Source organism: Pelobates fuscus, chromosome 9 (assembly GCF_036172605.1).
Source record: "Pelobates fuscus isolate aPelFus1 chromosome 9, aPelFus1.pri, whole genome shotgun sequence".
NCBI lineage: Eukaryota > Metazoa > Chordata > Amphibia > Anura > Pelobatidae > Pelobates > Pelobates fuscus.
This window is the reverse complement of record NC_086325.1, coordinates 138,388,977-138,461,065: the sequence shown is the minus strand read 5'-3', so window position 1 is coordinate 138,461,065 and position 72,089 is coordinate 138,388,977. Positions and strand designations below refer to the sequence as shown.

Sequence of the window (72,089 nt, the reverse complement as noted above, 5' to 3'; positions counted from 1 at the left end):
CTGTGTGTGATGGGTGTGTGTGTGCTGTGTGTAAGGGTGCTGTGTGTGATGGGTGTGAGGGTGCTGTATGAGAGCGCTGTGTGTAAGGGTGCTGTGTGTGATGGGTGTGAGGGTGCTGTGTGTGAGGGTGCTGTGTGTGATGGTGTTGTGTGTGATGGGTGTGAGAGTGCTGTGTGTGTGCTGTGTGTAAGGGTGCTGCGTGTGATGTGTGTGAGGGTGCTGTGTGTGATGTGTGTATGGGTGCTGTGTGTGAGGGTGCTGTGTGTGAGAGTGCTGTGTGTAAGGGTGCTGTGTGTGATGGGTGTGAGAGTGATGGGTGTGAGAGTGCTGTGTGTAAGGGTGCTGTGTGTGATGGGTGTGAGGGTTCTGTGTGTGATGTGTGTGAGAGTGCTGTGCGTAAGGGTGCTGTGTGTGATGGGTGTGAGAGTGCTGTGTGTGAGGGTGCTGTGTGTGAGAGTGCTGTGTGTGATGGGTGTGAGAGTGCTGTGTGTGAATGTTAGAATGGATTGTGTGTTGGGGGGTATAAATAAACAAATAAAAACACTAAGTAGTGATAATACCCCCCTCTCCCTTCTTACCTTAAACCTGGGAGGGGGGGACCGGCACGGTGGTGAGTGGGAAGGGGGGTTCAGTCACTCGCACAGCATCCCTGGTGGTCCAGTGGGTGAGTGAACTCTAGCCTAGGCTAGAGTTCACTCTCGCGAGATCCGGTCGTTGCCATGGCAACGCGACGGATCTCGCGAGAAGAACCCGGCGGAGCTGCAAGATAGAGCTCAGCCAGGTCCTCTCCCTCCCCCCCAGCCGCAGGTCTACTTAAATGGGCCGGTGAGGGAGAGCTTTGATCTCCTCACCGGCCCTCCATGGCACGCAGCGGGGCCGGCACTCGGATAGTGCCGGCCCTGCATAGACCGGCAGGGGAGATCCTGGGACCTTCCCTGCCGGCCTCGGCCCCTGGCCACTGCGGCCCACCGGGCATTTGCCCTGGGGTGCCCGATGGCCAGTCCGGGCCTGTTTAGGAAGATCCTAATGTGAGCGCGGCCATTACCACGCATTATGTCTCCCCCGCCGGCAGACATTAGCGGACGGGGAGCATGGGTGGACCATGACAAAGGGGGAAGCTATAGTGCCAGGAAAACTAATTTGTTTTGAAAAGCTGAACGGCAGTGCTGCACATTGTGAGTGGCAGCCACTAGAGGTGTTTTCCCAGCAGTAATGTAAACACTACCTGTTCTCTTAAAAGGCAGTGTTTACCTTTCTATACACCAGAACAACTACATTAAGCTGTAGTGATTCTGGTGACTATAGTGTCCCTTTAAGTCTGTAAGAAAACTTGACTTCAGCTTATTAAAAACCAGGAAAAGTAAGTTATAAAGGGACACAACAGGCACCAATACTGGAGAAAGGTAAGTGTTTAACCCCTTCCTCTCTCCAGAGCCCGGCGGGAGGGGGTCCCTGAGGGTGGGGGCACCCTCAGGCACTATAGTGCCAGGAAAACGAGTAGTGGTCCTTTAATGTATTTGGTAGGCACTATAGTGGTCCTTTAATGTATTTGGTAGGTCATGAAAATGCTGTATGTTAGGGGGGCGTGGCCGACTGCCGAACTAAATGGCCGCACGATAACTGTGCTCCCGGGCAAACACGGAGAAACCCACAGAAACCGGAGGAATAAAATCAGCATGGGGAACCACAAGAAGTCCCAAACCCCTTCCCAGCAACCGGGCAAAGCAACGGCCGGAAAAACGGGCACGGTAACCCGGCTTTTTACAGATTACACGGACCGCGTGTCAGAGCATGGGGACGGCAATATGGCGCCGACGGCTGCGATCGCGGAATCAGACCCGCCCAGCCCCACTGCATCGGTGACCTCCTACTGCTCGATAGACATGGATATTAAAGAACTATTGAAAAACCTACCATCCAGATCTGACCTGGCACAAATGCTGGGGAAGCTAGAACCTTCCAAAACAAAATGGACGGCCTCAGCACTGAAATACAACAGGTAGGCCACAGGGTACAAGAACTAGAGGATGAGAGGGGGTCCCAACAAACCCAAATACTTACCCTATCAGCAAAAGTCCATGCACATGAAAGACATCTATCCACTATGCAGCGCTCCCTCGATGACCTAGACAATAGAGGTAGAAGAAACAATCTGCGGATCAGGGGAATACCTGAGGAGGAAGGGGAAAATCTATATACCACACTGGCCACGCTATTTAATCTCATACTAAACCGCAAGACAGACACCCCTGTGGTTCTAGATAGAGTCCACCGATCCCTGAGACCCAAGTCCATGACAAGGGAAGCCCCAAGAGATATTATATGCCGCATACATTACTATGCACTTAAAGAAGAAATTCTGAGACAACTAAGGGCATCTTCCACCCCTATGTTATTCCAGGGACATGAAATTCAAATATACCAGGACCTCTCCTGGCACACCCTACAGGCAAGGAGGGCCTTAAGACCCATTACTGAGCAACTGCGAGCTCGTAACCTGAGATACAAATGGGGGTTCCCATTCGCCCTCATTGTCAACACCCGCGGAACCACTTACTCAATCGTAACGCACCAGGATATCGCTCCATTCACCAAAGCACTCAACCTACCAGAATCACCCATTATGGACTGGAACGCCACGGACCCAGCCCTGACATATACATCTGCGCAGCAAAGGACGAGATGGAGGTCCCGGCGAAAAGACAAAAATCGACCCCAACTGGACACCAACATCAGGAGGACAAGGACCGTAGCAACACCATAGAAAACTGATCGATACCCACAACAACCAAAGACTCCCTTCTCCGCAGGACTGTCTCAAACCCGGACAATACTAGACCGTTCATACTTAATGGTCTATTTATGCAAAACTGAATGCTCAATATCGCAACAGCCTTAAACAGAACCATATCCGAACATCCCTGTGTAAAGATACATACAACCAAAACCCAGACCTCAGGTCGTATATATATATGTATTTCAATGTCATCTTATATGTAAATGCAAAATGTGACATGCCGCAATACACCTAGAGGTGTCATCCACCTCATACTGACAAGACAGCAGGGAAACCAGCAACTTTTAGCTGACAAAAATAAACGACCTAAACATACATAGAAAGTGAAAGATAGGGGGGCGTGGCTTGACTGCACATGGAGTAAGTCGCACGCTGCACTAGCTCCCGGGCCCCGATCCGCCTAAGCCCAGACCCTGAGCGAATTTTGCGGTTCACATGGGGAGAACTAAACGGACGACGACCCCGAGACCTCCTCCCACACCCCACACCAACATTAGACCCGGTCCGATGGACGAATTTCTGTCCACACCTCAGCACCTCAGAGACCCACGAGGCGCGGACAAGATGGCGCCCACCTCCCCGAGCACCAGCAGCTTAGCGGGCTCCGCGAGTGACACACCCGGCGCAGCTGCGCTGTCACAAATGTCGCTGGACATAGCGGCTATATCGGCCAACATGCTCACCCGAAGTGACAAGACGGCCCTGGTTGCGGAGCTGCGTACCGTCATCCGGGAAGAGGTAGCCGCGGTGCGCAGGGACCTGACGGCCCTGGAGCAGAGGGTGGACGACCTGGAAGAGACTCGCCTCCAAACTGCGCAACACCAGCAGGCCACAGACCTAGCTACAGCGAGGCAGGGGAATATACTCCTTGAGATGCGTAGACAGGTCGAGGACCTGGACAACAGAGGCCGCCGCAACAACATACGAGTACGGGGCCTCCCTGAAGCCGACAATGAGTCCCCACGGGAACTGCTGACAGGCCTCTTCTTGTACCTGCTAGGAGACGACGCACCCCCTGATATATCCATGGAACGCGCACATAGAGCGCTCCGAGGCCCTAGAAGAGATGGCCAGCCCAGGGACCTGATTTGCTGCCTCACATCGTTCCAACTCAAGGACGCCATAATGAGAGCGGCCAGGGCCCGACGCACGCTCACATATATGGACTCCCAGGTCATGCTATTCCAAGACCTGTCGCCTCTCACGCTAGATGCCCGCAGAGCGCTGAAACCGCTCACAAACATGCAAACGGAGAAGCGGATTCCCTATAAATGGGGCTTCCCATTCAGCCTACAAGCCAAGATCGAGAACCGTTGGCACACGCTGCGCTGGCCCAACGATGTCACCAGATTCCTCCAGTCCGCTGGATTGCCACATGTCCACGTTTCTAACTGGATTCTTGAGTATCCGCCTGCACGTCCGACTGGACCCCACCCAGCGGCCGAGAACCTGTCGGGCGAACGTTTTGCCCCCCTTCCGCAACGACGAGGAGGCCCTGTCGGCCCAGAAGAATAAAGCCTGGTGACGCCACTACTGACCATCTTTGCCTGGAACCATGGACCTCACCCTACGCTACCTAGCCCCTATAAAGGTACCTCACCCGTCCCTCTGACTTCGAAGCTTGCCGACCTCATCCTGTACGGGGTGGACACTGTGAAGTTGGCCGCAGGTTAGTGGGACATTATCGCTGGCTCATCGCAGGGCTTAAGACTTAGAGTTGCACCTTGGGTGGGGGGGTTTTTTGGGGGTCACGGACCGTACCGGGTGGGCTGTGATGCGTTGGACTGTTTGGGAGGCGGGCTTGGGCTGCTCAACCTCACGTAGTGCTGGCACATAGTCATACCCGGGCCTAGCAGGTTGGCACACTCAGGGGGCAGGGTATTGGGGTACGACTCCCCACGTATAATGCTTCTTGCCTATATCCATTGTTTTCTACTTTGTTTTCCACAACATGCTTAACTTGTTTCAAGTCAACACCCCTGGCGCATACCCCGTAGCTAACAATAATTAACGTGCCACCTCACTGGTTCATATATCTTATAATGCATTGCACTGTATTCCACACGTTGACCCACCCCATTGCTTCACGTCGTAGAGATACCGTGGTGAACCGCCCGCGGCACTTAATGCCCTAGTACCAGCCGTCCACCTAGCGTGGATTAAGCGGTTAATGTAGGTGTTGCACCACACTGCCCGATGTAGGTCATGTTATACTATACTTATATTGTTGACCACTTCCATTGCCCCCTGTTACGTGTTCCCCCGAGAGGCTTCAATAATTGGTTTGTTGTTCTTGTATACCTAACTGTTTGTGATGCTTTATTTCGAATGTGTTTAGTTAAAAACGTGCATTTCAATGTTGGCATAGATGCCATGGCGTTCTCCATGGCATACGTTGTTTTTGCATATGCCTACTACGCCGTCACCCCCTGCTGCGCTACCGCACGGCCACACCCTGTATAATAGGATAGCTCGCACATGGGCCGGGATAACGGGTGCTGATCTCCCTTGCGTAATGGGTACACTACCACCATTCTTTTGCCCTTTATACATAGCCGATACGCCTAAATTATACCAAACGTGTCGCCTCCGGCGTGGGTTCATACGCTACTGTGGCTGGTACTGCACTGCCCTCGCTTATTACCCTGTTACATGCTATATTGCTTGGTGCCGCACATGGCGACCCCCTTACTGCCACACCCCACTTGAGCGCCCTGTACACACGTGCCGCGCCCCATTCCCAGGTTTCCGCTATGCCTCAGGCGCGCGCAGCAAGGCCCTTGTGGGATGCATGGCACACCGTCTATTATAGGTATTGTAGGCCAACACCCATACAGTTATTCTTTGTAATACTAGTACCATACGCACACCCAAGAGATCCATGCCCTGTGCTTGTTATATTTGTGTAGAAAAATGTTTGTGGTATCCCGAATTCTGATATAGTTTTGCTGATGACTTGGGCTGCAACGCCGATGCTGAGAATATAACGTTCTGTTAACATGTGTTGTTCTGAAATGTGTTGTATTACATTGTGCTGTATTAACCGTATTTTTGAATGACAAGCGGCTCTGACTACCACTCCCCACAGGCCTGCCCTGGGGACCCGCCCCCTCCCCCCCCCACCCCCACCCTGCCTTCCCCCTCCGCCCGCCTACTCGAGAGGGACACAAACCCACAGTGCTGACAGATGCCCCTACGCTACCGACGGACTTGACACCCCCCTCCTCCTCCCCCCTCCCCCTCCCCCGGACACGCAGGGATCTAGACAGCCATCTCCCGCGGCGGATCGGGAGCCGAGGGACATGGGTGCCGATTACATCCCCTCACGTGACACAGACTTCGTGGGTGGCCTTCCCCGCACCTCACGCAACTGACCTTCCTTGTAAATAAGACCGTAGTTCTACGAGACTTTCCAGACCCACAGTCTCCCGAACGCTGTCAACCGGTCTAGGTTCACACGTTGCATTGACTCTCCCTCCCCCCCCCCCCCCCCCTTACTGAATGACGAACCCCCACCCTCCAGGCGTCCGCCGTGCGGGGGCCGGAGCGGGATTCGGCCCGGCCCTGCTTAAATACTGGTCCAATAATACTGGGGGCCTCAACCAGCCGGAGAAACGTTCGCACCTGCTCCGCCGTCTTTGGGCGGAGAGGGTGTCCGTGGCGTTCCTGCAGGAGACGCACTTCCGGGGCCCAAATGCTCCCAAACTGGAAAACAAACGTTTCCCCCTGGCTTACTATGCCAACCACCCTGATTCTAAGAGAGCAGGCGTAGCAATACTGTTCGCACACAACACACCCTTCTGCCACGTAGAGACCCAAACAGATCCGGGAGGCAGGTACATTTTTATCAAGGTTAAGATAGCTGACCACACGTACACATTCGCATGCTTATACTCTCCTAACCGCGGCCAGCACACCTTTCTTTCCCGCACCCTAAACAGACTGACCAAGTTCAGGGAGGGACTTCTTCTGGTAGCAGGTGACCTGAACATGCCACTTGACCCACTCCTGGACACGTCACGAGGAACATGCACGCACCCGCCGCACTGCTTGCGGACGGCTACTAGGGCTCTTACTAACTTAGGACTAGTTGACTGCTGGAGAACCGCACACCCTGATGACAGAGACTACACACACTTCTCACACGTCCACCGCCAATATAGCTGTATTGATTACATTTTTATGCCCCAGGAATACCTCTCCCTCCTACACGACGCGCACATTGGAATCATGACCCACTCGGACCACGCCCCGGTTACAGTCTGCACAAGCTCCCCACTTTACAAACCAAAGGATAGGCAATGGAAACTGAACGTATCCTTGCTGACTGACCCGGTCACCCGCGCATCCACACATCAGACGCTCACACAATACTTCGACACTAACGACAACCCGGACACGCCACCCCTGACGGTCTGGGAGGCACACAAATGTGTTGTGAGGGACCACTACATCGCCATTTGCACTCAGCGTAAGAGAGACAGACTCAGGCACTTCACCAACCTCACCACCAGGGTTACTGACTTGGAGAACATGCACAAACAGACATTGGACGACGACACCTACCTACAACTGACTGAAGCTAGGAGGGAACTTAGGGATCACCTTTCTCAGGGACTGCTGCACACACTGTCGAAGTCAGCCAGATACTTTTATGAACACTCTAACAAGAGTGGTCGACTTTTAGCACGGATGCTCCAGACAAAAAGACGGACACAGCACATTCATAAAATAAACACACCCAGCCAACGTAGCACGCGACTCCCAGGAGGCATTCTTGAAGCCTTTCAGACCTACTACACAGACTTATACAACCAGACACAGACCGCACACGGACAAACGTCTCAGACACACCAACGACAAATCACCGATTACCTCTCCCAGCACATAGCCAAAACACTCACCCAGGAACAATCGGAGGACCTGGAACTACCCCTGACACTTGACGAACTTAAAGGTACTCTAAAGTGCATGAAACCTCACAAGGCACCGGGCCCGGATGGACTACCGGTCTCATACCTTCGCACATTTAGTGACACACTCTTGCCTAAACTTCTCTCAGGTCTGAACTCGATTCGCGAAGGAGGGCAGTTCCCGACGGACACACTAGCCGCCACCATCACAATAATCCCCAAGGAAGGTAAAGACCCGTCTAATTGCTCGAGTTACCGCCCGATCTCGCTCCTGAACTCGGATCTTAAGCTCTTTGCTAAAGCGCTAGCACTGCGGATCTCCCCGCTCCTCCCGGACCTGATTCACCCAGACCAGGTCGGGTTTATCCCGGGCAGGGAAGCCCGTGACGACACGATCCGGGCTCTTAACATCATACATATCGCTAAATCCAAGAAACGCGAGGTTGTCCTGTTATCGACGGATGCCGAAAAGGCGTTCGACCGGGTAGATTGGTCATACCTCGCGTCCACCCTCCACCACTTCAGATTTGGCCCGCAGCTGCGCAACTGGGTGGCGGCTTTGTATACGACCCCGACAGCGCGCATTCGCGTCAATGGTACATTAACGAAACCTTTCCCCATCAGCAATGGCACGCGACAAGGTTGTCCCCTGTCCCCCCTCCTGTTTGCCCTCTCTCTAGAACCTTTCCTGGAGGCGGTCAGACGGGACGGGGGTATTACGGGGGTGACTCTGGAAGCAGAGGAACACAAACTTGCCGCCTATGCTGATGACATGCTGTTCTTCCTGGAACAACCCTTAATCTCCATCCCTAACCTCCTCAAAGCGTTCCGCGATTTTCATCGAGTCTCCAATCTGAAATTGAATATGACCAAATCAGAGGCCTTGCCTCTACTCGATAACACCGAGCTGGTTGATCAGTTGAGCTCAGAGTTCGCCTTCTCTTGGCGACCAGATAGACTACGGTACCTGGGCACTTGGCTGCCGAGAGATCTCGCACAACTCTACCCGATGAACTTTCCCCCCCTACTCGCAATTATCCAAAAGGACCTCCTACGTTGGTCCCCAATGTATCTCACCTGGTTCGGCCGCATACAAGCCCTGAAAATGAATGTCCTCCCCAGACTACTATATCTTTTCACGACATTACCTGTCGCGATCCCGCAATCGTTTTTCCGAACACTGGCCAGAGACATCCGTAACTTTGTATGGAACCGCTCCGCTTCCCGCATTCGCAGAGCCACCCTGGAACGCCCAAAGTCAGCAGGGGGGGCCGGATTACCTTCCGTGCAACGATACTACCAGGCCACACATCTACAAAGGGTGGTGGACTGGCACGCGAACACGGGTGCCAGGAGATGGGTGTCCATGGAGGTACAGCAATCCCGCGGTACGATCCCTGCTAGACTCTGGCTTGGCTCCCTTACATATTCAGAGCTCCGACTCCAAAATCCCCTCATAGATGCCACCCTTAGGGTATGGTGTTCACTACGCTTCACGCACAGGCTCACCACATCACCTAATCCACTTACCCCGATCACACATAACCCGTCTCTCGCGGACGGTCTCACCCCCGCGGCAATGCGAAATTTTCGCCAGACGGACTGGCTCTACCTGCATCAGTGGATCGCAGACAGAGCCCTTAAACCGTTACCCGATGTCATATCGACCCAGCGACCGACCCTGATAGACGCGTTCCACTATCACCAGGTGAAGACATACTACACAAATCTTCAGGGCAAAGACCACATTCACAGACAACTGACTGACTTCGAACAACTGTGCACCGACAGAAAACACCTGGATCACGCTGTATCCCACCTCTATGTACGCCTACTGACACCGGACAATGAGTGCACACTGGGGTTCACGGACAGGTGGGAGCGGGAGACGGACACGCGCTTGACTGCCCAGGAGTGGGGCAAAATCTTTCTCCTAACCCACAAATGCTCCATTAGCTCCAAATACCAGGAGATGAGCTACAAATTACTCACGCGATGGTATAGAACCCCGGAAGTGCTCAGACACATGCACGGTACAACCTCTGGCGACTGCTGGAGATGCCACTCCGCCCTGGGCACCACCCTTCATATCTGGTGGTCTTGCCCACGCATAGCTCCATACTGGCGCATGATACACGACAAAATTAAGGAAATCACAGACACAGACCTCCCATTATTGCCATTGACAATGCTCCTTCACCACACATCCATGCCCATTCAACAGTACAAAAAATCTCTCACAATACACCTGCTCTCTGCTGCGAAAAGCCTTATCCCGCTGCTCTGGAAAAGCCAGGCGGCACCCACTTACAAGCAATGGGTCGACAAGGTTGAGGAGATCCGTGGGATGGAAATGCTAACTGCGTCCCTGCGGGAGCGCTCGGACAAGTGCGCCCTCCAATGGTACCCCTGGACGTCCTACACCGCACGGGGACGGGCCTGACCCCGTATTCCTGGCCCCCCAGGAGACGCCTGATATCCTCGCCTGCTACCCCGACCCCTATCCCTATGACGAAGATTAGCTCCCAGACCCAGCCACCCCCTCCTATACCCAACCTTTGACTCACCTGACAGCTATAGACGCGCCTGTAATACATTTTACACCCGAGGAAGGTGCCCCACATCGCCAACCACAACCCGCCTAGGCGGACACGCTGTACATTGATTGTGACAATGTCATTGGTGAAACATTATACTCGACTATGTATCAATGCTGGGCTCGATATACTGAGCCGATGTATGTCATTCTTTGCAATTTGATGTTTGTTTCCCCCGCCACTCCCCTCCCTTTCCTTTTTTCTGTACCCCTTCCTTACTTGAAAAATCTCTCATAAATAAAGAATGTCTAAAAGAAAGTGAAAGATATAGGCAAGATCGGACCGAGACAGACCAGGGGACGGGATCCGCACCCAACCAACCCATACCCAGACAAGATGAGACAAATGCTTTACTTAACCCTCCCCCTCCCCCTCCCCCCAAAAAATAAAATAAATAAAAATAATAAACGCAAACCTCCACGAAGCTTCCACAAAGCATCAGATGTTTTTTCTCTGTGAGCCCACCGATGCTCACTAATCCTAAAACATATTCTGCATGGCATACCCACGCCTCAACACTCCCCCCACAAGAAGAACGGTGCCAACTCACTATAGCCCACTGCAGACTCAGGGATATCTCAGGGGCAGACACCAGTTCCTACGGTCACCACAGAGTGACCAGAATTAGAACGTAAAAGTTCTAGATACTCAGCTACAATATACAACAACATAACCTGTATATAGTTGACCGACTGACGACAACAACCAAACGTATATTGATTGCTGACCGGGTTTTCTTTCCCAATCCCTTGTCTTCTCCCCTTCCGCCCCCTCCCCGCCTCTTCCATACCTCTACCTTCAAGAAAAATATTGTTTACACATTGTTAAGTATTGCATGTATTTGCATTTTATTGTGTATTTGAAACATTGCACGCAGTGAAGATAAAGCTACTAGGGGTCAGACTACACCAAGCCCCGAACACTCTAACCCCACACCCGACAACCCCACTCATATACCCAGAAACGACTATGGCCACCATCTCTGTTATAACACATAACGCCAGGGGTCTCAATACACCCGAAAAACGCCATCTAGCACTCGCAGACTACCACCGGCAGAAAGCTGACATAATATTTATTCAAGAAACAAACTTTCGCAAAGACGCAGCTCCCATACTCAGATCTAGATTCTACACCAAAGGTTACTTCAGTAAGAATTGCTAGATGGCATTACACACCATCGAAACTACACGCACTCTCCCCCACAGTACCAGACGACTGTTGGAGATGCCACCATTCAAGAGCCACAACAACACACATATGGTGGACGTGTCCAGAGATCCGCAGATCCTGGACGCGGGTCACGGGCATGATATTTGAGGTGTTACAGAAACAAGTTCCACTACACCCGGACACATACATATTCCATCTTCCCCACAAGACTTATCAAAATATGAAAAAGCCCTGCTAGTGCACCTAGTCACAGCAGCAAATCAGCTCATCCCAGCCCTCTGGAAACAGCCACTCGCACCCACTATAAGAGAGTGGATACAAAAAGTAGAAACCATCAGAAGCCTTGAAGAGACGTGCTACTCTCTATCACACCAATACCAGAATTACACATCCACTTGGGAACCCTGGATCCAATTTATGCGGAACCAACCCATCTAAGAGACAAATGTGGCCCTCTCTCCCCCCCCCCTCCCGTTCTCTACATACCGCTCCCAGCCCCCCCCACCAAAACAAACAAGGGGATAATCCAAAAGTCAACAGAACAGTCAGTCCATATGAGGGTATATCTGCATAGCAGACCACCACACGAGACCCACAACCATACTAGGAAATCACCACCACAACAGATTTCAGGGAAAGTTCAAGCTACACGGACTAGAATACCAAACTGACATACTCCGAATAGTCAGGTCAAAGCTAAAACGAATGGATTCACTGTTATATAAACTAACTCCTGTAATGTTCAGAATGCGACACACAGCTGTACTTGTTCAAAAGCTTGTCACTTTGGTCATGCGGACCAATTATTACGTTGAATTATTATGTATCACTTGCAATGCTTCAATAAAAATGTAAAAATAAAAAAAAATAAGAAAATGCTGTATGTTTTGCATGCTTAAATTCAGTACTGTATGATCTACATTACAAAACAACTTGTATTAGAAGGAAATGTCATGCAGGGATACATGTAGTAAGGCTATCATTACTTGTCTGCAGTTTTTTTGACAATCTGCAGTCAGGCTGTGAATAAAAAACAGCTTATTCAGTGCTGCTGGGGCTGAGCTGTGTGCATACATCTGATAAGGAAGTCTTTCTGGCATGAAGGGGCGTGACTAAGGAGGCGGGCTTATGGTGCAGCATTCTCCAAAATATTTATCTTTGAGCAAAAAAACTATAAAGAATTGGGCATGTAAAGAATACAGCATGTTAATGAGGCCGAAACCTCTCAAATGCATTAAAGCTGTATTGGTGCCAAAGTGTCGCTTTAAAATTATCCATGTGAAGCAGTACCTACTCTTGCCTCAATACATAATTAGCATCAAATAATCAGATATGAATATAATGTAAAAGCACCCAAGTGCTGCGTTGATATACTATCTATATAATATTTACTTATGACCATGTTTTGCCCTTAAGCATGTCCCAGATTTAATCTGCAGTTTGCTTATCTAAATAAAGCTTCTTGTCATTCTGTGATCCATGTATTTCACACACCATGTGAAAATGGGTTATTTTTGTTTGTATATTAATAACGCAATAATGTAAGACAGTTAACCATGGGAAATACCATGCCTGCTGAGTTCCTCTGCTCCTTCTGGCCTTATGTCTTGTAATAAGTGACATGAAATGCATATGAACATTGTGCCATGGCCTCGCTGTATGTATAGCGTCATCTCAAAACGTGAGAGGTAATGTTGGATTAATAGCAGAAAGCTGGCTATGTAGATATTTTGAGATACAAAAAATAATGATACTCTTCAGAAGAGGGGCACACCTGGCTTCTTAACCCCTTAATGACACAACTTATGGACTAAAAGGGAATCATGACGGAATATATCCGTCGTCTGTCCTTAAGGGGTTAAAAACAGCAACTGCTATTTATCAACATGTGACATCTGCTGAAACCTTTAAAGGGGCACTGTCACGTCACTGGAAAATCATCTATAACCAATGTCAACTCTAGGAACAATAAATGTTGGGGGCACATAAGAGACCACAATCAAAACTGGGTGGTGAGGGGGGGACTGGGGTGCAACAAATATTTTTCACCATTAAACCATAGTAGCAGTGGTTTCAAGGGGGGGTAGAGTCTGGTTTAGGTGAGGTGGGATAGAAGCTGTAGTGGGTGCAGGGTGTAATTGTACAGCGCTATTGAAGTTGCTGGCGCTATAAAATAACAAAATAATGATAGGGGCTCTAGTGGGTGCAGGGAGTAATAGGGGTTTTAATTGATATTTTGAGCTTTAGTGGTTGCAAGGTGTAATATGGGCTATAGTGGATATAGGGAGCATAGAGACATTATTGGGTCCAGGTGGGGTAGGGCCTTAGTGGGTGCAGGTGGGGTAGGGGCATTAGTGGGTGCAGGTGCTAATAGGAGATTTAGTGGGTATATGGGGAATAGGGGCTGTAGTGGGTACATGGGAGTAATACGGTCTTTAGGGGGTAGAGGGGACAATAGGGGCTTTAGTGGGGGTATGGGAGTAATAGGGGCTTTAGTGGGTACACAGGGTAATTGGGGCTGTAGTTGGTGCAGGGGTAATAGCAGCTGTAGAGAGTGCAGGGGGGATATGGATGTAGAGGAAATGGTCGCTTTAGTGGCTGCATTGGGGATTGAGGTGTTAGTGGCGGAATAGGGTCTGTGGTGGGTGTATGGGAGTAATGGGGGCTTTAGTGGGTGCATGGGGGATAGGAGCTGTAATGGGTGCATGAGGTAATAGGGGCTTTAGTGGCTGGATTTGGGGATTGAGGTTTTAGTGTCTGAAAGGGGTAATAGGGTCTGTAGTGGGTGCATGGGAGTAATAGGGGCTTTAGCGGGTGCATGGGGGATAGGGTCTGTAGTGGGTGCATGGGAGTAATAGGGTCTGTAGTGGGTGCATGGGAGTAATAGGGGCTTTACTGGGTGCATGGGGGATAGGGTCTGTAATGGATGCATGAGGTAATAGGGGCTTTAGCGGGTGCATGGGGGATAGGGTCTGTAGTGGGTGCATGGGAGTAATAGGGTCTGTAGTGGGTGCATGGGAGTAATAGGGGCTTTACTGGGTGCATGGGGGATAGGAGCTGTAATGGGTGCATGAGGTAATAGGTAGTGGGTAATAGGGGCCCTATTGGATGCAGGGGTTAATAGGGGTTTTAATGGGTACATGGGGCATAGGGGCTTTTGTGGGTGTAAGTGGGAAAGGCCTGTAGTGAGTAATAGGGGATCTAGTGAGTGTAGGGGTTAACAGGGGCTGTTGAGAGATATAGGAGCAATATATAATTTTTTAAAAAGTATATTCCACCCTTCCTAAGCTTACCTTTGGCCAGGGAGGGATCGCTTGTGGTCCAGTTGGAGAATTTGCTTCTCTGCAACCTTGGTGCTGGGTAATGTAATAGAGATTTGCCATGGTAATACGCAGCAATGCTCTGATACAGTAGAAGAAGGCAGACCAAGTTCTCCCAACCCCCCCTCGGCATCTGGGTGTCCTGGTCGGTGAGACAGATCCGCCCATGGAAGTTCAACAGGGGCTTAATCTAGGGAGGGCAATTACCCCCCTTGCTTCACCCCATCCTGAAGCAATGCATATGTCTATAACTTGTGTTAACCTTATATTTCATGAGATGCTGCCTTTTCTTTCAAACTCATAGCAAATCATATCATAATCCAGTTAAGACAAAGAATGCCAGGGCAAACAATGCAAATGAGGAGGACCACTAGGATAATTGTCATTCTCCTCTTTTTTGTATGCCTTCTTCACTTCCAGGTTCAAAGGACAGAACTTATAACAATGATTGTCAGGAAGCTAAGATGGAGGCACCGTGGTGCGTTATAAACAGGGGTGGATTTCTACATTAAATTTTTTTTTTTTTTAATTTTCGTACCTCGCAAACATATATTAGTTTAATGTAAGGGATAAGTAAACATAATAAGACAAATCCTGTTAAGTGACAGTTACTCTTTAACTAAAATTAATGGAAAAATAATTCATCTCCTCTGTTATATATTCATTTCCTTAATGGGTGTTTAAGGAAACATTTTAAAGAATTGCATTTATAGTCTTGTGTTTATATGTTTGTTTGTTTTTGGGTGCGGGCTGGCTAATGTTGGAAGCTGATAATTATCTTATCTTGTAGCACCTTTCTGTTATTTCAGCCCTTTGTGTTGTGCTTCCCAAGCATGTTATATGGCCCTACACTAATCAGCATAAAAGGGTATGTTGTGTTCAAGGTCACCTGCACAGTGGGGGGTCTGACAGATACAGGGTAATGATAAGGCCTTATCTGAGTGAGTGACAGGCCAGGGACACTTTTGACATAGGATTAGAGCTTTAGAGTTGAGTGATGTTGATTTAGAATATTAAAGAGGAACCGTCACTGTCAACCATACCACCGAATAGAACACTGAAAAAGCACAGTAAAAAAATTTTTTAAATGGTAAAAATAATAATGTGATGCTTTGTTTTCTTTTAAATTTATATTAAAGATTTAGCAATTGACATCATAACCCAGCTGAGTCCAAGCACAGCCACATTGACGTGAATAAGTAGAAATATTGTATAATTTCTCAGTTTCTGCTTTCTTTACACAGATTGACGTGGTTTTTCACACCTTACAAATACGTATTGACTAAATGTAGGGTATAAATAAACATGATATTAAAAATTCCAGGGAAGTTTCCCTTTCAAGGTACACATATAGCCAGCTGTATCCACCATAAGCACTGTGACTGTAGATTTTGTACAAGCTTTGCAAAGGACGGTGATAATAAAAAATAAATAAAAACAATCCGTGTTATTTTCCCTCTTTGTGACGGTAACAGATTACCATATTGCATTACTATTACCATTTTAAACACAAGCATCTTGAGTGTAATGTGATACTACAGTTTTTGTGTATAGATCATGCCCCTCCAGTCCCACTGCTCAATTCTTTGCATTTAGGAGTTAATTACTTTTGTTTCTGATTATTGAGCTCTAGCCACACATCCCCTGGTTGTGACTGACATTTACTGCATGGAATAAATGGTTTCATTTTCAATCGCACGTTAACTTATATGGATGTGCATGGGCAAAACATTTGGTTAGGTTCAGCACTTCCGAAATTCGGGACTTTGGCAATTCGGGACTTTAACCCCTAAGTGGCAGAGAATTGAGCAGTGAGACTGCTGGGGCATTATATATACACCAAAATCTGATTCATTAAGATAAAGTTGTTTTGGTTTCTATAGTGTTCCCTTAAGATCGTCACAGATTCCCAGATAGTATAGATCTTCTCGAGACCTCTTGATATGTGAAGCACTGCAGCAAGAACATCCTGAACAGAGGAGATGAAACCCAACTTCCAACGGACATAAACCGGAAGAAGGCCGGTGAGCTTGTAGTAATCATTTGTATAGGGAGTAAACAAGTCAGTCCAAAAGCAGCATGATACTTGTTTACTGACATGGGTGTGTATGAAGTCACAAGCTAAATGTAATTAATGGAAATATAATAACTAGATATAAGGTATAGTTACACCTAGTAAAACCAGGGAATAATGCCTACAGCAGGCATAGGTAACCTTCGGCACTCCAGATATTTTGGACTACACCTCCCTTGATGCTTTGCCGGCATTATGGGTGTAAGAGCATTATGGGGGATGTAGTCCACAACATCTGGAGTGCCGAATGTTGCCTACCCCTGGCCTACAGCATTAAATAGTATATGTGTCCCACAGAAGATATACCTTGTCCTGCTTCCTGTAGGCAATGTCACATTCCGGAATGTATTATTGAAAAGTACCATTCTCCCATAACCATTATTATGCTTATCGATTCATGTAGGTAAGTAACATCCAGTAAGTGATGATATGTCCAAGCCGAAAGGAACAATGGTGCTATAGGCTTTCTCCTATTAGGTGATACAGGCAGCTGACCTTCAGTTTGGGAATTGGATAGATGTATGGGGGTTCTAAGTGTGCCTGCTTTCAACTATTATGATGGGACTTATCCTCCTGTATGTGTGCCTTTCGCGTATAAATTTTAACAAAGTCTCTCTTTTTTTTTTTTTTTCATATGCACACTCAAGCTATCTTATGTCTCTACATGCAGTGTCCTATTTATTAATGTCTTACTTTTGTTTGTATTGTATCCTGTTGAGACTTTAAAACCGTTGCTATTATATGTGCATCAATAATGCGATTTTATAATAGTTAACGACAAGTCTTAAAGGGACACTATAGTCACCAGAACAACTTTAGTATTTTGCAATATTTTGTATTGCAGTATTTCACCCTCCCTAATAAACAAAAAATGAAAACTATTGAAATAGTGACTCTTAAAGAAAGGAAGTAATTTAGTTTAACCCCTTAAGGACCAAACTTCTGGAATAAAAGGGAATCATGACATGTCACACATGTTATGTGTCCTTAAGGGGTTAAAGGGACACTATAGTCACCTGAACAACTTTAGCTTAATGAAGCAGTTTTGGTGTTTAGAACATGCCCCTGCAATTTCACTGCTCAATCCTCTGCCATTTAGGAGATAAATCCCTTTGTTTATGAACCCTAGTCACACCTCTCTGCATGTGACTTGCACAGCCTTCCATAAACACTTCCTGTAAAGAGAGCCCTATCTAGGCTTTCTTTATTGCAAGTTCTGTTTAATTAAGATTTTCTCATCCCCTGCTATGTTAATTGCTTGCTAGACCCTGCAAGAGCCTCCTGTATGTGATTAAAGTTCAATTTAGAGATTGAGATACAATTATTTAAGGTAAATTACATCTGTTTGAAAGTGAAACCAGTTTTTTTTTTCATGCAGGCTCTGTCAATCATAGCCAGGGGAGGTGTGGCTAGGGCTGCATAAACAGAAACAAAGTGATTTAACTCCTAAATGACAGTGAATTGAGCAGTGAAATTGCAGGGGAATGATCTATACACTAAAACTGCTTTATTTAGCTAAAGTAATTTAGGTGACTATAGTGTTCCTTTAAAGAGCCATTGAACGTTTTAATAAACATTTCACTCGAAGCAGAGGATGGTTATAAAATGAACTTATCCTGTTTTTAAAGAACAGCGTGTACTTTTTAATCTACGTGATGAGTTTAGTTTTTACCCCCACAACTTGATCCGATCTTCAGCCATCAATAGACCTCTTATACTAGGTTTGAGCAGATCTAAGGACTGAATTATCCGTGATCTCTACATTTTTAGTTATCTCTAATTTAAACATCTTGTACTGTTTCACATTGACTTCTAAGAGGATTCTTTTCATGGCTCCTACAATATTCAAGAAAGCTCCTGTAGTTGCCTTTTGTGTATACATTTGTATAACCCAGTAATAAGAGAAACTTATCATGCACTACACATACCTTTAGATGAGCCTGTGCTCAAATAAATGATTGTGTTAGTGATTCCAGTTTTTAGATGTGAGCAACCCAGAGGAAAATAGATCCCATATCTTAAAGGAACTGTATAGGAACCGTTAAGTAGTTATGGTGCTCAGAGGCTTCTTTCTTACCTTGCTCTACAGCACCAGGTCTCCCTGTCCTAGCGGCAAACGGCTTCTCCGAGCATTTTTTTCCCTTAAAGCAGGCCTTTTATCCACAAAATATATTGACGACAAGATGACCTTCAAATACCTAAACATTTTCTCTGTCCTTTGTGTTAGAGTAGAGTTGAATTTATACCAATGTGGACTCTACCCAGAATTTGACTCTTGGTATCTGCCCATTTAACTCCATGTATTTAACCCTTGACCCAAAGATACGTTTTTAACTATTCAATACCATAAACATATAGATATATATGTGGGAAACAAATACCACTTTAAAGAGATCAATCTCTTTCCCTGTGTTGTACCCAATGACAGATCCAGAAGGCAGAACAATACGGCAGGCCTATCTTTTAGGGATCTGACTGCTCAATGCAAAACAATGAACAACATCAGATATTCAGTTAGAGCACACAAAGTGTGTCTGAGTGCTTTGAACCCAGAAAATACCCCCAATCATCACATGATTAGCTGTTTAGTCTCTCCCCAGCATCTCTATTTGGCTAGCACAATATATATAAACAAGATTGTATTTACTACCTTGTTCTACCCTTTCAGTTATTTTGTGACTGGTGCACTTTCTAGTAAAAACATATAGAATTATTTTTACACAGTATATGGGTAATTTATCAAGAAAAAAAAACAGGTGCTATTCTGGAGCAAAGCACTAAAAGTAGCCAGGGCCGGACTGGGAATACGAAGCAGCCCTGGAAAAAAATCTATGCCAGCCCCATAAGTCATTGTGCTATGTAGGGTGTATATATATAGGCAATTGAAATTGTTGGCTGCACTCTCGGATTTCCTTAAAACTGAACTTTTATTGAAATATTTAAGAGAAGATCAATGTTTCATCCCCTCTTGTGGACTTTCATCAGGATTATGATGAAAGTCCACAAGAGGGACTGAAACGTTGATCTTCTCTTAAATATTTCAATAAAAGTTACGTTTTAAGGAAATCCGAGAGTGCAGCCAACTGTTTCAATTGCCTGGATACTGGAGCCCTGGTGATGCACCCGGTCACACAACTTTGAAGCCTGAGTGCAAGGTACAACAGCTTTTATATATATATATATATATATATATATATATATATATATATATATATATATATATATTTTGATACATTTCTTCTTCTAATTCAAAATATTAGTTATTTTAGGGTAATTAAATTATACAGTAAAGCATACACACATGCAGACACAGACAATCTTACTGATGCACACAAATAGGCTCATTGACAGACAATCTCAATGACACACACAGACAAGGTTACTGGCACACACACAAATTTCGTACAGACAAACTCTGATACACACACAAGCTTACTACAGACAAGCTCACTGTCACACACACACACACACACTCACTACAGACAAGCTCACTGATGCGCACACACTCTCCCTACAGACAAGCCCATTGACACACACATGCTCCCTACAGAAGAGCTCACTAAAACACAGATTCACTACAGACAAGCTCACTGATACACACAAACTCACTAGCAGGCGCACACACACAGAGGCTCCCTCACTAGCAGATGCGCGCGCACACACACACACACACAGATGCTTGCTCGCTCACTTACTAGCAGATGCACACATACAAAGGCAGACAGTCACTGACACCGAGACAAACAACCACACATACAGAGACAGGCAGACAGTCACTGACACTGAGGCAAACATCCACACATACAGAGACAGGCAGACAGTCACACACACAGGCAGACCGTCACACACACAGGCAGACCGTCACACGCACGCAGACAGTCGCACGCAGACAGTCACACACAGACAGTCACACACACAGTCACACACACACAGTCACACAGGCAGACAGTCTCACACACACGCAGTCACACACACACAGTCACACAGGCAGACAGTCTCACACACACGCAGTCACACACACACACACAGTCACACACACACACACACACACAGTCACACACACACAGCAGATTATAATTTTTTTTTTTTTTTTATGATCCCGGCCGGCCATGTTTGAGCTGTGCCGGCCGCCTGGCACACATGGCCGGCAGGGATCACAGGGATCACAGGAGCCTAATCACTGAATGGGGCTGTCAGCCCAGCCCCAGGTGCCGCGGCCCACCGGGAAATCTCCCGGTATCCCGGTGGGCCAGTCCAGCCCTAAACGTAGCATTTGCCATGGAAAAAAAATATTTTGCTACCCCATTCACTCCACCCATGATGTGACACCACAGTGCCCCACTCATCTGATCTGCCCATGTCCATGTCATGACATCACATAGAATTGTCAGGAATTCAAAGTGAATTTCATATTTAGGTAAAAAATAGCCAAACGGCAAACATGGCTGAATTAGAGATTTGTTTTAACAATTTGGCTATATTTGCCTTCTTAAATTCCCTTTTGAATTCCCAGCAATTTTCACTTTGGTGAATAACCCTGTTAAAGCATAGTTCAAATTGTACGTTTCATTACAGGAACACTTGAAGCACCATAACAGCAACAGGATGAAGAAGGTTTAGCCAGGTGGTCAGTGATAGTCTGACACTCTCAGTCTATCACTGGCATAGTACGTCAATTGTATCCTTGTACATTAATGCATGTGTGTTATAGTAACTTTTATGTATGATTTATATTTTCCTTACATATATGTACACAGTACATATAAATATTATTATAATACACATATATTAATATACATGTATAATTAGGGTTACCATGAAAAGGGTGCCCTGCAGTATGTATAATGCATATTCTGCAGGATACTTCATTCCCTAATTACTTAATCGTATACACCTTCTTCTGAATTCTACATACTACAGGGCAACCCTTTCATGTGCCGCCCATCAATATGTATGTGATATGTGTCCTTGACAACATGGTGGATCTGCTAACCATATGTATAATAATCTCCTATGATTTAAAGGACCACCAGACTCACCCAGTCCACCTAATTTCAATGATGTGGTTTCGGTGCAGTTGTCCTGTAGGTTTAACCCCACAAGGTAAATCATTGCTAGGGACAGAGAAACTATAGTATTCGAAATACGGGTTTATATTCCTAACACTATAGTGTACCTTTAAAAATGGATTTAAAAAAAATAAATAAATAATGTCCTTTGTGCACAAATGCAATCACTGACACACACTCACTTACGCATGCACAAACGTACTCATTCACTCACAATCATTAATCCACACACTCACAAAATCAGTGACCTATGCACACATACATTCATGGACTCATGCAGACACACACACTGACCCAAGCAGACACACACACTGACTCAAGCAGATACACACAGACAGACCCATGCAGACTGATACAAACACTGACTCAAGCAAACACACACACACACAAACTGACTGAAGCAGACACATAAACACACTGACCCAGGCAGACTGACACACATACTCTGACTGAAGCAGACACACACTGACCCATGCAGACTGACACAAGCAGACACACACTGACCCCATGCAGACTGACACACACTGACTCAAGCAGACACACACTGACCCATGCAGACACAAACATACTGACTGAAGCAGACTGATATACATTCTCTAAAACACACACTATGAGGTCCCGTTAAACCTCTTGCATTCATTTCATATATCAGTTGGCTATCCGTGTGCTCCAGTCATCTTGACTGTGCCTGGCAGTCTGGCGGACCATTATACTCCCTGTCTCAACCCCACTTCCTGCTATCCTCTCGCCTACATGTCCCCAGGGCAAGAGGCGGAAGCGAGTGAATGATGCGCCTTTGCGCTGTCGCCATAGATGTCTGGGAGAGGGGCCTGGGTCTAAGTAAATTACTTTGCAGACTGAGGTGGATGCCGGGCCCTAGTCAGCAGCCACGTAAGTGTTACCTAGCTCCCGGTGCCATGGCCTTTGACACACACTACATATATAGTCACACTTGATAGAGGGACAGCCCAAATGAGCCTTCAGAAGCACCCTAGGCAGCTGCCAAATTGACCTGACGCAAACGCCAGCCCTACATGTGAACCAATGGAATGTTCTTCACCATTTAGCACTTTGCCCTAGAATAGCACATGTTTTGCCTTGATAAAGCTCCCCCTATATGCTCAATTCCTAACTGTTTCCTTCTCACTGATGACCTTGAAGTAGTTTATCAACTGTTTCACTTAATCCAATTTTTACTTTGCTCTACAGTGCCGATTAGCCCTATTTTTCATAACAATTTTGCTTTACATCCAATGCTAGTAAAGGAACATTTCAAGCAGCATAACCACTACAGCACACAGTATTAGTAATGGTGCCAGCAGCACACTGGTTTGACTACTTGCATAGTTGGGGGCAGGGCTCTCGTAGCACCATAACCACAAAAGTGCACTGTAATTGTTATGGTGCTTGGATTGCTTCTTTAAGCTAACAGGAGTATAGACATTGGAAGATGTATATGGTGGATTTACCAGTCATGGATAAAATGATTTGCACTTAAGCAGACATAAGGCATGTATGTTTTTGATTATCAGGCTGAAAATTGGTGCCTGTACGTGGTACTTTGTATATTTAAACTATGTGATGATATTCTTCTTTGCCAAGGGGTTTACTCCACCTGCTGGTATTGGGCCTTTTGATCTGTGTTTCCTCTTGTGGCTTTTCCCTTAGCATGGGTACAAATTCTACATTGTGTAAATATTTGAAAATTTGTTTTGAGTACTTCAAACAGCATTTAAAATTCATTAGTTTCCGATGACCATATTTCATTTTTTTTCCTCACGCTTGATAGTCACATCTTGCGAACGTATTAATGCAATAGAAAACGATTTCTCTTACATTCATGTCAGTCAAAAGACGTTCATACAAGTGGTTGGCATTATAACCATGTCAATAAATAAGTTCATTAACAAATACATAAATTCCCATCAATCCTTCCCTTTCCCTCCCACCTAATACACTTTGCATTCCCTTCATCTCCTCCCACCACCCATCCATCACCCTCCTTCCCTTTGCAATAGGTGAAATAGAAAAACATCCCAGAAATTCTCGCACACATATCCCCTCCCCTGAAGTCCTCATTTTGTCTGGATCACAAATACATCTTGGTCTAGAAAAAAGGAACATTTAAAAAAAAGTCTTTTCAGATTTCTATTGTTATTTTGTGTGCGTCTTCATGACTGTGAAATGGTCAAACAGACCAATTCCTGAAAGAGTATGTCCATTTGTCCCGATCACTGAGGTTAGGGTGTGGTTTGGGAGTATTGTTGTCCCCTCTTACATTACGCAGTAAGGCTCCCTAGGTAGCAATGCTTTCGTCCTCCAGCAGGGGATGTGGAGCTGAAGGCAGCTCTTCAGGTCTTTGTTGAGAAGAAAACACATGATGGGGTTGACCCCAGCCTGAGTGAATGTCATCCAAACTGCAGTGGACAGGTATCGATGGGGGATGCTGCAGGTTTTGACAAAAACCCTCCAATAACAGGCCACAATGTAGGGCGACCAGAGCACCAAAAAGCTGAGGGTAATCCCATAAAACATCCGCCCCAACCTCTTCTCACTTTTGAACTCATCCATTCCCAAAAGACGCCTGTTGGCAGTGTGGGTATTTTGACGAATACCCAATAAAGTGGGTGGCATAGGCCCCCTTCCAAATCCAGCTATCCAGTTGGCAGCGGCCTGCCCTGTAGCCCCAGGGCCATGAAATGTCCAGTTTTGGCTGATGGCTGGGACCATCTGTACTGGCTTCATTTTACGATGGCGGTACTCAAAAAGGAGAAGTTTAGCATAGACAATATGCGTAGCAACAATGAGAACTGCTAGCATCAGCATAAATCCGAGGGTATCATTGGCCTTAAAGTATCGATGCTCAAAAATGCACTGGTCCTCTTCACGAATGAATTTGTAAGTGCCTACATCGAAGACTGGTGGAAAGGCCATAGCAACTGACAGTGTCCAGACCATGCAGATGACTGCAATGCACGTCCAGAGTGTCATTCGCTTAGAATAGAATCGATGATGGGCAATTGCCATGTAGCGTGTAACACTGATGCAGAATAGCATGAATGAGGCATGGAAACAGAAGAGGACAGCCATGAATGCCACAACTTTACAACTCAGAAGACTGTAGGCCCAAGCTGAACCATTGCGAATGGAAAGCAGGACAAACGGAAAACAAGCAGAGGATCGAACAGCATCGGCAAGACAAAGATCCAGCAAGAAGTAGTAGGGAGCCTTGTGCAACGAGCGGTCTTTCAGCACCAGTAGAGAAACCAGGAGATTGCCCGCCAAACTGGCACAAATAATGAAACCCAGTAGAACCAGTTTGAGATGTGTGGAAATTGCTGTTGACTGGGCAAGAGAGCCAGCAAGCTCCTCTGACTCACTGCCATTTGCCATGTTGGAGGCTGGCTCCAACTAGCCCTTGGTCAGCGGCCACTTTTCAATCTGTCCTGCTCCATTCCTAAGGATGGTGCTATTCTGTAATACCAGGATTGGTTGGTTCTTTGGAGGCTGGAGGAAAAATAAGGGGAAAAGGGCAAGGGTAAGGAAAAGAAAGATGATGTAGGTTCGTAAGATCTGACTAGATAGAGAATAGATGGCAAGAGAGGAGAATTATTGGTAGGGGGAAAGGGAGGAAGGGAGAGAAGAAAATATTATAATTGTTGTTTCAGCACTTAACAGACAAATAGTAAAATAATAAAAACACAAAACTAAAAGTAGCCATGCAACGTAGAAATAACTTGACATTAAAGTGACACTATAGTCACCAAAACAACTTTAGCTTAATTAAGCAGTTTTGGTGTGTAGATCATGGCCCTACTTTCTCACTGCTCATTTCACTGCTGTTTAGGAGTTAAATCACTTTGTTTATGTAGCCCTAGGCACACCTTCCTGCATGTGACTTACAAAGCCTTCCTAAACACTTCCTGTAGAGAGTCCTGTATGTCAATAAAGCTCAATTTACAGAGCATGAGGTAAAAACTTTTAAAGTAAGTTGAAAGTGAAACCATTTATTTTTCATGCAGGCTGTGTGAGTCACAGCCAGGGGAGGTGGGGCTAGGACTGCATAAACCAAAACAAAAGTGATTTAAATTCGAAATGGCAGAGAATTGAGCAGTGAGACTGCAGTGGCATTATCTATACACTATAGATGCGTCATTAAGCTGAAGTTGTTTTGGTGACTATATTGTCCCTTTAACAAATAGCACAAAACAATCTACTTTGTTCCATATTGATTTACGTAGTTTTTTCAACCACCGTGCTAAGGATTGAACTAAATATGTTTAACAAACTCATTTTAATTGCACCCTCTTCTGATTCTTGCACCAGTTATAAAACAAGTTGAAAACAATAATCAACCACTCTGGAAGAAAAGGTCACGTGTGTTCTGGAGAATATTATATTCACATGAAAAAAGCCATGTTACACAGGGCCTTACTGCTTAAACTCTCTATGGCCCACATACCATTTTCTAAAGCAGTTCTTATATAATGCTCTTACCCAGGCCTTAAATTGGCAGGGTCTACACTACCATACCTCCCAAGTGTCCCTTCTTAGAAGGGACAGTCTCTATTTTGGGCCCAAATCCCTCTGTCCCTTTTCTATTCCAATCTTGTAGAATATCACTTCATCCCTTTTGCTGTGCCTTTAGGAGCTGAAAACATATTGTTTTGCCAACCAGAGGACTTCTTACACTCATTACTTTGAATAGATTTTAATAGACCATGTCTGTGATTATATACATCTGTCCCTCTTTCCTATACAAATGTCCCTGTCTTACAGGAGCGCGATAATGTTGGTGATTCCGATTGTTCAACAATGCTCCACAACAATCATACTCACAGTAATGTGCCTTTACACTACAATAAATGTTTTAAGGAACTCTCTAGATCCATATGGCTGAAGTGCTTTATGTTCATAGTATGTGCCCTCTTTATTTTCATTTTATAAAAACTGCAATATAATAATATAATAGCAATTTACACTTTTATAAATTAGACTTGTTACACCCTCTGGCTTTCAAGCAGGAAACAGATTCTTTTACTTCCTGGTTTGTTTAGCTCAGTGGAGCTAAACTCGAGGCACCTGCCTTGCAAAGACTTCTCATTGAGCTGCATTGGAAAGTCTGTGATTGGGCAACCACAGAAACTCTGTGCGGGGTTAGAAGCTGTAGTTGTTCTGGTGACTATAGTGTCCCTTTAAGAGACTATATTGTATCCCACAAATGTTTGTTAAGTCACATTAGACAAACTAGAGATCTGTCAATTTCATGTTTTTCAAACTTGAAAAGTTTTGATGCTGGATCTATGTCACTTTTAGTAGCATCTTAGCATAGTGGCATTTTAGCATAGACTATCTTAAATTACTCTGTATATTGTGATCCTTGTTAGTAGATAGCACCATCCTCTAGGGCAAAACATGCACAGTCCTTTTATTTTCTTATAATCCCGGCAACTTTATTTGTAAATTTACACATCAGGCAGCAGCAAACGAAACATAAATGCAATGATGTAACACAAATCCCTACAACAAAAAGCCTAGCTCGTCTGAGCACTAACTCACATCAGATTCCCTATCTATCAGGGGTTAAACTATAACAAAATTTGTGGGTTTCACCAACCTAGTGTATTTGTCCGCTCTCAGCACTCCAGTGCTCCAAGCCAGCCTTGACTGCTTCCTTCCGCACTCCTAGTGCTCCAAGCCAGCACTCCCAGTGCCTCAAGCCAGCACTCCCAGTGCCTAGTCTCCTTGACTCTCTTACTGGAGAGAACACCCTCTCTCCTACCTGCTTCCTGAGAGAAAGCCAGCAATCCCCCTGTACCTGCCTAGCAGGGAGTGGTTTATTCCCACTGCTGCAGCCGATTACCTGCAGCTGGGCAGTGTGTTGGAGACAGTCCAAAAACCCTGGCCTGGATCTATGTCTCCCATGAAAACCACTAAACTGTGGAGTGGAGCATTGGCCCTCCCTTCTCTCCAAATACTCCACCCCAGGGGCCCATAACTAAACAACGCTTTGTGTTGTACAAAACACAAACTACATATACTCCCCCTGGGGTTAAATGGCTTCTCTGCCTTCACTTTATCACATATCCTCCCCCCCAGCTCAGACCCATCGGGTCGAGCGGCCTTAAAACACAAACCGTGAACATTCACGTCACCTAGGGCTGTACCAGCCCTGACTTGCTCCTCAGTTACAGGAAGTGGCCTATTGTAGATGGCTGCTACCTTGCCCCCTTGTAGTTTAAGGAACCTCCACCCAAGTGGATAACCCAAATAGTTAGCTTCCTCAAATCCTAGATAACACTTGTTAGCGGTCAAACCGGCAGCCCTTACATTATGCACAATTAACTGGACCTTCATCAGGTGTGCTTCACAGTCCACCCTGTGAATCACCACATCACCAAGGTGGGCAGCTGCATACTCTCTGTGGTGCCAAAGTATCCTTTTCACCATATGCAGAAATAGGGCCGGTGCACCACGCAACCTGAATGGCCATACTTTATGTTGTAATAATCCCTCGGTAGTAGAAAGCGCTGTCCTTACCTTTGCTTTCTCTGTCAGGGGAACCTGCCAATACCTTATGACCAGGTCCAAGGTACTCAGATACCTGGCCTTACTTATACGCTCTTGCGTTTGAGCTGAATGTACTACAGGGCATTTAACATTTACAACCTCAGTGACAAACTCTACCTCTGCCTTGGGGTATGTGCGGGTGTCACCATGTGTACATACAATATTAAACATTTGTCTTATATCACATTTCTCTGGCTGAAGCAGAACACTTTTCAAAGTAGCCTCGCTCCCTGAATCAATTAGTGCTTGTGCACAATTCCCTTCCACCATCACCACTTTTAACTGTGCTGTAACATCACCACCAGTCGCCATACACATCTTTAAGCAGGTCAATACAATCCTATGCAGAGCCCTTAATACTATGTCACATTGTATTGTCTCTTCACTCTCAGGACTGTTATATGTAATATGTCCTTGCAGGTGGCAGTTGAAGCATCTGAGCTTTTTCTCAGTCTGGTCTCGTAGCCATAATGGGACTTTTGGGTACACTCTACCATCATATTTATATAGTCCCAGGCTCAGTATCAGGTTTTCTCCTTTCTTTCCAGTTTCCCCGCTAATATGGTTGTTAGCGGATCTAGGCTGAAGTTCAATACGGTGTGGCTCCTTAGCAGCCAAGTTCCGCTCAATCATCATCATCTGCTTCCACATTCGCAGCTTCTGATTTGATAATCTCTCAACGTCGGAGTAACTTTCAAGCGCAAACTTTACAAAGGCTTGGTGTGTAATTAGCCTCTTTCTATCAGCTAAAGGCTTGTCAGGGTCTGCAGATATTTGGTCATATTGGTAAGCCTGCATCTTCTGGAAATGGCGGATAAGACTCTGCTTTCGAATCTTCAGCTGGGTCCACTTTTCATCCCACTGCCACACAAGCCACAAGTCATTAATGTTAAGTTCTGGTTCCACATATTCTTTTCTGTAGAATGCAATAAAGGGGACCCCAAAATGCTGATTCCTCATGAAATTTAGGGCCTCTCTGATCTTCTGTATAGTGCTTGGACCCTTCCTGCTGAAGGTGGCTCCAACTTGTCCACGTTCCAGGTAGTCCGTGCTTTTCTGTTGAGATATTGTTGGTGTTGCAAAAGTATTTCTATATATCCAGTCAGCTTCTTCTTCAAGCTCATCATCTTCATCGCCTGCCTCATCAGGTGATTGTTGGAAAGAGACTTCTACATCGTATGGATTTTCCAACATTCTCAATACCCGCTGTACCTCGCTGAAATCTCCCTTCTCAGCTGCATCAATTGCGTTTTGAGCAATATAATTTCTGAGCACAACTGCCGGATTGTTAGAGTCCATTATTTTCACACGTTCAGCCACAAATGTATCATTATCCCCAGTAGTTGCTTGGTCTTTTGACAACCGAGTGCTGTACTTGTGAAGCCATTCTTCCCAGAGTGCACGGTTATTACTCAGTAGCTGGTCTTCACTGGACTCTTGCAGTTTATTGTAGCGTTCGATACGATTAAGCTCCTTATATATGTTGGCTTTTGTTCCATTCAAAGCAAATAACTGAGGGTTACTCTGCGCTAACATCAGCATCACCGACAGTTGTCTTGGATCCATTTTGGGTTTGAACACCACCTTTAACTCGTCCAAGTTACTTTCAAAAGCTGAATTTTCCAGGTGCTCAACCTCTTCTGTCACCAGCTCATCCTTCACTGGAACAAGTCCCTCCATGAAGGGCTCCACAATACCCTCCATCAGTTCTGCTTGCTCAGCCTTGAGTGGCCACCTCCCAATGTCAGCAATGCTGTCTTCTGGGCTGTCTGGCGGTCTCCCTGCTCCCTCGGGGGTGTCCAGGGACGCAGTCATGGCCCCTCGTTGGGTCATGACAGCCCCGGTATCAAACAGCCGGTCAGGCAGTCCAAGCCCCGCCTTTAATTCCATTATGGTTTTTCCAGGATCTGGCAGCTGTTCCAGGTATTCAGTGCGCCCAGGCATTGTAGATGTAGTCTTTGCCAGTAGATCCAGTTCTACGGCTCCCAGACAATCATTCAAAGGCTTTGTAGCAATACCAGGTGTCTCTGAAATATTTAATTCTGTTACGCCAATGTCACCTACTTTGTCTCTTTCGACTTGGTTGGGCTTAGGTGCGGACGTGCCAATCTTGTCACGACAGCTTGGTTCTGTAACTGTCGCTCTCTCTTGACTTAGATCAGAAGCAGCTACTTTGCCTTTCTTATTTTGACTTCGTTTTGCCACTACTTCTCTGCCTTGCTTTTCTCTGCCAAACTGTCCAACAGCTGGTCGACATTCTTGGGTAGCCTCTTCTACTAAACAGTGCACAGCATTGTTATACTCAACTGGGGTGCCTTGCTTCTCTCTATTAAGCTCAGCTCCTTCGCTGTTGTCTTCTCTGACTCCCCAAGTCAGTCTGCTTTTCATGGCTTTAACTTGTTCACTTGGGTGTACATCAGCGGCTTCTGCTTCACTTTTTATTACACAAACCGGTTTGACACTGCTGGCCTCAGCCACAGTCGTTTTTTCTCCTTTTGTTGCCTTGGAAAGATTTATCAGCACCTTTCTGTTTTCTAATGTCTTTCCAGCATTCTCTTGAAACATGCAAGATTCAGCTCCTGAGCGTGAAAATATTTTTGTATCTGACTCTTTTCCCAAGACCTCTTTTTCTGTTGTGATGCCATTCAGAGCAAGTTTGAGGCTTTCATGTGAAGCTACAATGTTTTGCTTTTCAAATAAACACTTGTCAACTTCAGTTATCAGTTTGTCTTGTTCTCCCTTCTGATTCTTCTTCTCTCTCTTACTTTGGCGCATGTCATCAGTGTCACCATCACTGCCTCTTGACAATTCCACTTTTTCCTTTAGCTTTGCTGGACTCTTTACTAAATTTTCTTCTTTTGCTTTTTGGTCCTTGGATGATCCAGCTGCCTTTTCACCCTCTTCCACATTATCACTACTTCCAGGCTGAATTTTATCCTTCTTGCCTTCTAATTCCTGTTCTCTCTTTTCTGTGGGTTTCTCAATATCACGCTTTGCTGCCTCCATGCTTTTCAGCTTGCGAAAGACTTCTTCTACTGCCTCTGTCATCTTATGCAGGATGTCAGTAGCTTGGTTACGGGGTCCCTTGTCCCCATGCTCCCTGCAGGGGGCAATCTGCAAATCCTCAGTAAGGGCAGCTCTATGCTCCTGCTGAGCGTCCCTCAGGTTCTTAACCTGTGCAGCCAGGAAACTGTTTGTGCCTTGTTGTATAGCAGTGGCCTCTTGTTGTACAGCGGTTGCCTGTACCAGAGCCTTCAGCAGGTCCTCCATTATAGCACCAAGCAGGTAACAGTCTTAAAGGTACAGTGCTACTTATTTGATTAGCAGGTCTGACAAAATAAAAGTCCTCAATAAGCAGACCAACGGATGACTGGCACACCCACAGACCCTCAATGTGCTACTGTGCCCGCATTCTCCACCATATTGTGATCCTTGTTAGTAGATAGCACCATCCTCTAGGGCAAAACATGCACAGTCCTTTTATTTTCTTATAATCCCGGCAACTTTATTTGTAAATTTACACATCAGGCAGCAGCAAACGAAACATAAATGCAATGATGTAACACAAATCCCTACAACAAAAAGCCTAGCTCGTCTGAGCACTAACTCACATCAGATTCCCTATCTATCAGGGGTTAAACTATAACAAAATTTGTGGGTTTCACCAACCTAGTGTATTTGTCCGCTCTCAGCACTCCAGTGCTCCAAGCCAGCCTTGACTGCTTCCTTCCGCACTCCTAGTGCTCCAAGCCAGCACTCCCAGTGCCTCAAGCCAGCACTCCCAGTGCCTAGTCTCCTTGACTCTCTTACTGGAGAGAACACCCTCTCTCCTACCTGCTTCCTGAGAGAAAGCCAGCAATCCCCCTGTACCTGCCTAGCAGGGAGTGGTTTATTCCCACTGCTGCAGCCGATTACCTGCAGCTGGGCAGTGTGTTGGAGACAGTCCAAAAACCCTGGCCTGGATCTATGTCTCCCATGAAAACCACTAAACTGTGGAGTGGAGCATTGGCCCTCCCTTCTCTCCAAATACTCCACCCCAGGGGCCCATAACTAAACAACGCTTTGTGTTGTACAAAACACAAACTACATATACTCCCCCTGGGGTTAAATGGCTTCTCTGCCTTCACTTTATCACAATATGAATACCATTTTCAGAAGTAGGCAATCCAGCCAATCTTAAAAGTTGTATTTTGACCCTTAACATTTTTTTTTAAACAAATTGTTTTTTATTGCTTGTGTGTGGGAGAGTTTTTTTCTTGTATTTTTCACATGCATATTATATTTTGCAATGTATTTGATAATCTTGATGTGTACTCTATAGCGCAAAACACTAAATTGTGTCTGGCTACAGCAGAGTATAGCAAAAGCCAGTACATACATATGTCACAAGTCACAGGGCCAAATTAAACAGACCTTTTTAGACCATTTTAGTTTTCAAACTTATCCTGGATCTGTGTCTCATTTCAGGTCATCAAATTGAGTGCAGCCAACACAACTCATCAGTCAGCAGGTGGAAACCAAATTTGGCCCCAGCTGACAGAGGAGTCACAGGTAATAGCTAATAAGTTGGATCTGTCAAGTGCCAACGGCGATGTAGCCCCTGCTGGCTCTAAAACCTCATAATAACAATATAGACAATAATACATTGTTATGTAGTTAATTACGATTTATCTACCCCTTTTTTTTCTGGGCAAGTTCAAGAAACTACAGTTTTATGCAAAATTAGAAGTTCAAATTAAAGTTTTAAAATTCACAGATGGGTCTTATTCAAAGGCTCGCATAAAACGAAAGAATATTTCAATTATAGCAGATTCTTTGAGTATGAATAGGAGAGGATTCCAAAGAATCAGACAAGCGGGGCTAAAAACTTTAGCCCCAAATGTTAAATGTTGGTACATTCCGTTTTAATGTACTCGTTGAACAAAGGGATATAGTCATATTATTTTTAACTCCTTGAGGATTTATAGCGTTCCTTTTCATAAATACAATCTGCTCTAAAACAGAATGCCCTGTTTATTTAGCCTCAGCAGTTATATCTAGATTCAGGGTTGATCAACTAGTAGGAAATTCCATATCGGAGTGCGATCTTTGAATGGACACATTAAAGGGACACTAAAGGCACGCAGACCACTCTTCAAACCCCCATAGGAAAGCATTGATTCAATGCTTTCCTATGGAGAAGGCCTGATGCTTGCGCAGGACTTGCCGTACATGCGCATTAGGATTCCCCTCGAGATCCTGGCGTTGGAGGAGTCAGAGACGGAGCCAAAGCATAGGGACCTTAGTGCTGAAATAAGGTAAGAGTTTAAAGGGTTATTTAACTTTTTAACAGCTGGGGGGAGGCAAAGGGACACTATAGTGTTAGGAATACAGCTTTGCATTCCTATGCAGTGTTCCTTTACGCATTACAATAAAATACCTAATGGGTCAAGGAGGCCCCCTGTCCTCATCTTCCTTCACACAATTTACAGAAACTGCTGCAGGTGGAATCCTATCCAATTACTGGTAGATATTGCAATAGGTATCTTAAAGGACACTCTAAGCACCAAAACAACTTTAGCTTAATTAAGTGGGTTTGGTATATAGATCAGCCAAAAATCTCTACCATTTAGGAGTTAAATTACTTTGTTGTTTATATATCCCTAGTTATACCTGCCATGACTGAGTCTTACACAGCCACCACACTTCCAGAAAAAGAGTCTACTATTTGTTAGCATCCCTTATTGCATAGTGTGTGTAATTTAGAATTTCCTACCTCCTGCTCTATTAATAACCTGTGAAAGCATGCAACAGTATCATTTGTGTGACTAAAGGAGATAAAAGCTTCTAAAGTAAACACACTGTGTTAATAGACCTGACTGAACATAAAACCAATTTTTTTTTCAAGGAGGCCTTGTGAGTCAGAGTCAGGTGAGGTGTGGCTAGGGCTGCATAAACAGAAACAAAAGGGATTTAACTCCTAACTGGCAGTGAATTGAGCAGTGAGACTTTAGGTAAGATATCCATACACCGCACCCGGTTAATTTAGCTGACGTGGTTTTGGTGCTAAGAATGTCCCTTTATGAACAACCCTGTCTGTCCAAGTAATTGTACAGCAAGTAAAATCCATACTGATGCTAATTGGCTCATTATTGCTAATTCTGAGCTGTGGCTGAATGATCCCACCTGATTGCTCCAGTCATAAAACTTGGAATGACAATGTCAGCAAGCAACAGTATCTTATCTAATGAATGGAGCTGTTATCACATGCTGGACAGTGGTTTATGTTGTACACTAAGCATCTATTGATAAGATTGGGCACATCAGGATTGTCCATTTTAGGCTTGGAACAGCTAAATACACACACACACACACACACACACTCACACTTGTCATATATTTACAGCCGTGGGAAAAAGAAAGTACACTCTCTTTAAATACTATGTTTTTACATATCAGGATATAATAACAATCATCTGTTCATAAGCAGGTCTAAAAAATAGGTAAATACAACCCCAGACAAGCAAAAACCATAACGTATTACACCATGTCATGATTAATTTAACAGAAATAAAGCCAAAATGGAGAAGCCATGTGTGAAAAACTAAGTACATGTTTCGGCCAAACATTAACTGTCAGACAGATGGCCTCACATTTTACTCAAGAATTTTGCTACACAGAGGAGTTCATGGTCAACTCAATGACTGGAAATTCCCAGGATCTGTGGCTTCAAAACAAGACCCAACTCATCACCCTTTCAACACCGTGCTTGACAGTTGGTATGAGGTGTTTGGGCTGATATACTGTGTTTGGTTTTCGCTAAACGTGGTGCTGTGCATTATGGCCAAACGTCTCTACTTTGGCCTCATCTGTCCAATGGTCATTATGGCCAAACGTCTCTACTGTGCATTATGGCCAAACGTCTCTACTTTGGCCTCATCTGTCCAAAGGTCATTGTTTCAGAAGTCTTGTGGTTTGTTCAGATGCAACTTTGAAAACCAAAGCCATGCTGCCATGTTCTTTCTCCTGGCAACCCTTCAAAACAAACCATACTTGCTCAGTCATTTTCTGATTGTACCAATGAAAGTTCTGATGAACTTTAACATTTAACATGTTAACTGAGGCCTGTAGAGTCTGAGATGTAACTCTTGGGTTTTTGCAATTTCTCTGAGCATTGCATGGTCTGACCTTGGGGTGAATTTGCTGAACATTGCATAAGCCTGCCACAACGCCAATGTACCCCATCTTTGGCAGATCCTACTCTGTCTGCTAAATGAGATACTCACTTGCGGAAATCCTTTATCTCGAGTTCTCTGCAGTACAAGACTTAAATAGGGTCCTGAGAAGAGGCACCTGTAACAGGGAGGGGTGCAAAACCAAGGAGCTGGCTAGACTCCTAAATATATACATTTAGGAGAAAACAGGGTTTGGCTGCACTCACCTAAACATACTTAAATGGGATGCTGCTGGGAGCCAATAAGTACAGTAAAAAATGAAAATCCAGCACACTCACTTATCTACTATACAGTTATTTTAGTGCTAAACAATTTTGTTAGTTTTATTAAAAACACCTAATCTAGGCAAAAAATAATGGGGGTTAGAGTAGGACCTGCCAAAGATGGGGTACGTTGGCGTTGTGGCAGGCTTATGCAATGTATGATCATATAATGTAACTAAACCCCCATTAGGTGTTTTTAATAAAACTAACAAAATTGTTTAGCACTAAAATAACTGTATAGTAGATAAGTGAGTCCGCTGGATTTTAATTTTTACTGTACTTATTGGCTCCCAGCAGCATCCCATTTAAGTATGTTTAGGTGAGTGCAGCCAAACCCCTGTTTTCTTCTATATGTATATATTTAGGAGTCTAGCCAGCTCCTTGGTTTTGCACCCCTCCCTGTTACAGGTGCCTCATCTCAGGACCCTATTTAAGCCTTGTACTGCAGAGAACTCGAGATAAAGGATTTCCGCAAGTGAGTATCTCATTTAGCAGACAGAGTAGGACCTGACAAAGATGGGGTACATTGGCATTGTGGCATGCTTATGCAATGTATGATCATATAATGTAACTAAACCCCCATTATTTTTTGCCTAGATTAGGTGTTTTTAATAAAACTAACAAAATTGTTTAGCACTAAAATAACTGTTTAGTAGATAAGTGAGTGCGCGGGCTTTCCAGTTTGATGGGTAGCAACAATTACTTCTCTAAGATCATTGCTGATGTCTTTCCTTCTTGGGATTGTGTTAACAAACACGTGAATGCTCCCAGCAAACAGCAACAACTTTTTATGGAGGTGTACTTAGTTTTTCACACATGGCTTCTCAATTTTGGCTTATTTTTGTTAATTACACGTTGTAATATTTTACATGTTGTTGTCCATCTGAGGTTGTATTTACCTAATTTAAGACCAGCTTAGGAACAGATGATTGTTTTCATGTCCTGATATGTAAAACCATGGACATCAAAGAGGGTGTACTTTCTTTTTCCCATGACTGTGTATAGAAACACTCATCTTCATACATACTGACATGCCGTATTTTACATGCATATTTACACCCACTGACCTTCATTCTGTATTGAGACAAATGGTAGGAGAATTCCTAGACTCGAGAGGCAGGGTAGGAGGAAAGATGATGTAACAAATCCTGAAAAACAAAAAGTGATATATTAAAATAGTGTCTTAATGAAAGTGCCCCATGGCTAAGTTGTCCTCTTGTAAATTGGCTCCACCTATCTGCCTGATAATTTCACCTAATGTAGTTGCCAGCATAGGGAGAAGACTAAAGCAAGGATGCTGACCTGTAGAAATAATGTATCAATATGATTGAAATCATAAATTCAGATGCCGTAACAGATAATGATGAGAATGTGTCTGTCCACCGTTGATAAAGGTCTCAAAGATGGGGAAGAGCAACATGGAGGCACAGTTATGTTACACATACATGCATTCACATACATACAGTATTATACACCCATACATTCTCCCTATACATACTTAGACACACATCATGCTACAATAAAATTGACCCACACATTCATACGCACACCATACTTGTCAACCGTGGCATGTATGAAATCAGGACAGGATGGGTTGGAGGCTGCCACTGACACAAATGTCATCACTTGCATGCCCTTGTATAGCCACGTCACCATCTGTGCCTACTGCAACCAGAAAATCAATTTAATATGCTTTTCTGAAATCGGAGGTTGCCTGGAGCTGTAAGAACTTCTGCACCTGTAATTTACTACCTTCTAGTAGTCTACATCACCCCTACTGCTCACGGTTCACTGCCTCTAATTGGTTAACAGTCTTTCTCATTTCACTTTGAATTTTGTCTGACTCATCCAGCACTGTCAGACAAAATCCAGCACATTCCCAACAATACACCTTCTTCAGCTGATTTTGTTTTTTTTTACCGTTTGTTTTTTCATTCTTTTTTTATAATTTAAAATGTAATTCCTATTTTAATACTAAAAAAAATTAAAGCACCACTTTATAAAATTAGTATTTCAGAGTATTTCATAAAGATAGAATTTTTATGAAATAATCATATTGACTGTGTTAGAATTTACTGAAATTCCAACCCAGTTAAGAGATATATTGTCTCTTAATATTTCATAACCCTGACATTTTTAGACATTGGGCGGAGCTACCGCCGTCTAGAACTGCCAATCCCCCAGCCGTCTATGGAGGATCTTTCTATGGCCCCACAAACCTCAATGGTGTACTCCCACGCATGTGCAAGAGTACAACAGTGACGTCAGCTTCTGGCAGCCAAAGAGCCTGGTGCTGAAGGGGACCTTCTGGGAGAAGATGACCGCATTTGTGAGGGACAGGTTCAGCTAAGTAGAAGTCACCTTTGCTATCTGCCCTCACCCGTCACTGGATCTTCAACGGCCATGTCACCATCGGCGGACTTTGCAAATTCTGCAAAGTCCCTAGACGGTGACCGTGCTGCTTTCATGAAAGGATAGTAAAGAAATAAAAAATATGTATTATCAGACTTGAAAGATTTGTCTGTTAGTATAGCTATAAAGAAACAAGAGTCAAATAATAAGAACAATAATATTAATGTCTAAAATTCATAAAGGTTCACAATCATAGGTGAGGGATGAAAATATTGTCAAGTCATATATTGGGTTTAAATTAGGTGTGAAGAAATGTTGACCACAAGTGGAGAGCCAAGCCAGACAACACAGATTGAAGAACAGATCCACAGGGCCAATATTTACTGGGGATATCATCTAGTTCAGCAATCAAGCACAAGAAGGAATGACATTCATTTACTTTTTTGTTACAAATATCTGTATACACTTCTGTGTAATCCATTGTTAACATGAAGCCTATCTTTTACCACCTGGATTTTTACAAAAAATATTCCTATAAGTTTCCCAAGAGTGTTAAAGATGTGGAGGATCAATTAAGCATATTTGGTGGGATTGCCTGATCATAAAACCATAGTGGCCGATGGTTAGGGATACCCTCACAGAGATATTCAGGGCTAACCCTCTGTTCACATTCAAAAACATTTTACTACTTGTCTATCAATATCTAAATATAAGCATTCAATATTGAGGGACCTTCTGAATGCCACAAGGGCACTTGTACCTGCCCTGTGGAGGAGCCCTGGGGAGTGTAAAAAACGTTTCAAGAAAGTTTAAAAAAAAAATAAAACAAATGTAATACGTACACAAAAAGTTTAAAACCAAAATGCTCATTACCACTACACCTGGAACATACTAGCAAAACAATGATCCCACGCTAAGGTTCAAAATATGCCTTTTGAATTACCCCGGGGTGTGTTCTTTAATAAATAGTATGTGTTTGTGGGGTAGTTTGAATAGCCAACCAGGCCCTGGGGAGATAGCGCAGCTAAGCGGACAAGGGCACATGTAGGAGTGTGGGGATAGATGCATGGGATTGGTTGGGAAGAGTCTGTGGGTGTGATTATGTTCTGTGTAAGACAGTGTGGGGGAGGTCTTACCTCAGTGCCACTTGGGATTCGGGCCAGCAAACAGCTTCCCTCCCGCCCACCCTATACTATATTTTGTCGCAGCTAGCCGGGGGTATGTCCTTGCCAATTGAGTTTGAGGTTACGTTTAAGTAGATGGAATGAGATGAACAAGTTTTTTAAGGTCTCAAACCTCCCCTGCTCTAAAGGTTTAACTTTAGGTTGCCTGAGGTCTCGTGCCCATCGAGCGTGGATAAGGTCGGCTGATGGCAGGCATTGGAAGGATTTTTATGACGAGGGGGGAGGTGAGAGGGAGTGGTGATTAGGAACCACTCCATGTTTTTATTGGCAAGGACGGTTGGGTCACTGTATAACACTATGGGTGGAGTTATATATGTATATATGTTAATTTATGCTTATTTATGTCTAATGTTTTGGTTACAGAAAAGAAGAGATTTAATAAATAAAGTTATGGATGTGTTATGCAGTAATTTAGTTGTGATAATAAATGCTGTGGCCTGTTTCATCCATACTAAGTGGTCTGTCGTTATTGGGGGGTTTTAATGGGGTAGATTTTGTTCTAGGCTGCATCGCGATTCCCCACTACTTACATACAAGCTAAACTACTCCGAAATGAAACATGGGCACAGCATAAAACTTCAAAGTTAGAAAAAAACTGAATGGCTGCGTCTCAAATGTGCCCCTTCAACATCCACATATACCTGGCAAAGGTATATACAGGGGTATTGCTGTACTCAGCCGACATAGCTGAGCAACAAATGAAGTATTATACAGTTGTAGCACACATATGGTTTGCAGAATATACTGTGCAAACTCACTTTGTGTGTCAAAAAGGCAGAAAAAATGCTTATTACCACTACACTTGGTACAAGCTAGCGGAAAAATGATCCCACCGTAAGGTTCAAAATATGCCTTTTGAAATACCCTGGGATGTTTTCTTTAAGAAATGCTATGCCTTTATGGTGTAGCTGGAATATGTAGCCTGCTCAAGTGCTCCAAAGTGGGACACGAATGCATCAAAACCCTCAATGAAATTCACACGTAAAACCCTGAACTTGTCACGTCTCTTACAACACTGTAACTTCACAAAATAGTGTCTAGGTCATACATTGGGCATATTGTTTTACTCAGAAGATGTAACTGAGCATAATTTGGGGGATTTTATGACAGTGGTACATATCAAGTGTAAGAAATACTCAGCAAAAATGCCATTTTTTTCTCCTTACCACAAATATTGACATAATTGGTGAAAAAATGGTGACACGTTAAGGCACAATATACACCATATATGATACCCCTGGGTGTCTGCTTTATCAAATGGAAGCCCTTTGTGGGATTATTTGAATACTCACACTGATATAAATACCCCAAAATGAGACATAGGCTCATCAAATCCATCTATGAAAATTCTAACTATAGAAACTGAGATAGCCTTGTCTCTTATATGGCATTGTAGCTTCACAGAGTAGTGCCAAAGGCATACAATGGGGGTATCGTTATACTCAGCAGATGTAGCTGAACACAATATGGGGTTTTATGCAGGAATAACACACACCAGCTTTACGAAATACATATTACAAAAACTTGTTATATGTCTATATGCCAAAATAAAGAAAAAACACAATTTTACTCCAATATTTAGCAGAGATTGGCGATTAAATGGCTTCGTAAAGAGTGTCAAAATAACCTTAGGTAAATAGCCTGTGATGTCTACTTTATATAAATATATACTTTTGTGTGGCATTTTCTTTTCTGTGATGGCTACTAAACCTACAAGACAAACATACCAACTTCTAAAATTGTTTTACATTGAAATTTTATTTTAGTCCTTTTATTTTGTGACTGGTAGCTTTCAAAATAAGATGAAATCCAAATCACTAACGCCATACCTGAAGCAAGCATGACCTAATTTGTTAAACTAAGTACACTAATGTAGCATGATTCTCCAGATGGAAACTGTGTATTCAATCTGTATACTGCAAAACGCACATGTATTACTGACAATGAGGCACCAACGGGTGTGCTCATACCACTGTACTAAGTATATGTAAGCATGCCACTGTTTTCTAACTATTGTCCTTTTCCCCCACCCCTTCTTCTTTCTGTATCCCCCAAAAGATCAATAGAAATTGTCAAAGTTAAAAAAATAAAAAAATAAGAGGAAATCCTATACATATTATGTACTCTATACATCAAGACAAATACATGAATTTATTTTGAATTACTTTTTCTAAGCTGGACATATTATGCACATGCCATTATTGCCAAAACTGACTAGACATACCCTATTTGCAATACCTTGGGTTGTCTACTTTTGCAAATGGTATGCCATCATAGAAACATAGAAACATAGAATGTGACGGCAGATAAGAACCATTCGGCCCATCTAGTCTGCCCAGTTTTCTAAATACTTTCATTAGTCCCTGGCATTATCTTATAGTTAGGATAGCCTTATGCCTATCCCACGCATGCTTAAACTCCTTTACTGTGTTAACCTCTACCACTTCAGCTGGAAGGCTATTCCATGCATCCACTACCCTCTCAGTAAAGTAATACTTCCTGATATTATTTTTAAACCTTTGTCCTTCTAATTTTAGACTATGTCCTCTGGTTGTGGTAGTTTTTCTTCTTTTAAATATAGTCTCCTCCTTTACTGTGTTGATTCCCTTTATGTATTTAAATGTTTCTATCATATCCCCCCTGTCTCGTCTTTCCTCCAAGCTATACATGTTAAGATCCTTTAACCTTTCCTGGTAAGTTTTATCCTGTAATCCATGAACAAGTTTAGTAGCCCTTCTTTGAACTCTCTCTAAGGTATCAATATCCTTCTGAAGATATGGTCTCCAGTACTGTGTACAGTACTCCAAGTGAGGTCTCACCAGTGTTCTGTACAATGGCATGAGCACTTCCCTCTTTCTACTGCTAATACCTCTCCCTATACAACCAAGCATTCTGCTAGCATTTCCTGCTGCTCTATTACATTGTCTGCCTACCTTTAAGGGGGTAATTCTCATTCCTGGGCTACCATATTATCTCAAAGGCAACATAACCAATCTGGTGAATTTCATTGTGAAAAAAACTGAAACAAAAGCTTTACATTTGACTCTGTAAGTTTTTAAAACACCATAAAACCTATACATGAGGGGAACTGTTATACTCAGGAGACTTCGCTGATCACAAATATTAGTGTTTCCAAACATTACAACTTATCACAACAATTATATTGTCAGTGAAAGTGACGTTTGTGTGTGACAAATGCAAAAAACTGCACTTTCACAGACAATATCATTGTTGTGTTGTGTTTTATGGTTTTGAAACACTAATATTTGTGTTCAGCAAAGTCTCCCGAGCAAGACAGTACCCATGTACAGGTTTTATGGTGTCTTGGAAAGTTACAGGCTTAAATATAGTGCTAGCAAATTAAATTCTCTGGACTTTCTCCCTGGGTTATCAGGCAGGCCTCGCTAATTGTAATTAATAAAATTACTTAATTCTGTAAAAATATTACATAAATATATACGTAGAATAAAAATAAATAAATAAATAAACAAAAAAAAAATATATATATACACATATGTGTGTATATATATATGTATGTATATATAATTTTGTAAAATATCTTTTTATTTATACATGTGTATATTTAGTGATATACATATATATTTACTTATATGTATTTATTTATAATTATAAATATTTTTTTTATTAATAACATCATATCTGTATTTTGATATTAATATATATATATATATAAATATATATATATTAATATTAAACTACACTTAGACAGTGTATGTGTATGTGTGTATATATATATATATATATATACTTAGATCATATATATACTATATATATATATATATGATCTAAGTATATATTATTTTATTTTACACTGTGTTTTAACTTTATAGTCATTTAATTCAAGCAGCAGGGGGACGTTCCTGTCATTCCAGGCACTCTCCCTGCTGGCACTGCTATGGGCGGCTATTCCGTTCATGTGATCGTGAGGTCCTCGCAAGGACCTCGCGATCACATGGCCCAGGAGGGCCGGATCGGCAGCAGGAGGACTGCCTGGGATGCCAGGCAAGTCCCCCCCATTGAGATCACCGGCGTGGCATTGCCGGCGAGCAGGTTAGTCCCCTGGACGACGGGGACGTACTTTGCCGCCTGCCGGTGTTTAGAGCCGGGTCCCCAAGGATGGCATAGCACGTCCACTGTCCTTAAGGGATTAAATAGGGAAAAGGGAATGGGAGCCCTCCCATGAGGAGGGGTCTAAGGGCCTATATAAGTGGAAGACTCCTGGAAACAGGACCGGCAGGGCAATAACACACTGTCTCGGGACTTCACATAATTTGTAAAGATCCCGGAAGGTGACATCACTGCTGGGAGTCCAGTGGCAGTGGATGGAGGCAGGCAAATGTTAGTTGTACTTACCTAAACCTATCCCTTGTGGGCACCGCCATCGTCTCCCAGCCAGTTTTTTTCTGCTCCTAGCACTTCAGCTTCCAGGAGCCAATGTCACAGCTGTACTCTTTTGCATGCGCCAGAGTACAGCTAAGAGGTCTATGGAGGATCTCGCAAGATCCTCCATGGAAATACCTATTTTGAGCTGTCACAAGTGACAGCTGGGGTTTGATGCTTCTTGACGATGTTCGCTCTACCCAGTGTCAAAAGGTGTCAGGCACAGGAAAATTCCTGAGTCAAAGTTGTTTTTGAGTTCCAAAGTTAAAGGACAACTGTCACCACTGTTTCATATGGGAAAGCATTGTGATTGGATGAGTTAATAAATTCTGATGATGTCAGCCAAGGTGGTGGACCCGAGGAGGGGGGCTAGATACAAAGAGCCCTGCGCCATGCTGAAAAAAGGTGAGTAAATCACATTTCTAACAAGAGGTAAGGGGGCCTGACCACCTAAATGGTGGTTTTAGAACTATAATATCAGGAATACACATTTGTGTTCCTGACACTATAGAGCTCCTTTAATCTTCTCGTCTGAAATTGCAACAAAGTGTTGCGGTAGAGAGGGTCTGCACTCTTGTAGGAGAGGCAATCCTAACATGGCTAGGGCAGACAGTCATCTAACAATTATTCTGCAGTTCTACAATAGCTAAACAAAAACAAACAGAAATCAAATAGAAAAATAACAACAGCAGTGATATAGCAAAAGGTGAATCTACAAATTTAAAAAGATATAAGAGGTATTACTGCTTAGCCCTGGGCCCAGACCAAAGCCCAGAAAAAAGTTTAGGTAGCAGCCATAGTATTTTTTGAGTTGGCTGTAGATTGACAACCCTTTGGATAGAAGGGCTGGAATGTATCCACATTCCAGTGTGTTGCATAGGTTCTTGCTGTGTTCTGGTGCTGACAGGACAGGTAGCGAAAGTCCCAGTGCTGAGAGAAAGTATCAGCTTGTTAAACATCGGAAAGATGTTTTCCCTCGTGTTGCACACTCAGCTGGTGCCCTGTGTCCAACCAATAAGGGATAGCATTTTCATGTAAAAGCTTGGTAACGAGTCCCGGGGATCACTTCCAGATAAAAGTAGTACGAAAAAAGTCACCATTGAAGACCAGGACATGTCCCTCAAAACTATGGGTGGGAGATGCTCTAGCAGCAGCCATTACTGTGCAAAACTGTACCAGAAGTTCTGGTGGATCTTGCAACTCTTGCAAGTGGGAGTCCATAGCAATGGTCTTAGCCCTGGACGATGACAGCAGGTAAGCCCAGATTAGTCTCAGCAAATAAGGCATTTCCCCGTAGGGTATAGACTCTTGGATACCTCTGACCCAGATGTTTCATTGCCTATGTAAATCCTGCCAGCTTTATCTCATATATATGTTGTCTGCTCTGAAGCATCGATATAACACTAGCCATAGCATCTTGTTTGCCTCTGTAGGCACCCCTTGTCCTCCTCTACCGCCTGCATGAGGCCCATGTGGTCATTTCTTCTCTCACCACAGAGATGTCTACAGTGGACAGTGCTTTAATACTGGTAAGGGCTGTGAGAGATCTTCACTTGGTCCTCCAATGTGCTGGCCTCCGAGGAAGTTGAAAGTTGCTCCCTCGTGGTCAGATGTGGCCGTGGGGCCTGGCAGGGAAAAAGTCTTCAATGTTGGGTGATTTAGGATAGGTGCTGATCTTTGCTTTCTTAAAGTGTCACCCCATTGTTGCCCCAGATATTGGGTGCTAAAATAGCTGTGAATTGAATTTTCTCTTAATAATTCGCGTAGGATGCTAGTTTTCCTTGGTGCAACTGCTGTACACTTCTGCTCAATTCATTGCATTGGAGACAGCCTAACTCGCCTAATTAGACACCCACCTTTGCACTCAGCATGAGTGATGGCAAGGCCAGTCTGGGACTCTTGAGCTGTAGCTCCATCCGATCCCGGCATACCACCTGCTTTCAGTGCGTGTACCCCCTGGGGTACGTGTAGCACAGATTGGGAAATCAGGCTCTTCAGTGTATGGGAATTAAACCAGGCAAAAGAGGAAGAATTACATGCCTACTCTAGACCCATCCTTCCATTCTACTTGATTTTACCTTAAGCTCTTAACCCACCTGCGTGGGCAGAGAGGGCACAGGGGGGACTTATCCTGGTGGGCCTAGGTTCTTATTTGTTTTTGTTTTCTATTGCTTTATGTAGGGAAAGGTTATGAGGGTATCATTTTAATATATTCTCACACGACCAGGCTCTAATAGTATTTTCTGACACTGTAGTCGCCAAACAATGTGACTTTTTTTTGCAAACCGCTTAACTTGTCATCTATACCGTATGTCCCTACAATTGTACTGCTTTTTAGAGGTTAAAAATAGTAGACTCTGTTATTGCTTACTTGAATCTGGTTTTCTAACTATATCGTGTAATACTGCATATTTATGGAACCCTCAATAAAAATAAATACATTTTAAAAATGCAGAAGTAACTGGACTTACATCCCACATAAGGGATTGTCCCTACAAGTTGACGGTTGTGACTTTTATTTCTGTGCTAAGTGCTTATCCCTAGTGATTCTTATCTGCTTCTATTTTTAAATGAGAAATGTCATGTTTGCAGGCCAATGTAGAATGATTAATATTTGGTGGCCTACATGCGCGTTGAAAGAGGCAATGGGACGTGTTATATTTCTTCATTCTTTTTATTTCATGTTCATATTTTGAGGTGCTTATAAATACCACACTGATCTCTTACAAATAAAAACCCTTTTTATATTTTTCATATAGAAATGAACAATTTATTAAGAATTAACATACTCTGTTCCCCAATATATCTTTCCCAGCAATGAGTCTGCTTTCCATATTGGTGGTCTGGTGGCTAGGGGGGGGGGGGGGGGGGGAGGAGGCAGGGAAATGTGAGTTCTACTTACCTAAACCTGTCCCTCGCAGGTGCTGCCATGCATGAGAGTACAGAATTAAGGTCTTTGGAAGATCCCGCAAGACTGCGGGATTCTCCATAGGCAGAGTCAATTCCCTGCAGCCGTCACTGGTAGCTGCTGTTGGGATCGACACTGTAACTCCACCCAGTGTCTAAGATAGTCAGGCTTGGGGAAAATACAAAAGACAAAGTAGTCCCTACTAAAAAAAGAAAAAAGAAAGACACAGTTGGAAAGAGGAAGAGAAGACGAAGCAATTGAAAAAAGGTAAGTACTGCTTAACACGGCTGCTTTAAAGGGACACTATACACTGTGTGCAGAATTATTAGGCAAATGAGTATTTTGACCACATCATCCTCTTTATGCATGTTGTCTTACTCCAAGCTGTATAGGCTCGAAAGCCTACTATCAATTAAGCATATTAGGTGATGTGCATCTCTGTAATGAGAAGGGGTGTGGTCTAATGACATCAACACCCTATATCAGGTGTGCATAATTATTAGGCAACTTCCTTTCCTTTGGCAAAATGGGTCAAAAGAAGGACTTGACAGGCTCAGAAAAGTCAAAAATAGTGAGATATCTTGCAGAGGGATGCAGCACTCTTAAAATTGCAAAGCTTCTGAAGCGTGATCATCGAACAATCAAGCGTTTCATTCAAAATAGTCAACAGGGTCGCAAGAAGCGTGTGGAGAAACCAAAGCGCAAAATAACTGCCCATGAACTGAGAAAAGTCAAGCGTGCAGCTGCCAAGATGCCACTTGCCACCAGTTTGGCCATATTTCAGAGCTGCAACATCACTGGAGTGCCCAAAAGCACAAGGTGTGCAATACTCAGAGACATGGCAAAGGTAAGAAAGGCTGAAAGACGACCACCACTGAACAAGACACACAAGCTGAAACGTCAAGACTGGGCCAAGAAATATCTCTAGACTGATTTTTCTAAGGTTTTATGGACTGATGAAATGAGAGTGAGTCTTGATGGGCCAGATGGATGAATTGGTAAAGGGCAGAGAGCTCCAGTCTGACTCAGACGCCAGCAAGGTGGAGGTGGAGTACTGGTTTGGGCTGGTATCATCAAAGATGAGCTTGTGGGGCCTTTTCGGGTTGAGGATGGAGTCAAGCTCAACTCCCAGTTTCTGGAAGACACCTTCTTCAAGCAGTGGTACAGGAAGAAGTCTGCATCCTTCAAGAAAAACATGATTTTCATGCAGGACAATGCTCCATCACACGCGTCCAAGTACTCCACAGCGTGGCTGGCAAGAAAGGGTATAAAAGAAGAAAATCTAATGACATGGCCTCCTTGTTCACCTGATCTGAACCCCCTTTGAGAACCTGTGGTCCATCATCAAATGTGAGATTTACAAGGAGGGAAAACAGTACACCTCTCTGAACAGTGTCTGGGAGACTGTGGTTGCTGCTGCACGCAATGTTGATGGTGAACAGATCAAAACACTGACAGAATCCATGGATGGCAGGCTTTTGAGTGTCCTTGCAAAGAAAGGTGGCTATATTGGTCACTGATTTGTTTTTGTTATGTTTTTGAATGTAAGAAATGTATATTTGTGAATGTTGAGATGTTATATTGGTTTCACTGGTAAAAATAAATAATTGAAATGGGTATATATTTGTTTTTTGTTAAGTTGCCTAATAATTATGCACAGTAATAGTCACCTGCACACACAGATATCCCCCTAAAATAGCTATAACTAAAAACAAACTAAAAACTACTTCCAAAAATATTCAGCTTTGATATTAATGAGTTTTTTGGGTTAATTGAGAACATGGTTGTTGTTCAATAATAAAATTAATCCTCAAAAATACAACTTTCCTAATAATTCTGCACTCCCTGTAGTCACCTGAACAACTTTAGCTTAATGAAGCAGTTTTGGTGTATAGAACATGCCCCTGCAGCCTCACTGCTCAATCCTCTGTCATTTAGGTGTTAAATAACTTTGTTTATGAACCCTAGTCACACCTCCCTGCATGTGACTTGCACAGCCTTCCATAAACACTTCCTGTAAAGAGAGCCCTATTTAGGCTTTCTTTATTGCAAGTTCTGTTTAATTAAGATTTTCTTATCCCCTGCTATGTTAAAAGCTTGCTAGACCCTGCAAGAGCCTCCTGTATGTGATTAAAGTTCAATTTAGAGATTGAGATACAATTATTTAAGGTAAATTACATCTGTTTGAAAGTGAAACCAGTTTTGTTTTCATGCAGGCTGTGTCAATCATAGCCAGGGGAGTTGTGGCTAGGGCTGCATAAACAGAAACAAAATGATTTAACTCCTAAATGACAGTGAATTGAGCAGTAAAATTGCAGGGGAATGATCTATACACTAAAACTGCTTTATTTAGCTAAAGTAATTTAGGTGACTATAGTGTTCCTTTAAGATGTTACAGTTACAATTTTAAAGAGATTTCTCAGATGTCTGGAACTGTGAAACATTTAAAGTGGAATTTTCATGGAATATAATCAGGACTGAATCAATACATCTCTAGGAGGAAAATTCAGCGTCTCCATGCAGAGCATGGGGACGCTGAACGTCAGGGCTGCTTTTTCAGCAGCACTGACCCAGGAAGCACCTCCAGTGGCCATCTAAGGCGTGGTCACTTGGAGGTGTCCCTAGAGGCAATGTAAACACTGCCTTTTCTCTGAAAAGGCAGTGTATGCATGAAAAAAACGTGAAGTGAACTATTATACTCAACAGAACAACTACATTAAGCTGTAGTTGTTCTGGTGACGATAGTGTCCCTTTAAACAAAATTTTGTTGCATGAAATGCTTCTTCTAGCATGTAATATTTCCCTCTGGTGTTCACTTAAATAGCAAGTGGCTACAAAATCTCAGCCAATCCATAGCATTCTGCTGAAACCAGTGGTCATTGCCTCCACTGTAAGAATAAATATAAGCCAATCTTTGATGTAATTTGGCTTTCATTAATTTGAGAGCAGTAGGATGAACTCTTTAGATAAATTGAAGCTAGACTGATGGCAACAATGATGTGCAGCCCACAATAAGGTTCCTCTTGCACATGGAACTTCTGAAACTCTTACTGGGGATTTTTTTTTGTGTCCTTAGAAATGGGACAACTGAGAACCAACCCAGAATTTCAGGCAAGGGCCCATAATCAGGACTGTCCTTCGAAGTTCAAGGCAGTGGGGGGGTATGGACTTTGCATGGACAAGTAGCTTCCATTCGTACAGTAAAGGGGGTAGCATGCACAGTTTTTAGCATACTAAAAAATACGTCTCAGTTTCTCTAGCAAAACCATACAAAATGAAAATCTTTTCAACAAATCTGTTCTTAAAGCAAAGGTAATTAGAGAAATGTAAAGGAGTAACGGCAGAAAGAAAAAAAAATTTATTAGCAACTCCAAAAAAAGCTTTAGATTTATTCCAAGGGAGACGTGCTGTACATGATGTCCCAAACGGGCATTCTTTATGATTTTGTACAGTGGTGAATTAAGAGGAGGGCAACGTTTATTCTAGATCAACACAGGGAGCTTAAAGGACCACTATAGGCACCCAGACCACTTCAGCTCAATGAAGTGGTCTGGGTGCCAGGTCCATCTAGCATAGCAGTTTCAGAAGTAAATGTTTTACCCCTTAACCCCTATTGAACCTGACGGGAGGGGGACCCTGAGGGTGGGGGGGATCTATTAACACTATAGTGCCAGGAAAATGAGGAGAAACCACTAAGTGACACTAGGGGAGGAGAGACCACTAAAGGACACTGGGGTGCAGGGAGGAGAGACCACTAAGCGACACGGGGGAGGGGGGGTTGAGAGACTACTAAGGGACACTAGGGGGGGGGGATGAGAGACCACTAAGGGAAAGATGGGGGGAGAGGAGCATGGCCGTCTTTAACGCGGGCAAAAGGGGCAACTGCCCCGGGCCCTGTCATTCCTAGGGGGCCCAAAGCAGCTTCCCCTTGAGCCCGCCGGTCGCTGTGGTACGTGCGGGCAGACCACTGCGGCCGCACGATGATGGGCCCCATGCTCTTAGGGCCACCCGATGGCAATGAGTCTGCAGGCGCCCGGTCAGTGCTGCAGCGCTTTAACAGCGCGACCGGGCCCCCAGTGATGAGGTCAGCGCTAGGAGGAAGTGCAGTCACTTCCTCCTAGCTAACACAGAGAATCCCGCGCGGGGGGGAGGAAGAGAGGAGGAGCGCGGACTGGGAGAGAGCTCAACTCCCAACAGCCTCAGACAGCCACTGGACCACAGGTAAGTCACCCTCCTGCAGCCAAAAGGTAGGAAACAGGAGGGTGACTGAATTGTATATTTTCCATGTATGTCTGTTTGTGTGTGTATATCTGTCTCCATGTGTATCAGTCTGTGTGTGTATATCTGTCTGTATGTGTATATGCATGTGGGTCTGTGTGTCTGTGTGTATATCTGTCTGCATGTTTATCAGTCTGTGTGTCTATCTGTGTGTTTCTGTGTGTATATCTGTCTGTATGTGGATGTGTCTGTTTGTTTGTGTATCTGTCTGTAAGTGTATATGCATGTGGGTCTGTGTGTGTGTATCTGTCTGCATGTTTATCAGTCTGTGTGTGTATCTGACTGTATGTGCATCTGTGTGTTTCTGTGTGTATATGTCTGTGCATGTGTCTGTTTGTGTGTGTATCTTTCTGTATGTGTATATGCATGTGGGTCTGTGTGTCTGTGTGTGTATAACTGTCTGCATGTTTATCAGTCTGTGTGAGTATCTGACTGTATGTGTATCTGTGTGTTTCTGTGTGTATATCTGTCTGTGCATGTGTCTGTTTGTGTGTGTATATGTCTGTATGTGTATATGCATGCGGGTCTGTGTGTCTTTGTGTATATCTATCTGTATGTATATCTGTATATCTGTATGTATGTTTCTGTGTTTATAGCTGTCTTTATGTGTGTATGCATAGTGTGTGTTTGTGTAACTGCATGTGTGTCCGTGTATGTATCTGTATGTGTGTTATTGTTTGTATCTACATATATGTCAGGGTGTTTTTGTCTGTTTATCTGTGTCTTAGTGTGTGTCTGCATGTTTGTTAGTGAGTATCTGTATATCTGTATGTGTGCCAGTGTGTATCTGTGTATGCACCTGTGTGTCTGTGTATCTGTCTGTGTATTTAGATGTATGTACCTGTGTATGTCTAAGCCTGTGCATGTGTGAGTCTGCATTTGTGTCAGTGTTTGCATCTGCATGTGTGTCTGTTTGTGTATTTTCACTAGGTAAAAAATAAGTGTGGCTAAGTCTACGATCTATGTGTGTGTTTTTTTTGTGTGTGTCTTTTGGTGGAAGGCTTGTTTTCATGCTAAAAGGTGGGCGGGAGGGGACCAGGGGGCCCAAGCTAATGCTTGCCCAGGGTCCAGTCAGCATTAAAGACAGGAGAGATCACTAAGGGAAAGATGGGGAGGTAGGAGAACGCTAAGGGACAGAAGGGAGGGAGAGCACTATGGGAAGGGTGGGGGCAGGGGAGAGCACTATGGGAAGGGGGGCAGGTAGAGCACTATGGGAAGGGGGGCAGGAGAGAGCACTATGGGGAGGGAGGGGGCAGGGGAGAGCACTAAGAGACAGGGGGCAGGGGAGAGCACTAAGGGACAGAAGGGGACGTGAGAGCACTATGGTACAGGAGGGGAGGGGAGAACACTAAGGGACAGGAGGGGAGACCTCTAAGGGACAGGGGGGGAAGTGGAGTTGAGACCACTAGGGATGGGGGAAGTGCAAGAGATCATTAAGGGACCGGGGGAGCATAAAACACACAGAGAGGCTGAGGAAGGGGTGAAAGAGAAGCACAGAAGTGCTGGTAGGGGAGACAGAGACACAAAGAGGGGCTCAGGGAGAGACACACAATCGCTTGTGAGGAAGACACACAGAGGTGCCTGGGTGGAAAAGAGGCACACCAATGAGCTGGGAAGAGTAAGACACAAAGGGGCTTGGAGGAGTAAGACACAAAAAGGGGTTGGGAGGATGTAGGAGACATACAAAGAGGGGGGATAAGAGACACACAAGGGGCTTGTAAGAGATACACTAAAGGGGAGTGTAAGACACAAAACGTAAAAATATATTTAAAAAAATTAACAAAATAAATATAATAATAAAAAGAGCTGCTCCCCTCTCAGCCCCTATCCTACCCCACAAACCCTCTCTTTCACACTACACACATACACAATGAATCCTTACACATATACAGAAACACACATGCACAAAATGCACCCCTACTCACACACAGACCATAGGCGTGCGCACGGGGTGTACCGGGTGTGCCTGGGCACACCCTAATCCCCGCGGCACGCCTATGGAGTGAGACCGGCAGGGGAGATCTCAGATCTCATAACGTAAGAAGGGAGGGGGGATATTAAGTAATGTACCCCCACAATCACCCACACACATACAGCACACACCCACACAGCACCCACACAGCACCTACACACAGACACACAGCACCCACACACACACACACACACAGCACACACATACACAGCACACACACACATAAATCACACACACACATACAGCACACACACACACATACAGCACCCTCACACACATACAGCACACACATACAGCACACACACACACATACAGCACCCACACACACACAGCACACACATACAGCACCCATACACAGCACCCACACACACACATACAACACCCACACACACACAGCACACACACATACAGCAGCCACACACACACAGCACACACACATACAGCACACACACACATACAGCACCCTCACACACATATAGCACCCTCACACACATACACCACACACACACACATACAGCACCTTCACACATACAGTACTCACACACACACAGCACACACATACAGCACCCACACACACACAGCACCCTCACACACATACAGCACCCACACACCCACAGCACCCACACACAAACAGCACCCTCGCACATACAGCACCCACACACAGAGCACCCTCAAACACACAGCACCCTCTCACACACAGCACAGAAACAGCACCCTCACAAATACACACACAGCACCCTCACACACGCATCACGCTAACAGCACCCTTACACACTCACAGCACCCTTACACACACACAACACCCTCAAACCACCCTCACGCAGCACACACATACACACACAGCAGTGTATGTGTGTGTGTGTATTTTTGCCTCTCACCTCGGTAGTGCTCACAAAGGCACAGTTTACCTTGGGATTGATACAGTGCTGGTGGTAGCTTGGATTTATAGGTGATGCTAAATTTTAAGTTCTCTGCAGCATGTAAAATATAAAGAAGAAAGATGAGAAAATGGAGCTCCAATGCACCTTTGTAATGAGCATACACAATTATGATGCTTGAAGTGCCCATTTATTTAATTTATTTAAACGAACTCTGTATAGATGAGATTAACCAGCTTGCTTTACATTCGCAGCTGTTTTACAATGATTATGAGGCTATGTGTCTGTATGTTTAGCTTTGTCTAAGGGCACTCCAATTTAGAGGTATTGAAGCCAAGGTGAGTGGGTGTATGCTAAAGAGTCCTGCAGCTGTGAAAAGAGTGTGTCACACCAGTGCCCATATGTGCCATTAGGATAGGCAGCTCTGTAAGGCAACCAACCAAGGCTGCCCATGTTCTGACTGCTGCACATTCTGTCGACAAATGTGTTTGCAATAGCCTTGGCTGCTAGTCATGCAGGGAAACCGACTATGGCTGGATCATGGCCAGGGTCGGTGCAAGACTATTTTGTGCCCGAGGTAATAAATAAATAATTTTAATTTACCTAGGCTATCCAGAGTGCTCAAAAGCAGAAGCGTATAAAAGGGGTGGGGACAATTCAACCCGGGTGCACCGAGAAGGCGTCTGCTTACTGGCACATTGCTGGTGGCGATGCCGTGCGCTAGGTGCACCTCTACGGTTGCCCTCAAACTGCTACGGAGAGGGTGTTGAGGGGGCTGCTGGAATTTCTCTGCTTTGGTTTCCCAGCTCCCTGGGAAGCGTGTTTATTTCTGTAATGTGTAATCCAAGTGTGATTGACTGCATTAGTCATATTTATCCTTCATGTGTGCCATGAGAATTTAAACCCCTCTATTACAATCACTTGAAATTCAAGCGATAAAGTAGGTATAGCACTGTTTATGAAGGGAAACTGAATATCTACTGGCTTGTTATAATGGTGGAACAGACAAGTCCAACCTCTAAACTTTATTATATTTAATCCTTTTAGATAGATGGCAATGCAACCATTAATCATTAAAGGGACACTATAGTCATTGTAGTTGTTCTGTTGAGTATAGACAGTCCCTGCAGGCATTTTCATTCAAATATATCAAAACGGTATGAGGGATAAAGTGCAAAGAAAGTGCAGGACAGCCACTCCCAAAAAGGGATCACTCCCAATCCCCAATCAAGAAAAGGCAGTGTTCACATTGCCCCTTAGGGGCACCTCCTGTGGCCACTCCTCAGATGGCCACTGGAGGTGTTTCCAGGGCCAGTGCTGCAAAGTGTGCAGCATTGCTGTTCAGCATCTCCACGCTCTGCATGGAGACACTGAACTTTCCTCAGAGAGATGCATTGATTCAATGCTCCTCTATGAGGCGATGATGATTGGTGTGGCCGGCATTTGGCCCCGCCCCTACCCTGCCTTCTTGGTGATCTCAATTCTGATTATGTAAGCCAAAGCGGCGTTTTGGGGACCCACACAGCACTGGAAAAAAGGTACGTTTTTAACCCTTTCTACAGGGACTGGGGGGACAAGCCACCTAAATGGTGGTTTTAACACTATAGGGTCAGAAATACTGCTTACTGAGAAGTCTTTGCAAGGCAGGTGCTCTGGGCAATTCCATGTTTCTTGAGTTTAGCTCCACTGAGCTAAACAAACCAGGAAGTAACAGGATTGACTGGCTGATTGACAGCCAGGGAGGTATAACAAAGGTTACTTTAAAATAGTGCCAGTTTCTATTGAAATATGCACTTTTTGTAAAATGAAAAAGAGAGGATACACTCTTCACACATAAGGCACTTCAGCAAGCTGAAATGCATTAGGGGTCTGGAGTGTCCATTTACCATGTCTCTCGTGGCTTTCACTCTGACAGCCACTTGAGGCACTTTCACAAAAACAGATGAGTGAAACTTGGATTGGCTGAGATCACCTACCGTTATGAATGATCTCAGCCAAAGAGGTGGAGAGGCAGGATGAAAACTGGTGCAACGTGTGTTGAAAGGTACCTAAAGCTCACCTTTTAAACCCACAAACAGCAGGGGGTGGAGTGGAGACCTAAATAGCTAGCAGCACATTATAGCATTAGTAAATTATGTTTGTATTCGTAATACTACAGTGTTCCCTTACCCTTTTTTCTAATAGATTGTGGTGCAACCCTTAACTATTAACTTCTCTCCCACCATACATAGGTGAGAGAATAAGAGAGTCATTATTTAGGTTGCACATGGTAGCAAAGGAGTTTAGTGACTACCCAGTGTTACGGGAAATAAGTAAACAGGTCCCCCTCTCCTAAGATATGAGATCCCCCCTCCTGGTTTGTTATATAGCCCCACCCAACAATCTATGGTATAGGAGAGTGGACAGGGGGGCAAAACCATAATATGGGCTCATGTGCATAGCCACTAACACTCTTGAAGGGCCACTCCAGGACAATAACAATTTCATCTAAATGAAGTTATTATGGTGTCAGGAGGCCCCCGGACGCAATCTTAGCTTAAGGAGTTAAACTTTTCTCCACCCAGGTGGCCTCCGGCTTCTGTAATCTCAGTTTCAGGAAGAGCAGAGTGCTGTCAGGCAGGGGAGCCGCTGATTGTCCGAGAGCGGTCAGCTGATGCTGTCAGCCAATCAGTGACTCAAAAAACTGGCTTGAAAAGAAACGTACCTTTATCAATCCAGTTTTGTGAATGGGGAGTCACTGATTGGCTGAGATCGTCAGATGACTGCTCTCAGCCAATCAGCTGCAACCTTCCCTGGCGGCACTCTCCACTTTCTGAAACTTTTTTAAGATTTCTGAAGCTGGATACCGCCTAGGCGGGAGGTGAGATCCCTTTAGGATTAAACCATTTGAGAATGGTTTAATCCTTTAACCCCTTAAGGACACATGACATGTGTGACGTGTCATTATTCCCTTTTATTCCAGAAGTTTGGTCCTTAAGGGGTTAAGGTAAGAGTGCCTCTGAAGACCTTCTGACACCATAACAACTTCATTTAGATGAAGTTGTTTTGGTGACTAAACTGTCCTTTTAAGCCACATTTAAATCAAAGTAAAGGAAATTCTTGGGGTTGTGCTTGCCTTTTCTTGTGCTATGCTGCAGGTATCCATGGCCCCATCTACAGTACATGTACTCCTAACTTACCGACCGTGTTCTGTTCCTACAACCCAGTCGTAGAACAAATTGGTTGGTAAGTGAGGTGTTAAGGGATTGCCTGTTCTGGTGTGCTTGTCTATGTTTGGGCAAATTTCTCCGAACATAGACAAACGCACCAGAGCAAGGAATCCCTCTAATCTAAGTTCGGGCAAATTTCCCCGAACATAGATTAGAGGGATTCCCTGCTCTGGTGCGCATGTCTTTGTTCATGGACATATCCCCGAACATAGTCGAACGCACAAGAGCAGGGAATCCCTCTAATCTATGCTCAGGAAAATGTCCCCGAACATAGACGAATGCAGCAGATCAGGGAATCCCTCTAATTCCCATGACGGGTCACACTTACCACCCTGCAAAAGAGTTGGTTGTAAGTGCGAACCGTCGTAAAACAGGTAGGTCACAAAACGAGGACCACCTGTAAATACGTGAGAGTATAGAGAGGCGCTGAACGGTGCAAGGCATGATATTTTTTCTTTTCTCTTTTATAATTAGATCCAGTCCCACATGAAATGAGGATCAAGCAGGTGAGCAGCCATGGACCCACCTGGTTTTTAATTTTGATACTACCAACTATGATTTGCAAGAATATAAAGGGTTATACTGGTAGAAGACATGTTGGTTGTTTTCACAGCCATGAGCTGCCTGATTTGTTACATTCTAAATGAATTTGGAAATTATTTATACATTTACTTCCCAGCTATTTTTTTACCTAACTGGGAAATGTCAGATTATTCAGAAACCATTCCTGATGACACAAATTGGAGCTTATTCTGATCAACCTAGAAGAAGGCTTACACATTCCACATTGCTATTCTCAAACTATTTCACAAATTTTGGAAAGAAAAAAAATCAGAGCTTTGTAAATTGCTTTCACTCTATATATTCCATAATAAAACTCAAGGTTCTTCTCTTACACATCACATTCCTAGCCCTATTTACCATAATCATGTATGTGATTATTTACAGTAGTCTGGAGTGTACTTTAGTTGGTTCAGGTAAGTTCACTGCCAGAGGGGTTCTACATTGGCAATCCTACACTGGCACTGGTGAGTTCAATGTCAGAGGGGTTCTACATTGGCAATCCTACACTGGCACTGGTAAGTTCAATGTCAGAGGGGTTCTACATTGGCAATCCTACACTGGCACTGGTAAGTTCACTGCCAGAGGGGTTCTGCATTGGCAATCCTACACTGGCACTGGTAAGTTCAATGTCCGAGGGGTTCTACATTGGCAATCCTACACTGGCACTGGTAAGTTCAATGTCAGAGGGGTTCTACATTGGCAATCCTACACTGGCACTGGTAAGTTCAATGTCAGAGGGGTTCTACATTGGCAATCCTACACTGGCACTGGTAAGTTCAATGTCAGAGGGGTTCTACATTGGCAATCCTACACTGGCACTGGTAAGTTCACTGCCAGAGGGGTTCTGCATTGGCAATCCTACACTGGCACTGGTAAGTTCAATGTCCGAGGGGTTCTACATTGGCAACCCTACACTGGCACTGGTAAGTTCAATGTCAGAGGGGTTCTACATTGGCAATCCTACACTGGCACTGGTAAGTTCAATGTCAGAGGGGTTCTACATTGGCAATCCTACACTGGCACTGGTAAGTTCACTGCCAGAGGGGTTCTACATTGGCAATCCTACACTGGCACTGGTAAGTTCACTGCCAGAGGGGTTCTGCATTGGCAATCCTACACTGGCACTGGTAAGTTCAATGTCCGAGGGGTTCTACATTGGCAATCCTACACTGGCACTGGTAAGTTCAATGTCAGAGGGGTTCTACATTGGCAATCCTACACTGGCACTGGTAAGTTCAATGTCAGAGGGGTTCTACATTGGCAATCCTACACTGGCACTGGTAAGTTCACTGCCAGAGGGGTTCTGCATTGGCAATCCTACACTGGCACTGGTAAGTTCAATGTCCGAGGGGTTCTACATTGGCAATCCTACACTGGCACTGGTAAGTTCAATGTCAGAGGGGTTCTACATTGGCAATCCTACACTGGCACTGGTAAGTTCAATGTCAGAGGGGTTCTACATTGGCAATCCTACACTGGCACTGGTAAGTTCACTGCCAGAGGGGTTCTGCATTGGCAATCCTACACTGGCACTGGTAAGTTCAATGTCCGAGGGGTTCTACATTGGCAATCCTACACTGGCACTGGTAAGTTCAATGTCAGAGGGGTTCTACATTGGCAATCCTACACTGGCACTGGTAAGTTCAATGTCAGAGGGGTTCTACATTGGCAATCCTACACTGGCACTGGTAAGTTCAATGTCAGAGGGGTTCTACATTGGCAATCCTACACTGGCACTGGTAAGTTCACTGCCAGAGGGGTTCTGCATTGGCAATCCTACACTGGCACTGGTAAGTTCAATGTCCGAGGGGTTCTACATTGGCAATCCTACACTGGCACTGGTAAGTTCAATGTCAGAGGGGTTCTACATTGGCAATCCTACACTGGCACTGGTAAGTTCAATGTCAGAGGGGTCAGCTCATTGACACGTCAACTCCCATCTAGGATTGCAACTCCCATCTAGTACACCCAATGATGGCCTGAGCAGGAGTCAAATTGTAGTATACATGAAATGGACACTATAGTCATCAGAACAACTACAGCTTATAGTATAGCCAGTCCCTGCAGGCTTTTTAATGTAATCACTGCCTTTCCAGAGAAAAGACAGTGTTTACATTACCTGCCTAGCAACAGCTCCAGTGACCCTCACTCAGACAGCCACTAGAGGTGCTTCCTGCAGTCAGTGCTGCACAGTATAAAACACTGGCATTCAGCATCTCCACGCTTTGCATGGAGGCGACAAACGCTCTCCATAGAAAGCAGTGTATTGGGTGGGATCCAGGCAGGACCAGCCGCGACGAGAACGGCGCAACGTGGATGAAAAGGTGAGTTGAAACATCTTTTCACTGCTCTGATACAGTGTATTCCTGACACTATAGTGTGTCCTTTAAATACATAACATTTAAAGTTAGAGTCTGTGACTGCTAGTATCCAGGAATAATCTCTGGCACTCCAGCCAAAGTCAGTGTTAAAGTATCTTTAACAACATATCAAGTTTAAAAGTGTTGTTACAGCGATGTAGAAGTAGCCCTACTTTAATTTGCCACTAAATGTAGTGCAGTCACAGTGTCACACATTGTACACAGATATATAGTGGTCTAAGTCATGCTGATAGTCATTAAACCGAGAGTGGGCATTGGATTTGCTGTGGACTTTAATTGCAATCACTCATTATCTGTGATGGCATTCTGATCTATAGTCTATGGAGTGTAGGTAGTAGGTATAATTCCTAACAAACGTGTAAGGTTCCATAGCGCTCAACATGGGTTATCCTAACAATAAGTACCCTCTAACCCCAGGTGTGCCCAACAGGTAGATCCCCAGATGGTGTAGAACTATAACTCCCATGATACTTTGCATACCTTTAGAATGACAAAGCATCATGGGAGTTATAGTCGTTTTAAAACATCTGGGGATCTACCTTTTGTGCCAGTCCTGCTCTAAACAACCTACGTATAACCAAAACACACCACTTAAAAGGGGCACTCATGAATAGCACTGTATCTTTTGCTCTTGTGGGTTATACCTGCTAACGGATGATGACAGCAAGACACAGGGCCCCCATCATCCATTGTACAGCTCTATGGAATTTGCTGACGCTATATAAATAATAAAATAATAATAATAATAATAATCACAATATTTATATGGGACTCTGGGCAGTAAGCTGAACCAGTCTCACATGCAGTACTTGTCTGTGCCACATAGAGACTGCCACACTGGAACCACAACTCTGTGACTTATGGTGACCAGACTTTCTCTTTAAAACGGCTGCATAAAACATAACTCTTTTTCTGTAAGCAGGTTTTTAATTATTTATTTATTTATTTTTGTTATAAGTGACCCACACTTATTACGGTTAACTTATGATTTTGGCGCAGAATTAGGCAGAAAGACTTGTGGCGCTTGCTTGCAAAAGAAAAGAAGAACCAAAAAATAGACCACAATTGAGTTAAAAATGATCAAACAAGAAATGCATGGGGCTTGTAATGGGATTTAAGGAATGTCTGGTCTGCTAAAGAAAAAGTAAGTAGACGGATTCAGATTGTAGAATGGTCACGTCACACTTAACTCCCTTTCTCAATTTTATATTGAGTGATTTATACTGATACTGCAATTACTGGAATACAATAATATAGTACCATAATATATGTAGTATTGTGCTGTGAGACATCAGCTCACAAACCAATCTATACTAATAGCCCGAGGAACAGATCCCCCATGCTCCCCGGAATGAAGATTTGTATTAATTAATACATGATATGAGACTGAGAGGTGGGGGAGAGTTCCTCTAGCATGTAAGCTCATTGAGCAGGACTCTCAACCCCTCTGTTACTGTGCGTCCATTTGTCTGGTTACATTTACATGTCTGTTAGTCCACCCATTGTACAGCGCTATGGAATTTGCTGGCTCTATATAAATAATAAAATATGAAATAATAATAGGTAAAACAGAATCAGTGATCATTGTGCTGTATCTGACCTCCCATGTTTCTCCCTCCTCCTCTGTCTCTGTTTGGCCACCCTCCCCCTCTCTATTATGCGTGACAATAACCAGGCCGCTGCTTTATCCTAGATGTAGCTCTCTGTCACCCTGCAGCCTGCCCAGTGGGGCCTGGCACACGCAGCCTGACTGTCACTGACACTTTCCTATCATTTACAGTCCATGTGAGGTGAAAGATTAGTGTCTGATAAATGGCCATCGGCCTTGCACACACAGAAAGAACCCTGCTTTCATGTTTATAGTAGGGAAGCAGCATCACAATGAAAGTAAATGGTGCAAGTGAATATTAGCCAAAACTAGGCTTCTTTTTGCTGCAAAACATGGGTGAAAATGACAGCGATGTGGTACAAAGCAATGGCAACACCCTTGGAAGGATACATTTCAAATGAGTTCATTGTAAAGATTGGGGATACATGTGTTACAACATTCTATGTTCTTGGTTAGCTCATGCCTTTAACCCTTTCACTGCCAGAGCTACCTGTAAACTGTAATGGTCCTTACTCTTTTGGAAGAGACATGCCTAACCATCAATTTCAGCAGAAATTAGGGTTGATAGACAAATGATGTGAATAAACCATTAGCCTTAATCAAATATGGACTTACAGGAAGGCGAGTGAAATGGTGTTTCATACTCTCCCCCCCCCCCCCCTTCTGCCCCCCACCAGAGTCCCTGGCTCCCTACAGGGTGGTGGTACTACAAAATATTAGGGGGGGGGGGGGGAATGATTGAAGTGAATTTTAAAGTAGATATAAAGCGAGAAGGGGAGATAAAGCAGGGAGAAAGAAGAAAGGATAGAGAGACAAATGGGGGAGGGGAGATAATGGTGATACGGAGAGCTAGCAAGGAGTGATAGGAGGACAGGCGTATCTACTATAGGAATATAAGCAGTAAGGAAATGAAAAAGGAGATTTGGGATGAAATGGAAAGAGAGACATTGTGGCAGTGAAGGGTTTGCATAAAATTCACGGACAGGAGCAGTCTGTCCCTCCTGACCCCTCCAGGTATGACAAGAGCAACGCATAGATAGATGCCAGCCTTACCTCTTCAGCTCCTGGGTTTTAGCAGTGACCCAGCAGGGAAAAGCAGTGGCGTGGGCAGTGAGGAGTCGTGCGGTAGGGAAACCTGTCTGATTTTTCCTTCCAGGCCACTCCAGCAAAAGGGGACCAGCCATCTTCTACATGATAGGGAGGGGGGGAGGCAGTGAGCGAAGGATAGAGAAGAAGAAGGGGGGTTGAGGGGGGAAGAGGTATCCGCCTCTTGTTGCCATGGATACAGGAGCTGGATGACTTGCCGGCTCCGGATGTTCATAGGGATGCAGCTCCATCCCTCCCTTTCACTGCTGTGACATCATTGGGCCACAGAAACTCCAGTGCTCGGGACGCTCCATTAATCTGTCTCCTGATCAGACTGGAGCTTTTCTGGCTTTTTTCAATGGACGTGGTGCTTTTGCGCGCTCCTCACTGACAGTTATTCCTGGGTTGATTGTTCAGTGTTTTCCATTGTCAGAGTAACCCTGCAGTGCATCATCCTCCCTGCAGAGCATCATGCACCATCTTGCTACCAGAGACTCGCAGAACATCATGCATCATCTTCCCTGCAGAGCTGCATCTCTTCTTCCACAGAGCTGCGGAGCACCATGTACCCAAGTCTGCAACCATCACCATCACACAGCACCCTGCAAACCATCACTGCTACTGCATCTATGCATCCTGCAATTGTTCATTACATAACCATCTTTATTTCACAGCCATGCCTCAATGTAACCCCATTGTCTGAGCATTTAACCTTATTATATTTTCGTAGGGTTATTCCATTAAGCATGTTTTGGGTGTTTTTTTTTTACTGCTCATTTAGGGAGTGACTCGTGAAGCATTGAGTTTTATGATCCAATTTAGGAAAAAAACAAGAACTTGTGGGTAAGGTGGGGCAACTCAAAAACACCCGGGTAAAACGTTTTGTTTTAATTGCTCAAACAGTCATGTCCCAGTTGAATTAAACGGGGACTTTTTAGAAACCTAAATCAAGGGCAAACCATATTTACTCCCATTGTGCTATTTAATGGACTTGACTGGGTCCACGATACTAGGTTGCCCAAATTTGGTGTGTGATATCTTCTCGCAACAACTCTGATCCATTGGTCCCATCTTCAATTCCCAGTATAGATAGCTTGTAGGTCACTTCCAAAACTTGGTATCAACTTGGTGCTTGGTATCATCATACCTTTTGTACAAGAAAGTTTTCCAGTTACACCACTTACCGTATATAAAATTGGAAACTTTTTATCTGGTCAATAATGAATAGATAACATACAATGGAAACAGGTTATACCCTTAACCTTTAACTGCAGCCTCTATTACTACAGTAATGTGGATGAACCTATCTTTCCTGGATAGTCAAACACTAATAAGTCACAAATAGCAAAAAAGAATCAATTATAGATCTTATGTATTAAATGCAGCAGATTAAATAATAGAGTCCAATTTTGATCTGTGCAAATTTCCTTTATCCCAGGTATTTCTCTTCAGTAGTAACACTCCACAGTAGAGTTGAATATATGAAAAAAGTATGCAGAGAAAAAAATATAATTAATAAAACTCTGTATTATTGTAATGCTTAAGAAGTAGTCAAAATTAATTTAAAAATAAAACTTGCTTTATTTAGCTCTTTGCTGAAATCGATATAAAAAAGCTCAAGTAAAAAGTTTTCATAAAATAATGACAGAAAAAAAACTTCATTGGCATATGTCTATCGGCTGATTTGCAAAGTGCATGTTAGGTGCAGACCTTGTATTGCTCACGGCGTCCCGGATCAGCAGCTTGATGTTGCCTTGCTGGATACAATATAAGTGAGTGTGTCCTAGATGCTGGCTTGCAGTGATCAGCCCTCAGACTGATCAGACTGAGGGCTGATCACTGCAAGCCAGCATCTAGGACACACTCACTTATATTGTATCCAGCAAGGCAACATCAAGCTGCTGATCCGGGACGCCGTGAGCAATACAAGGTCTGCACCTAACATGCACTTTGCAAATCAGCCGATAGACATATGCCAATGAAGTTTTTTTTCTGTCATTATTTTATGAAAACTTTTTACTTGAGCTTTTTTATATCGATTTCAGCAAAGAGCTAAATAAAGCAAGTTTTATTTTTAAATTAATTTTGACTACTTCTTAAGCATTACAATAATACAGAGTTTTATTAATTATATTTTTTTCTCTGCATACTTTTTTCATATATTCAACTCTACTGTGGAGTGTTACTACTGAAGAGAAATACCTGGGATAAAGGAAATTTGCACAGATCAAAATTGGACTCTATTATTTAATCTGCTGCATTTAATACATAAGATCTATAATTGATTCTTTTTTGCTATTTGTGACTTATTAGTGTTTGACTATCCAGGAAAGATAGGTTCATCCACATTACTGTAGTAATAGAGACTGCAGTTAAAGGTTAAGGGTATAACCTGTTTCCATTGTATGCTATATATTTTTCTAATAGGTTGTTAGGTTCCCTATTTGTATACCCCTGCTTTCTAATCAATAATTCAGCGCTCCACTTCTCCAACACTTTGTGCCACAATAATGAATAGAACCTAATGCGTTAATTGTCAGGTATGTGAGCAATGCATTCACATCTTCCCGACATTCAGATTTTTTTTGAAATTTTGAAAAGGTAGGTATGCCTTTCTGATCATTGCTTTGGCTTTGGGTAAACTTATAATAGCAGGTTATATGAGCATTGATTTTTTTATTCAATTTAGCCAATTGTAAATATATCATATATATATATATAAAAAACTCTCTCACTCCATTTGACCTTTCCTTCTTACAATGCATTCTTTTTTTTTATGCTTGTACTAGACGATTTACGAACTCAGCGCAATAAGACACCAGCAATATTGAATGTTGATCGTATATCCAGTGTGAACATGTCCAAATTATTGTTTACATTACTTTCTGATGTTCATAGGCATTGCAAACATTGAAAATAAAAATGGTCATGTTTTTTTTTTTTTTTTTCAGAATTAAATTTTTTTTGTATCCCTGAAACACAATTAATATGAGAACACGGTAGTGAATGAGTTAAGTTCTAGGTAATGTATACCCCCACTTCATTGAGACTGAAAACTTATTTGAGAGCATGTCTTTATTTGTTCCTGTATGACTAGTTTGGTTTGTCATCAATTACCTGCCGAAATTATCATCAATGCTGACGTGCTGGGCTATATATCTATCCTTTTTAAAATTAAATGTAATTAAAATATTTTCTTAAAAAAAAAAAAAAAAAAGGGGGAGATCTATTCATCATCATATATGGGGTATTTAATTGATTACTTTTTAACAAAGGTTTTCAGCTTTAGGAACTTTATGAATGGTCCCTTTTCTATTTTCACAAAATACCCCAACGCGCAGTACTTGAACCCACGCTATCCTAAAACAAAGAAAATAATAGAAGCTTATTACCAGCCCCTAGAAGGGCCGTGCTAAATGCTACCTTCAAGAGGTAAATAGGAAGAGAATAAAAATTGACCGACCAAGGCTTAGAGATACCAGAGAATAAACAAAACAATAAGGCAGGACAGGGATATAAGAAACCAGGAGAGTCAAACATAAGGTTTTAAAAAAAAAAAACTACTATAAACGCACTATTGGGACCATTATGATGTGCTCCAAGGCTAGAGGGGTTTATATAGTGATTGGCACCATAAAAACTTTCTGCATCATCCCAAAATGCCCAGAATGTGCATTCTTACTTTTTCACAAAACATGAGACATATAAAAGAATGCGAGTTCAGTGTACCTAGTGTCAAAATTGACATGAGAGAAGCGGGTATCCAGGGCCGTCTTTAATATGATTAGGACCCTGGGCAAGGCATTTTCTTGGGCCCCCTGGGCCCTGCCCCTTCCATCCCTCCCCCCCAATTACGCCCAATGCGCAATCACACTGACAGACGTACTTGCACATACAGACACAGACAGACATTAAAACATTCACAGATACATACTGACACACAAATATATACTGGCAGACATACTGACACACACACAGACATACATACACACACAGACACATACACTGACAGATATACTGACACACACACAAACACATTGTAGCGGTACTTACCTTATCCGGGGGCCGGCCGCGGTCCTCTCTTCAAGCCGCGCGCGGTCCTGCGGCTGCACGAGCCGCGCGCGGCTCATCCGACTGCTCAAACAGGAAGGCGGGCAGTGACCGCGAGAAGCGGTCACGTGTCCCGCCTGCAGCTAAGAGCGCGCCGCGAATCTCGGGCGCGCTCTTAAAGAGACAGTGGGAGCCTAAATTGCAAAAAGGCTCCCATTGGCTCCTGTCACGCCAATCACCCCATACACTTACCTGTTGGGGGAGTGGAAGTGACAGGAGCCAATCACGTTAGTTTGAAGGCTACTTATACTTACCCTTTTCCCTTAGTTCCTTGCCCTATCGTGGTTTCTGCTACAGTTCCCTTTAGTGCTTGTTGTATTCAGTTGTGTTTCTCCGTACTTGACCTTGGCTTTGTATTCTGACTTCGTTTTCGCTTTATCCTTGTCTGTACTGTTTGCCGGCTTGCTGATTCCTGTGTACCAGACCCCGGCTAGTTCTCGTTTACGCTGTCTCTTTGTGCCCTTGACCTCGGATCGCTCCTGACTCTGTACTTCTCCTTTACGTCGAGTCCGGCCACTCTAAGGTCCGGTAGACGTATCTCTCCTCTGTGCTGTCTTCTGTTTTGCTGGATCCTGCGTGTAGGGGTATATACTCGTTACATTACGATAGGGCCTTATTGACTACCTCATCGATATAGATAATAGGATTCGGGACAGGCTCTATACCAAGAACAGGAATAGAAGTTTTGTTACGCCTATTCACCCCAGAGTTAATCCACCGGAGAGTGTAAAAGTATCTGAAGAGGAGCCAATGCAATTAGGGGTTGCCAAACTCTCTGATAATGAAAAATTACATAGGAGAAGAGAGGGACTCTGCCTATATTGTGGTAGGAGAGAACATATGGTAAAGGAGTGTCCTCTGCTCCCGGAAAACTCTCGCACCTAAGACCTTATAGGGGACTGGCCTTGGGTGTGATTTCTAAGTCTCCTACATTGCCTCCTAACCGACTGCTTCTCCCTGTTTCTTTACATATGGGAGAGAGTTGTATAGTTGAAAACATATACGCCCTGGTTGACTCTGGGGCAGCTGAGAATTTTATAGACTCTGGTTTTGTAAAGAAAAACAATATTCCCATCAGGGAGAAGGAGATACCCTTGGCCGTTGAGGCCATAGATGGTAGACCATTGATATCTCCAGTTGTTACTCACGAGACTGCACCGCTACACATGTACACAGGGGTTCTACACTATGAAACCATTCGGTTCCAGGTCATCACCTCTCCCTCTTCACAGTTGGTATTAGGGTATCCATGGTTACGTGCCCACAATCCCATTTTTGACTGGGAGACAGGGCAGATAAAATCATGGAGTGAAGCCTGCCATGAGTCATGTACTATTGAAGTCACGCCTGTGAATTCTATTAACGTTCCTACTGTTCCTCCTTTATCTACGGCTATACCCTCTCAGTATTTAACTTTAAAGACTGTCTTTGATAAAAGAGAGGCTGACAAATTACCGCCTCACAGACCCTACGATTGTGCTATTGATTTGTTGCCTGGTACTATACCTCCCAAGGGCAGGGTGTACCCCCTATCGGTTCAAGAAAACCGTGTCATGGAGGAGTACATTAAAGAATCATTAGAAAAGGGATTTATTAGGAGATCCTCTTCTCCGGCTGGAGCGGGGTTCTTCTTTGTATCGAAGAAAGAAGGTGATTTAAGACCTTGCATTGATTATAGAGGTCTTAATAAAATCACCATCAAAAATGCTTACCCTATACCGTTAATAACAGAATTGTTTGACAGGCTCAAACATGCTACGGTATTCACCAAATTAGATCTTAGAGGAGCATACAATTTGATACGTATAAAAAAGGACCACGAATGGAAGACAGCCTTTAACACTCGGTCAGGTCATTATGAGTATACCGTCATGCCATTTGGGCTTTGCAATGCCCCAGCAGTGTTCCAAGAATTTATTAATGATGTCTTAAGGGACTTTATTCACTCATTTGTTATTGTGTACTTGGATGACATTTTAATATATTCTACAGACATTCACACTCATCACAGACATGTTACGACAGTTCTGAAGACCCTTCTTGCTAATGGTCTTTATTGCAAATTAGAAAAATGTCTATTCGACCAATCCGAGGTCCAGTTTTTAGGGTATTTGATTTCCGCTGAGGGTTTTCGGATGGATCCCCAGAAGCTCGCTGCGGTCATAGAATGGCCTCTGCCGCAAGGTCTGAAAGCCATCCAGCGTTTTCTGGGTTTCTCTAATTATTATAGACGTTTTATCAAAGGTTTTTCGTCTATAGTAGCGCCTATTACTCGTATGACTAAAAAGGATGGCAATACACGTGTCTGGTCTACTGAGGCACTTCAGGCTTTTGACTTTCTTAAGACTACGTTCGCCTCTGCCCCTATTTTACAGCATCCTGTCCCCTCATTGCCATATATACTTGAGGTTGATGCTTCCGATATAGGGGTAGGTGCTGTCTTATCCCAAAGAGAGTCTCCTGACAAGCCATTGCATCCTTGTGGCTTCTTTTCTAAACAAATGTCCAAAGCAGAAAGGAATTATGATGTGGGTAATCGCGAACTCCTTGCTATCATTTTAGCACTCAAAGAATGGAGACATTTGTTAGAAGGCACTAAAGATCCCATCCTCATATTTACGGATCATAAGAACCTGTCCTACCTTAGCGAAGCTAAAAGATTGTCTTCCAGGCAGGCTAGGTGGTCACTGTTCTTGTCTCATTTTAATTATATAATAACCTATAGGCCAGGCGACCGGAACACTAAAGCGGACGCTCTGTCCAGACAATTCGAGACTATTGACAAACAGGAGATTGATGTCACTCCTGTCATTCCCCCAGACAGGATAATAGCAACTACTATATTGTCTATTTCCTCGTCCCTCTTGCAGGCCATACAAGCGAAACAGAGCATGGCACCTGGCGAGAGGCCTAATGATAAATTGTTCGTTGACGTTCCCGAGAGACGGGATATTCTGTCACTGTATCACGATACTAAGACTGCTGGACATCCTGGTATTTCCAAAACAGTGTCAGCCGTTTCTCGGTATTTCTGGTGGGATACCTTACGTAAGGATGTTACTGACTATATAAGTGCTTGTTCTACTTGTGCATGTATGAAAACCTCTCGTAGAGTTCCTTGTGGGCTGTTGCATCCGTTACCCGTTCCCGAGAGACCTTGGTCTAATCTATCAATGGATTTTATTGTTGAATTACCCTCTTCGAATGGTAACACAGTCATCCTAATGATAGTAGATCGGTTTTCCAAAATGGCTCACTTTGTGTCTCTTCGCAAGTTGCCCACTTCCAAGGAACTGGCTCTTATCTTCGCTAAAGAAGTGTTTCGATTACATGGTATTCCCTTATCTATTGTATCCGATAGGGGTAGCCAATTTATTTCCAGGTTCTGGAAAGCCTTTTGTTCGGAGATGGGTATTTCCCTCTCATTTTCTTCCGCTTACCATCCCCAGTCTAATGGAGCTGCTGAACGTGCCAACCAGTCTCTGGAGCAGTACCTCCGTTGTTTTGTGTCTCACCATCAGGACAATTGGTCTGACCTGCTTCCTTGGGCTGAATTTGCTCGGAATAACGCCACTCATGATTCTTCCGGCAAAAGCCCTTTTTACGTTGTCTATGGCCAGCATCCCGTTGTTCTTCCGGCTGCATTCTCCTCACAGGGCATGCCAGTTCTGGATGAGCATTTGGCTGGTTTGCGTAATACTTGGGAGCAGGTTCAGCGTTCTTTGGTGGACTCTGCTGCCCGCCAGAAGGCTCAGGCTGACAAGCATCGCAGAGCGGCTCCTTCCTATGTTGTGGGGGACAGGGTTTTGCTTTCCACACGGAATATTCGCCTCCGGGTGCCTTCTATGAAATTGGCTCCCCGCTTCATTGGTCCTTATCGCATTATACATAAGGTTAATCCCGTTTCTTATGCCTTGGGTCTGCCTAAAAATCTGCGTATACCCAATGTATTTCACACCTCGTTGTTGAAGCCTTACGTACGCAACCGCTATACCCGGAGTACACCCCCTCCCCCTCCTGTCTCTGTGGAGGGTCATGAGGAGTTCGAAGTGTCTGCTGTTATTGACTCTCGTTTCCTCAGGGGTCGGCTTCAGTACTTGGTACATTGGAAGGGTTATGGGCCTGAGGAGCGCAGTTGGATTTCTGCGGATGCTGTTCATGCTCCCCGCCTTGTACGTTCTTTCCATTCGCGTTTTCCTGCCAGACCTGGTCCTGCCCGCCCGGAGGGCGTGTCCTCAGGGGGGGGTACTGTAGCGGTACTTACCTTATCCGGGGGCCGGCCGCGGTCCTCTCTTCAAGCCGCGCGCGGTCCTGCGGCTGCACGAGCCGCGCGCGGCTCATCCGACTGCTCAAACAGGAAGGCGGGCAGTGACCGCGAGAAGCGGTCACGTGTCCCGCCTGCAGCTAAGAGCGCGCCGCGAATCTCGGGCGCGCTCTTAAAGAGACAGTGGGAGCCTAAATTGCAAAAAGGCTCCCATTGGCTCCTGTCACGCCAATCACCCCATACACTTACCTGTTGGGGGAGTGGAAGTGACAGGAGCCAATCACGTTAGTTTGAAGGCTACTTATACTTACCCTTTTCCCTTAGTTCCTTGCCCTATCGTGGTTTCTGCTACAGTTCCCTTTAGTGCTTGTTGTATTCAGTTGTGTTTCTCCGTACTTGACCTTGGCTTTGTATTCTGACTTCGTTTTCGCTTTATCCTTGTCTGTACTGTTTGCCGGCTTGCTGATTCCTGTGTACCAGACCCCGGCTAGTTCTCGTTTACGCTGTCTCTTTGTGCCCTTGACCTCGGATCGCTCCTGACTCTGTACTTCTCCTTTACGTCGAGTCCGGCCACTCTAAGGTCCGGTAGACGTATCTCTCCTCTGTGCTGTCTTCTGTTTTGCTGGATCCTGCGTGTAGGGGTATATACTCGTTACACACATACACTGACAGATATACTGACATACACAGACACATACACTGACAGACGTATTGACACACACACACACACACACACACACAGACATACATACACACACAGACACATACAATGACAGATATACTGACACACACACAAACACATACACTGACAGATATACTGACACACACAGACACATACACTGACAGACGTATTGACACACACACAGGCATACTGACATACACACAGACACACTGACACACACA

At 44.1% G+C, this 72,089-nt stretch overlaps 1 protein-coding gene across 2 annotated transcripts; it reads right to left on the bottom strand.

The window, feature by feature from the left end:
- Positions 1–23,339: 23,339 nt before the first annotated feature.
- On the bottom strand, positions 23,340–63,238 carry GPR173 (G protein-coupled receptor 173). Of its 2 annotated transcripts, none has more exons than XM_063431369.1 (3): positions 62,780–63,238; positions 37,058–37,138; positions 23,340–25,520 (listed from the first exon to the last, which is right to left on the bottom strand). In XM_063431369.1, exon 3 carries the CDS (start codon positions 25,334–25,336, stop codon positions 24,218–24,220), a length of 1,119 nt encoding a protein of 372 aa, XP_063287439.1. In that variant the 5' UTR covers positions 25,337–25,520; positions 37,058–37,138; positions 62,780–63,238; the 3' UTR covers positions 23,340–24,217. The 2 variants fall into 2 exon arrangements, with proteins under 2 accessions (XP_063287439.1, XP_063287440.1); XM_063431370.1 differs by having other exon boundaries at positions 23,340–25,516.
- Between the last annotated feature and the right edge of the window lie 8,851 nt (positions 63,239–72,089).

What these genes read in the sequence shown, in the direction of transcription:
- GPR173 (XM_063431369.1), bottom strand. Translation starts at nt 25,336, where the DNA reads ATGGCAAATGGCAGTGAGTCAGAGGAGCTTGCTGGCTCTCTTGCCCAG.